Source organism: Pelmatolapia mariae, linkage group LG4 (assembly GCF_036321145.2).
Source record: "Pelmatolapia mariae isolate MD_Pm_ZW linkage group LG4, Pm_UMD_F_2, whole genome shotgun sequence".
Taxonomy (NCBI): Eukaryota; Metazoa; Chordata; class Actinopteri; order Cichliformes; family Cichlidae; genus Pelmatolapia; species Pelmatolapia mariae.
In genome coordinates, this window is record NC_086230.1 from 10463067 (window position 1) to 10535155 (window position 72089).

The following is a 72089-nucleotide window of genomic DNA, read 5'->3' on the forward strand; positions in this document are numbered from 1 at the left end:
AGTGTTAAAAAGGCATCTTTTGCTATAACCGCATGCTAAAAGTTGCCTTAAAACAGAATCAGGGTTATATAGTAATAAAACCTTCACAATACACATTATATATATTTTTCTGGTCTTTTTGGATTCCACTCGTTTTTCTGAGTATTTAAGCTCACATGTCAGCATGCCCGGTGTTATTTTCTGTGGCAGCTCCTGCTTCTGTGCTTTATATAAAGTTGAAAAGGACAAAAGCAGAGATAGCATCTGGGTGTCACTGTTTTCTGTCATAGGTCAAAGGTTTGCCAGATGCCACACCTGCTGCTGGGTCACATTCCACTGGCTTTAGGGATTTTCATGTTAACTGGCATCAATTAAACTCACCAACAGGACAATCAACCCTCTTGGAAATGAAAGAAGTGAGTTGGAGAGAGTATTAGTTGGGTTAAGTTATTCAGTAAGATTTCAAGAAGCCATCTAGTTGTTGCTCATAATCTTTTGACAAAATCACATTTCTGCTTTGTTTTCATATCCAGCTCAGCATCTGGGTGTACGCTCTGAACTGGAGCAACTATTTCTGTGAGAACAGTGGCTGGTTTCTCACCACTGCTCCTAGGCACCGTCATCTGTCTCCACAGGCAGACATAAAGGGACAAGAGATTAACTCTTGCTGAGTCTTTGTATCTCTGTAATGATTTCTCCTGGCTTTTAAAAAGGTCATACAATATCCCTGCACAAAACTGTGCCCTCACTGTCTTATGCTGTTTTGTGTCACTGCAGGAAGTCAGAATCACTGAGCTGGAGTGTGGCTTCCTACAGAGCAAAGTAAAGCTTCATACACGCATGCACACTTTTTAGAAAATTGGCAGAGACATGCAGCACACACATGCAAATTGAATTTTTGGACACTATGTGATGCAATGCATTGAAATGTCTTAAGAGATCTCAGTATTCCAGATTCTTGTTTTTCTAAAGCAGACAGCAAAAACGCAACAATAATTGTGTGATACCCCACTCATATAAAAGCTCCCCACATTTTAAATCACCATCATTATTAAGCATATTTTCAGTCTGATCTAAATTTATTTATTTCCTTTAAGACATAAATTAAGGTTCGAAAAGGGCTCTGCTGGGATAATTTGTTGACTTCTTTGTTTTTAACTGGTAAAAACTGGTTGAGGAAAAATGTTTTCCCAGGAACTGGTGAAAAAGCTGCTTTCTTTCCTTCTTTGTGGTTCTTCTTTTTTAAAGTGTTTGTTTGTAAAACTTAACCACAAAACTATGAATTGCACAACCCCATGGCTTTTGCTGAAGAAGTAAAGAGCAACGTCCCTGAACATGGGAGGGGTAGATGTATGGGTCAAATACTGGAATTTTGCCCTGGACACTGGGGTTCAACTTTAGCTCAAGCCAAATGTCAAGACTTACCAATTACTCCTCATTATTCTCATATTTTTTCTTTAGCATCACAAACCCAGTGTTAGAGCATCTCTGGGGCGCATTGCTTTGTGTGAGACTACTAACAGAGACGGCTTTTGAGCAGGAGGTCACAGAAAAAGTCCTGTATTTAACCCTCACAACCTTAAGCCTTTGCGTGTTTTGGTACTTTTATATATTTTTATCTATATATATTTTCCTTGCACTCTAAAAAGAACCTGCAAAAGATCTGCATCATCATAAAAAAACATCTGACTTGCCTCTCTGGGCTTCTTTTGGGGATTAAGTGGATCAACAGCTAAGAGGTAGATTACTTTGCAGGAAGAGTTTAACAAAATTCTGATGCAAAAATGCTGATGTGATGCAAAAGGTGAGAAACTTTTTGTTGCAAAGTTTCCAGGGAATGAGTCTCAGCATAATTATAGAATAGAATAAACAGATAATCTGCGTCAGAAGTTATTGTCTTAAAAAACACAGCTCTCCTAAATTTAAACCCCGGTATCTAAAAACAAAGTGTTTCAGCATGCGTCTTTGTGTTCATGCCTGTTGTTTTATTGCAGCCTAGAAAGCACTGAGGATTTACTTTACAATACTCTATTGTCTCCGGGCCAACACTCAGCTTCCTGGCAGGCCTGAATCCATCCAAAACAGGAGGGTAGATCCAGCAAAGACACAGAGATCAGCTTCTTTTTTGTCCCTTTTAACCTTCTATATATCACCTTCAGAGTCTTCTACAAACGCACATCTGGGTTTGTGGAGATCGGGAATCTATGCTGGATCTGGTCTCTAAATCAGGAGCCAAGTGCAAAGTGAAATCACCCTTATATTTAATCATACCTAATTTGTTTAAATGTGTTATTACTGGATGAGCTCATTACACAGACAGGCCAACAGCGATAGTGAGCCGTTAACTGCTAAATGAATTTCAGCATCTGAAAGGAGTTTTAACTTCTTGGCGTCCTCTCTGATTTGCGAGAAAGCCATTTCCTGTGCAGAAAGCCTTCGTCTGTCTGAGACTTCTCATCCTGTTTGACTAGCATTCCTTCCTCTTCACCCCCTTCTCTTTCCTCCTCTTTTTCCCACAAGCTTTGTGTGTGTGTGTTTTTCTGTTTTTTGTGTGTTTTTTTTTGGTCAGTTTGTCCTCTTTAATCCACCCTTGAGCCCATTCCTGCCATAACTTGCTTGTGCAACAAGAATTCAAAATGTGATCTCAAACACTCCTGAGCAGAGACAATATTTTCAGCACAATAGTTTATGGTGTCTGACTTCCTGTTATTGCTCACTCCCTCTGTCTTCTGTTTCTTTTCTTTTTTTCACTGCTCATCAGAGAGCCTGTGATACTTGTCAGTGGGAGCTGCTCAACCACTCAGATTAACACAGCAGTGATGAAACCTCCTTGTCTCGTATCCGTCCACGGTACTGTCTCCCTTCATCGCATCTGCTTCTCTTCAAGCGCCTCCCCTTTACCAACTTCATCTAATCTTTAACATTTGCAATGAGATCATATTTTGCAGGTTTCAAAATGATTTTTCATTGTCATATATACATCATAAGGTAATCAGATCAGACATCTGGGCTTCTGTTCATCCAGTCAAATCTCTAGACTTTTCTTTTTTTTCATTTCTGGGACCACAACAGCTGGTGTGAGTGATAAGTAGGCATTAGTGGACCTACGGGGATAATTTCATCTCTGAATCTCGGTTTAAAAGAGCAAAACTAGTGAGAATAAGAAGCACCAAAGCTCTTCTAAAAAGTCATATTAAAGAGTTTTGATGGATGTCAACTGAAGCAAAGGTTGAACAGATTTAAAGTAAAGAATTATTTTGTGTCTGCTGTGGATATATGTGTGAGATATGTGCTTTGTTAATGAGCTGTTCACACAGATATCCCACACAATCACACACCTACCTGCAAACAGATAGTTGCATGCCGACATAAGCTTGGCCACGAGTGTATTTTTTCTCCTCAAAAAGCCACAAACCCACAGATGACATCTATGCAGATATGAGGAAATCTGAATAAAGGTCAGGGCGTGTGCATGTGTCTGTGTATTTGCTGCACATATCAGGCCATGTTTTTGATAAAGAGTTACTGCTTCCTGCCCAAAGGCAGGGCCAAAGATGCAGATGAGTTCAGACAGGAAGTAAATGCACATTAAAAAAATAAAATAAACAAGAGCAAAACTTCTAGACATGTGCTCATATTTATAAGTATAACCTCACAGTGGCTGGACAGTGTGGGTACGGCCACCATAGTTTCTTATTAAAGCCTCCAGCCCTCCATGAGGCTCACACCTGCCTCCTTTGATGACCTCAGATGACTGTGTTTTATCACAAGCCTGATGAACAGATCTGCACTCGTTGTTCACACTCTTTATTCTTTTCATTCATCTTATGTTGAGTTAATGTTGATCCTTCTCGGTCAGGTTTTAGCTTTGCATTGCTTTACCTATAACATGCATGCATAAGGCAGGGTTTCACACTTCCGAGGTCCTCCTACCACCTCCACCCACACCCTTCTTTCTCTCTCTCTCCTCTTCCTCCCCATCCCCTTCCAGTTCACTTGCCAGCAGCAGCAGCAGCAGCACGGATCCGCTACGCTGCTGCGGTGCACTGATGTCCCAGCAGAAACTTACGGTGCACACCGCAAACCGAGCAGGATGAAAACGAAAATAGACGGTAACCTCGAATTTTTTAAGAAACCGCCCTCTGCGTTTTTTTCCTTCTTTTCTCCAAGGTAAGATTAATCGAGGGAGTTTGTTAATAGCTTTGTGCATATGGCTTGAAATTTACCGAGAATTGCTAATGAGCAAAAGTTATAGCCGAGGTGCAGTTACATGGTCTGAATAAAGTGTTCCTATGAATTTACGCTCCAGTGTGTGCGTTTTTAGGCATGCATGCAGTATATGAGAACACAGCATGGAGCTGTTTCACTTTTGCGTCTTATTCAGTTGTAATAACCTGTTGCACGCCTTTGTTCCAATGACAGAGTCTGTTTGTCTGCAAAGTAACAAACAAACAAACAAACAAACAAACAAAAAGCGCTATCCAAGCTTCACACGGTTCATGCAGGTGTATCAATCCAAATGCAGCATCATTGTTCAGTAAACGTCTCTCTGTATCTCCGAGCTTGTCAGTCACTTAATTTGAAGTGACTTTTTGCGTAACTTTTTCTGTACATCCTCTTTAACAGCGTCACTTCCCACAAACTCAGAGGTGGTTTGTGTTTTTAATCAAATTAAAACAGAAGTGACTGTAAAGCCCGTAACGTGCACTGCAGCCCCGCTCGATTAGAAGTGAGGTGGTGAGATTTTGTTTGGTTTAAGCGTTTTAAATCAATTGGTTGGTGTTCTCCTCCAGCTGAGCCACAGAACAACTGTCCCAGATTTGTGCCAGGTCTCAGATCACTGGGCTGGCAGCCTGTCAGGGAGCTGGCGTCACTGTTAGAGAGGCTGCCCTTCAACCATCTAAACAACTGGAGTCCTTTCAGAGGCTTGGGCCTGTGTTAATCGCTGACCTCTGTTGAGGATGGTGAGTGAACGAGGACAATGAACTAAACATGCTTTATGTGCTTAATAATTACTCCTTTAAACTGCCAGTTTAATATTTCATCAACTGCACCTTCCCATTGTGTTTGCTTGGTGGAAGTTTGGCAGATTTCATTATAGCCTTTGTCAGGCGATGCTCTCAAATAGAATCAGACGTGTTTGCACGTAACTGTTGCTGGGCCTCGTTTCCCCAGAGTTTTGTTGACCCAAGTCCCAAACATAAAAAAGGAATTCACGCAACTAGTGACAGATGGCGAGTGTTAAACATGGCCACAGTGACTGATGTGTTTGCTTACCCTGCAGTTGTTTTGCAGTGCTTTCCCAGTATTTGTGCACTAAAAAATAAGTTAGTGAACCCGTCGGGGTGTTGTTATCTTCAGTGTTTCTGCACAAGTTTTGTTGACTCAAGAGAACATCAAGGTACGCGACAGAGGAAGGAAAAGAAAGGTCAGTGCTTCCATGTACGCACTGCGATATCAGTTGAATCAGCATAAACCCAGATGTCACACCTCTCAGTCATCACTGACAGAGTCAAATCATGTATAGTGCTCTTGAATGTGTGCAGCACAGACACCCTCATGGCAGGCCGTGAAGTGCATTGCCACGTTGCAGCAGTCGATCCTTGTAAACTGAGCGCATGCTGTATTTTTGAGCTGTGTGTAATGGTCAGGGTGCTCTGACCTCAACCACAGTTTGCTGGTGCAGTGCTCTAAGAGGACGACGGCCCTCCGGTCCAGGGGAGGAAGCAACTTCAGAGCTGATCCACTCTGACTCAGCCCTGCATCTCCATATAAGTCTACATGCGACCATGTTTCGCTGCCAGCCTCAGATGTCTCCAGAGCCCATTTTTGCAGTTTGTGGGTCTGTGGTACCAGATGTTTGGCTAACGCGGTAATTCGACTTGCAGCTGGGTGACTGACAGAGACAGGAAGCATGTTTGACAGTGTGTGTGTTTTTTTGTGACATAGGGAAAGACAGAGACAAAGGACAGTGAGATTAATTAAAGTGAAAGCCTAAAATAGAAGCCGAGGGGGAGACACACTTAAAGACGGAGGTATAAATGTGCTTCTCATCAGCGTCCCCAGATCCTGTATTTGATGCCCGTAATTGATGGCGTCCGGTCTGCTCTCCCCACTGCACGCTGTTCCCATTACACTTTTCAGACCTGCATGTTTGCCTCTGTGTCTGCAATCAGCCTGCATTTGAAACAGGTTTGTTTACGGATGCCCGCAGGTTCAATTTAGGGATAATTAGCATGTTTAGCACATCTAAATGTCTTTCTGTGTGTTCCTAACAAGGCCAATTGTAGGATTGAAGTTTCTAAACTGAGTTTATGTGCCGGAATTACACTTAATTTCACATGGAGAGCTGAGCTGAATTACTGCTCACAAAGTCACAAGAGGGGAGGGGGAAGAATATTATATAAAAGTCTGTTATGTAGTTAGAAGAATTTGGCCGCTAGAAGAGCTGGAGAAACATAATAACTGCACCATGAGAAGCTGTGATTGATTAACACACTTAGTAGTAATAATTCAAGGAGTCTTTGTCCCTGTGTTTGCTTTCGTTTGCGTCGATAGCCATTCATATGGTCCTTGTCAAACATTGCTAGGAACCTGAGTGAGTGCAGCACCGAGTTTGAGGCCAGTTCTACCAGTGCTTCTCATATGTACGCGAAAAGTTGTTCCATGATGCCAGTGTTTATGCAGCGTTTACTCTAGAGCAGGGGTGTGCAATTAATTTTGCCAAACGGGCCTCATGTGGAACTGGGACTGTTGTGGATGACTGCACCAAAAATGCTTACATAGAGATAAAATTAATAATAAGCAGAATATTGAGGCAGCTATCACTGTGAATTGGGGCTATGTAAACAAAATTGAATTGAATTGAATTGAATTGAATTGAATTGAATTGATTGCATTTATGCAGCCCTCAACAACAGTCCCAGTTTCTCATGTGGTCCCTTGGAAAAGTTAATACTCCAACCCTGCCCTAGAGTGACTGCTAGCTGCTCCACTCTGTATGTAGTGGGAGGGTCACATAAAAACACAGGTGCACATTTGTTTAGTTATCTTTGCGAGGGCATTCATTGACATTAAATCATTGCCAAGCTTCTTACTTCTAAATTTAACCATCAGAACAAATTGACAAAATTCTTAACTTAACCCCGACCTAGTTCTAAACCCAAACCTAAAATTTAGTCCGAATTCTCAAAAAGTCCTTTTCAATGGGTGTAAAAAGTGAGGACAGGCCATAAAGTTGTGTCTTTTGTTAAATGTCATTACTCTGCTCCCCACAAAGAAAGATGGACATGTTTGGATCAGCAGTTATTTAGAAAGCTGCAAACCATTCTGCCTGTTCTACACAGCAACATGTTGAAGCCACAATCACACAGACACAAGCATTTACTGCAGCCAGTGAATCTTCCTGACGTTCCTGTTTTCAAAACTCTGAGGTCATGATTGCCTGCACGTGATGTGTTTATGGGACATCTGTAAATTTTAGCTCCAAAAACACAAGTTGCACTCTGCCTGAAAGGGTGCTCCACTCTTGCATAAGTGATACTAATGTATTAGGAAATAGGAAATAGGGATAAAAACTAAAGCTAGTCATATTTTTTATTTTAATTGAAAGAATTCAAAAGTTGGGGATTTAATCTAAAACTCCCAACAGCACAAAGCAGTTTCCAATCCAACTCTTTCCAAGCCTGGTGTTGTCATCTACACTGCATGTTTGCCTCTGAGGTTAATGGTTATCTGTCACTTACCTTCTTGTGCCACACAGGCCCGAATCACTAAAGCTAAGTGTTATTAAGCTGAGCTGAGAGATCAGAAGTGGTGAAATCCCTGGACTTTCCCTCTTCTTGTATAAATGGATATTGGCTCTTTCTGTAAATATGTCTACCTTTTCCTCTGATTTCTTTCCCTTCTTCAGGTCAGCAAATGTTATCTGTTTCAAAATCTTTGCGCTGGAACTCTATCAGTAACTAAAAATTAATAGAAAGTAATCTTAGCTCAGACCTATGCCCAGCAAGCGTGGTGCCATCATCTTACTTAAGTTCTTATATCACACTTCCAGATTGGCCTGGCAGCAGCCTCGGCTAGTAACTCCTGCAGCCTGTGCCGTTAATCCATCGCTGGCTATGTTGTTGAAAGGTCTCGTGTTTGGAGATTACTAGTGCTCCTTTTGCCTTGGATTCGTTCGTTCAGCAGGAAGGAAGACAGTCCTCTAAGTGTGTCCAGGAAAAACAGAACCTGGGGACCTGTGGATGTTTTTGGAGAGTTTGGATCTCTAGAGAAGTTGTACAAATGAGGAATGCAAGGCTACTCCGAGGCTGTAATGTGGAGGCATATTCTTCTTTTAGATCACATGATGATGATGATCAAATCAGACAAAAAGTGCACATTAGTGAAGCTGGAAAATGTCTGACATTTGTGATAACTTCAGCGAACAGTCATTTATCCAAAGAGCTGATTATTTCCCCACCTGTCGAGTCACTGCTTCAACATTAAACTAAATCAGATTCTAAACTACAAAAGTGTGTAAAGGCTAAGGAGGTGAGTCTAAGTACACACAGAAGACTTCTGTAAGCCCCCCGTCAGGTTTTATTTGTCAAGTTCAGTCACAGACTGCCCAGCAAATAATCCCAGCAGTGCAAGATTTTAGAGCTCTGATGCATTTATGTCTGCCTGAAAACTCCTTGTTTAGGGTTTGGTCTTGCGTGTAACTCTCATCTCTCTCCTTTTCTCTCCCTAATCTTTAGCTTGCCCCATGTGAACTGAATGAAAACCTACCTGGCAAACACTGAAGTCCTAAGTGGATTGAAGAAGGCTAGTGAGGGAGTCGGAGAGGGAGGGAAGACAGAAGGGATTAGCAGCTAATCCAGTGCACGGACAATCCTGAAGGAGCTTTATCGTTCTTCCAGAACGATGCAGACAAAACAGTTACTGGATTACACCGCTTTACTTTATTGCCCTTTCCAAGAGCGCATCACCCTTCTTCTTTTGCTCTGATTGCTTTCGTTGGCTCTCAAAAGGTTTTACCTCTTGGGTGCACAGGGAACAGAGGACAAAGAAGCCGGGCGACAAGGCCTGGGGACAGGATGTCCTGTGGACAGTGTGGTGCCACACATGGATAAATCTTTTCAGCGGTAGCCTGTGCATGGCAGCGGACGCTCTGTTTTTTGTTTGCTTGGACACTAAGGAAGACAAGTGGAGAACAGCGCAGTGGATAAGACACTTAAGACCCTCTCAGAACAAACACTTAATGCCAGTAAGCAATATCGGAAATGCAGCGGTGTTAAATTTCAGCTGTATTTTTTGAATCTTTACAGAAAGTACCTGAAAGCTTGTGAACCTAAAACAAGATAAAGCTCACTGACCAATAAAAGCAAAAGACTGACAATTTCCATTCAGTGATTCAGAATGCATGCTTTCATCACTGCTTGCCCCGTGTGCATGCAATGTTCATGAGTTGCTAAAGTGAGGTTAGAAACCACAGACGACCTGAGTAACACCTCAGGCACACACTCAAGTGTTTGTCTCAAATTTAGGCTAATTTAGGCTATCAGTAATAGTGAGAAGAGAAAGTACGTCAAGTGAAGGGATGTAGTAATATTTCTGTTATACCCTTTAATATCTGCTGTTTTTTTCTGTGTAAAAGCCTCATAAAAGGGAAATTAAGCACACCTTCATGAGACTTCCTGGTGACAGGATTCTCTTATTGTTTGCAAGCAAAATTTAAGTTCTTCAAGAGTAAACAAAGGATTAAATTAAGTGAAAGCACTATAAAAACCAGCCTGGTTTATTGTTTTCAAACAGCTGTTTGACAGCTGAGTGTCCTTTCAGCTGTGAAGTGATTTTCTTTTCTTAATTTGCTGAATAACTACTCAGTCAGCCTTATACTCTCAGGCTGAGGTAACCAGAGGAGGCATGGTTTGACGTTTATCTTTGTTATTTTGTCATCACTGAAATCTACAGTTGCGCAGTAGAAGTACGTTTGGTCATTTTGGACAAAAGCAGCGGTGAATGAGTGGAGACAGAGAGGGTGAAATAGACGGGGACGGCTCTACATTCATTTTGGCATCTTAGAGTGGAGATGTAAAAGGAAGCCGGGGGCAGGCAGTGGATGAATAGCTGGCTGTGACTGTATTGAGAATTGATTATACACACATTCTCTGCTGACTGAACGACCACATATTTCTGTTCTCTCTCCTCGCTGTCCAGGCTTTTCCTTTTTTTTTTTTACAGTGGACCCCAAACTGGATTTCCGACTTGACTGACGTGTAATCAGAGTCCAGGCGTTTCCATTCAAATTTTAAAGGGAAATTACGCAACTTTTCTTTGCCACTATGAGTCTTGGAAAGCTGCCAGGGATTAAAGGCCTTGTGTCTGGCTCTCAAGGGAAACGTCGCTTCAAGAGCGACCTCTCTGTGGACATGATCAGCCCACCGCTGGGAGATTTCCGGCACACCATGCACGTCGGTCGTGGCGGGGATGTGTTTGGCGACACTTCCTTCCTCAGCAACTACGGAGGCCTCAGGGAGCCAGGAAGTCCAGACTCAGCGAGCAGCTCCAAAACAACAGGATTCTTCACACGCACCTTTCGGCATGTGCGCAAGACTTCTGGTCCGCGACCACGAGGGGGTTCTCGCGATTTGTCTTCCCCGCCGCCAGATATCTCACCTATCATCAAGAATGCGATCTCCTTGCCCCAGCTGAACATAGACTCACCCAATGGGTGCCTGCAGAGGGTGCTGTTCCCCAGCTCCATCAGCTCAACAGATGATTCCTTCTGCACATATGGTGAGATAATACAGATAATCACTTCCAGCATGGGACTGGACTTATGTAAAGCATCTTAGTGGTGAGATTATCTTCATTAAAAGTGAGCAGAGAAAATGTAGAGGCGGCGATCATACGCAAATATAACGGTTTATTAAGAAGGCAGCAGCGTGTTATCTGAAAGAGTGTCACTTCGAGCACAGACTGTGTGCGCTCGTGTTGACAGTGGGACTGCACAGTTGGCTGAAAAGGTCAAAGGTCACAATACAAGCCATTGGAAGCACTATCCATTTACAAATTGCTTGTTCCTGTTACATCAGATAAACCTGTGAGGTTGTGACAGAAGCTTATTTTGAAACTTATTTCTGAAACCTAACAAATAAACTCAGCAAGATAACCAGAATTGTTACCTCTTATAATAATGAATATACTTTAGCCTTCAGCCCCTCCTTTATCTCACACACATTTTTGATCTTTTTAGTTTTTATTATCCAACAGAGGCTACAGAGGCTAGTCTACATGTGCCAAACATGCCTACGAACATTGCCTTGACATTTGAAGGTTTTGAGCTTTTAAAAAGCTACTAAAGATTGTCTTGCACGTGTAACAATACTACTACTACCACTAATAATAATATTAAGATTCTCTGAAGGACATCTTGCACGTGATTAAATGCCAAAAGGCCCAGTATTCATAAAATAACAGGTGGAAACAAAATTAAAAGTTAATACATCATAGAATTAAAGATCAAACAGAGCAGGGAAGCTTTAAAAGAGAGAACTCCAAAGAAAAAAGCTCCACAAAAGTTTGTGGTGGTCAGATGAGCAGTTGGCTTAAAGAGATCAACAGAGGGATCCCATGAGTGTATAAAGGAGGGGAAGTGTGCAGAACATCAGAGAGAAAATAGGAATGGAGGTGCGATGTTATGGTGAGACTTTAAAGTAAGAAGCAGAATCTTAGACTGAGTGTGGTATTTTACAGGAAGTTGGTGAAGCTGTTAAAGAACAGGAATAATTTGTTCTGTGAAAGATGTTTTTGTATTGACACCAGCAGATGCATATTTTTAATCCTTTGAATTCTGTAGAGAAGTTTGTGTGGTCAGCCAGAGAGGATAAAACTACAAAAAACAGTACAATATGTAACCAGAGCATGTATGAGAGTAGCAGTGCTGTTAGCTGTGAGGAATGAGTGTAGCTGACAACTATTAGGAAGGTGGAAATATGCAGACCGAGTGATAATGTTAATATGTGTTTAAGATACAGCTCCTAACCCGGGAGGAAGGAGAGGTTAGAGAATACCACATTTGTCCAAAACAGTCAGACGGACTGAATGTCGAAAAACTGCATCCTGTTGCTGAAATTGTAGTTTGTTTTTTTTTTTAAGACACATCGACATCGTCTGTTTTTTTTTGTACTTGGTCTGACATTTGAGATCAGAGTCTTGATAAATGTGGAACTCGTGGTTTCTCCTCACCTCACATGGGACAGAGTTTTCTATTGTAGAATAAGAATGATTAGTATTGGCAGGAGGGGCACAAACCAAGGTGATTATATGAGTTTGACGTCATGATCTTCTAGTCTTTTAGAAGCTTTGCAATGCCACATTAACATCACAGCCAATTTGTGCTATTTTGTTGTTGAGATAGAAGTTCCTGCAGAAGGTATTTATATGGAAAATTAAATGTGATGCTCAAAAATAACCAGGCAGCGAGCCAGTATCTAAGCCATGCTGTCATATTCAAGATGAAATATGCCAAATCTTCATTCAGCTTGTTCTTCAATTCAAGCTGTTACTATGATACAGTTTCTCATTGTCGTCTGAGCTCACTCTCCAGCAGACTTGGACTATAAATACAGAGGGTGAGGTTGCCCTTCTTTCAGCACCATTCCCACATTCCTCCAGGACAACCGGTAAACACGCCGGCTTCTCCTGAATCATTTGGAATCACCAAGGCAACACCTGTACACAATTAGACCTATAAACACACACACTTACACATACACACAGCTGGTTTGGTAGAAAGAGAAAGACTCGCAGGGCTTTTCCTGTCATCTCTGTGTGCGTGTGCCTCAGTGAACGCCATAAACACACCATTCATTATATCTGCTGAGCGTTCAGAGCTTATCGGGCAGCGGTCTGCAGTGTGGAGACTGGAAATCCCCTTTTGCTTTCCAGATTTATTACCCACTTCATAAGGAATGCACACAAAGTTGATGATGTAAACCATCAGAGAGAGTCAGTGAGCTAAGGCACGAGCTTTTTCTTATCAGCCTTGAATTCGCCCTCTGTTGTCATTTGCAACTATAGTTTTTTCACTGATGCTCTGCAGTCTGGATTTTTTTTCTTAAACATTATTTCTCAAATTTTTACACATATAATTTAAAACTAAATCAATCAAACATCACCAGCACTTCACTAACGTTGCTGGACTTCCATTATAAAACATTTAACACCCTTCACTGCTCTTACATTTCTGCTGACTGACAGTTAACAGTAAGTGATGGTGACACTAATTCACAGTGTTTACGGCAGCGTGAGTTATTGTTGGTTAGGCACCGTGGAGCCTGACATTACCAGTGGGTTGTTACATGCTGCCCCCCTCTGGTCAAGGAGCTAAACTGCAGAACATAACCTCCAGCTTACACTTAAGAATTAAAGCTTATTATTATTTTTTTTAACATACAGGCATTATTCTTTTTCTGATTGTGATATTCAGATTTTCAAACTGCAAAGGTAATTGTTTTTGAAGTAACTCAAAAAGTGTAAAAAGCAACGTGGATCTGTCCTCACCTCACATGTGCATACATGGAAAGCTGGAGACAGGTCCAGCAGCAGAAGACCAACAGACTGATCAGAGTAGAGAGCAGATATGACACTGATCAGTATATGGCACTGCAGGGAGGAGCTGGAGGGGAGATGTGTTATAAAGCAGCTTGTAGTAATTGTAGGCAAATATAAGCAACTTAAGCAACATGTGGTCATGATGTTAGTTTGATTTGGTAATATAATTAATTCACATCTTTTTGTCTTTGTTTGCAGGTCTGCAGTCTGGGTTTGTCACTCTGCCGCGCCTCTCCCGCATCGACAGACAATTCCATGATGGAGACGCGCAGAAAGGCTCGGCACCAGACAGTGGCAGGCTAACACGTACGCGCTCGGACTCCCTGACTTCCTTCACCGTGGACCTCGGCCCTTCTCTCATGGCTGAGGTATTGAGCTTGATTGACGACCCCAACCGCCTTCGGATATCCAATCACAGCCAAGAGGCAGGGGAGGAAGAGCAGGGTGAGGAGGGAGACGACAACAGCTCGCTAACAGAGACGCCCGTGCAGACCCCTCTAGTCACCTCACCCGACCTTTCCGTGTGCAGCGGGTCAATCAGGCAGGACACGAACAACAGGCGGTGCTCTGGTACTTCTGACTTGACAGAGGAGGAGGACAGGAAGTCTGTAAGGACACCGGATGCGTCCGCTCGGTCTCCTCATAGATCGGAGCCTGTCATGGAGGCAGAAAGGTTTCAGAGGGCTGCTGACGTGCTGTCCCGCCACTACGGTGGAGGATCCTTCACAAAGGGAGTGAGGAGGAGCAGTAGCGGTACAAACCAATCTATTTCCCAAAGCCGCGAAGCATCTCACGAATTAAGTGAAGAAGAGGAGGAGATAAAAGTATAGATGTCAAAACTCTTAAACTGTCCAGCGACCTGGGTTCATGAGGGAGGAACGTGTGACTTTCTGTTCCTCAACAGAAACATCCTTCATCCTTTACACATGCATATACATGGAAGTAACTGACCAATACTCAGTCATGATGCCAGACTGCCCCCCTCTTCCTGGACAACACTGCTGTTGTGATATTAAACTGTCTATTTATTTGTTGCAGTATACAGACAACTAACACTATGTAGTCATGATGTTCTGAAGCATATTAAAAGAACAATAAAGAGTTCGCAGGGCTGAGGTGTCAAAGGGAAGCTGGGATTTAAAGGAACAAAGTAGCTGCATTATGTTTCAATATTAACACATTACTACAGTCCCTGTAAATAAATTTAACAGAAGGGATTGTTTTGGTTTCTTTTTTGTTTTTTTTACAGGTTCAATTCTAATACTAATCCAAAGTCTATACGATGACCTCCTGTAACAACTATAATACTCAGTAAACATGTATCAGTGTTAGACTTGATGTTGAATAAAGTGTGGGCTGCTGTAATAAAAGACTGATTTAAAACATGAAATATCTGCTTACGTTATCCATTAATGATGTAATTCCACTCCCTCTACTAGTCTTTCCTCTGGATTTCCTTATCTTAATGTTTTACTGCCAACATAAAACGTGGCTGATCCTGATAGAATGCAGCTCAGTCTACTGTGATCCTGCCTCATAGACTCTGATTGGCTCTGTGAACAGTCATGAGTCAGACTGTAAATCACTCTGTCTCATGACCTACTTTGAGAGGGGATGGTCTGCACCACTACAGTGGCCAGAGTCAACTTATTTACAAGTCCTATTTAAACGTGATAAAGTGCTGCACAACGTCAGACATCGGTGAAAACAAAAAACAAACTCTGAGAAGTGTTTCAGCTGTGTGCTCTGCCTCATATACACTAAAAGCTACAAAAGAAGACTTCTACAAAAGAAATGTGTCTGAAGACAGGTGGAAACAGAACATGCAAGGAGCAGAGATAGTTAAGGTAGAGGAGTTTAAATACAACCATCCAAAGAAATGGTCAGTGCACAAGAGAGGGCAGGCAGGGTGGAGCAGGTGGAGACCAGTGTTAGGGATGATGTGTGACAGAATGACAGCAGAAAGAGTGAAAGCAAAGGTTTATAAGATGAGAGTAAGATCTGCTGTGATGCTTGGTTTGGACACAGTGGCACTAACAAAAAGACAGGACATGACATGAAGAAGAAGAAGAAGAAAAACAAGAAAAGAAACACCTGTGCATCCTTGATAATAACTCCTCCACTAACCTCCTCTTTTATCTATCTTCCAGCTTAATTTTAGGAACTGATACATCCTTCAAGGTTGTGTACTAAGCCTGACTTCTGGTCTGGTTTTTATTTGGAAGAAGTAATGTTGAGGCTGCTGCAGCCTCTCTCGGTAAACCGTAATGGAGCTGCATGTCCTGCAACTTCATTGTATGTATTAATTTAACAATCATAATCTCTTAATCTCTAAATTTTCAGTTATTTGAAAACATTGTTTTCACACTTAAGTAAATGTTTAATAGTGAATGTAGTAGACAGGTTTTTTGGGTTCAGTCATGTCTTCGACAACTCTGTGTTCACCACGCTTGTTGCAAAGACGTGCAAAACCACACCTGAAAATGTGTGTGCAAAACTGAATTTAAGATGAATCCCTTAAAAACAGCAAAACTCTGCAGCTGCGCAGGTCATGTGGTGATAGAATAAGTACACTGGTATGTGTAAGTACATTTTCTTTGTCAGCAAGCGAGCTAAAATGTATTTAGCTGCCAAATGGAGATTATCAGTGTGATTAGATGAGTTTGTTAGGCCAGCTAAAAGCCTGCTGGACACTCCTAGGTGAGGTGTTTCAGATATGTACCATCAGGAGGAGCCGCCGAGTCAGAACTGTTACATCTTTTGGCTGGCTTGAGAAATGCTTTGGGAGCATCAGCAATGAGTAAGACCAATTTTTCACTCTGTGCTACCTCAACACTCAGCATAACTGCTGTTACAGTCGATCTGATGTGCTTGCTTTGCCTGCCAATATAACAATGACAACGCTCAGATCAATGTATTTTCTAAAACTACCTTACATAATAACCAGTAAATATCCAAGCCTTAGTTTAGTCCAGATTAAACATACTATGAAGAACAAAATGGGATATCATTGAGAGCCACATTTCTTCATGGGAGACTTCATTTACTCACTCATACACACATGAATCTTTTTCAGGAGGGTTCCAACCATTAAAGACAAACTGGAGCTACAATCCGTGTTGTGTACCAACTTGAAACCATTTGTGGTTGATTTTATAGATCTCACTAAAAGTAGGCTGTATGCCATTCAAATGCAATAGTATGCCGATTGCAGTGGAGAGTCAGATGATATAACCAAACACGACGTCAGGTATAGAAGCTATTGATGCATTTGATGCCCAGAGTGGACACCAAACATACATAAACATAGAATTTCTTAATCCCACACTGGGAAATTCACTTGTTACAGCAGCACAATTGACAGCTAGAAAAGTGAATTGGAGATATATTAGAAAAATAAAAACTGAAAAAAAAAAACAGTGTATAAAAAAGCCAAAATCCTGTAATATTTACAGATGGTTAGTATATAGAGTAAAATACAACATTTTTTAATAGTGATAATGATTTGACATGACATGTATTTTTAAATAGTATTATCACCTCAAACAAAGAGATGCATATTGGGTTTAGGCTCTTTAGGTCACCAGTGACCCTGGACGTCTATGGCTCATGTGTCTTGTGATAATTACTTTGGTCCTAAAATAGAGTCACTTTGTTGGTATAAATTAAATTAAATTGCATTTTTAATGCTGGGAGGTCAGTTCCTTTATCATAATTATGCAAATTCTCCTGACCATTGATCAACAACCACTGATCAAGGCCCACTGATCAAAGACCACTGACCTCCACTGACCTCCCAGCCCGTTGTTCCTTCTGTGGGCTGGTTTCAGTCATTGTAAATGTAAATTTACTGTTTATAAGGTTGGGGAAACCTGCAGTCAGCTGAGACTGAAAAGTCACTTGGATGAGTGACGAAACGTTTCTCCCACTGAAAACGCTACGTCCAGACTAGCACTGAAGTGTTTGTCACACCTTCTGCAAATACCACCTTTTCCACAGAATCCTTCAATGAGTCTGGTAATGCTTGAAGCATGACGTCTGGTTGGTACATTCCAGCTTAATCTGGTTCATTTGCAGATGTTTCTTAGTATTGCAGTTTCATCTGAAAGCTGGCAGAGCCTGTTATCACTCCCCTTTGGCTACATAGTGTTTTTCCAATTTTTCAACAATAAATGACCTTTGGACTGCTCTTATGTCTATTTGCGCCCGATAGTAAAGACTTAAAAAACAGGTTCAAACCCAGGTCTATAAGGTCTGTGTGATTTTTTTTTAATCATTGCTTGTTTGATTTTTTCCCATTTCTCTTCAAATGACCTCAATTCAATTTAATTCAGTTTAATTTATACAGCACCAAATCAGAACAACAGTCGCCTCAAGGCGCTTTATATTGTAAGGTAGACCCTACTATATTACATACAGAGAAAACCCAACAATCATATGACCCCCTATGAGCAAGCACTTTGGCGACAGTGGGAAGAAAAAACTCCCTTTTAACAGGAAGAAACCTCCAACAGAACCAGGCTCAGGGAGGGGCGGGGCCATCTGCCGTGACCAGTTGGGGTGAGAGAAGGAAGACAGGATAAAAGACATGCTGTGGAAGAGAGACAGAGATTAATAACAAGTATGAGTATGCTCAGAGAGCTGACATTAAGACATATTAAGACATAGTGAGTGGGAGAGGTGACTGAAGAAGAAAAACTCAATGCATCATGGGAATCCCCTAGCAGCCTACAACTATTGCAGCATAACTAAGGGAGGATTCAGGGTGACCTGGTCCAGCCCTAACTATATGCTTTAACAAAAAGGAAAGTTTTAAGCCTAATCTTAAAAGTAGAGATAGTGTCTGTCTCCCGAATCCAAACTGGAAGCTGGTTCCACAGAAGAGGGCCCTGAAAACTGAAGCCATTCTACTTTTAAACACTCTAGGAACAACAAGTAAGCCTCCAGTGTGAGAGTGAAGTACTCTAATAGGGTGATATGGTACTACAAGGTCATTAAGATAAGCCTGGGACTTAATATTTAAGACCTTGAATGTGGGGAGCAGGATTTTAAATTTAGTTCTGGATTTAACAGGGAGCCAATGAAGGGAAGCCGTATAGGAGAAATCTGCTCTCTCTTTCTAGTCCCTGTCAGTACTCGTGCTGCAGCATTTTGAACGTATTACATACAAGTGTTTTAAACTGTGGATCATATTTCAGGTGATTTGAGAGAGTGGACAGAAACAGCAGGCATGGCTGGCAAGTTTTAGCATGTCAGAAAGAAATACTCATCTCTTCTAAGTATTTTTATGTACTAGTGATTTTATCTGTCTCTTATTTATGAGTCATCTGCATGCAGGAGGGTTTTCTTTAGCTTCCTCTGTTGTGCATTGTGGTCTATTGGAAGTATTCCGTTATATCTTGTCAGATTCCCATTTATTCCAATAAGTAGAGCAGCCACCTGTGAGAAAAAATAAAATCTAAAACAAAACAAAACAAAACCCCGTTGATCAAATCAAAAATCTATGTGTGTGTATGTATGTATGTATGTATGTGTGTGTGTGTGTGTGTGTGTGTGTATTTCCTTCAATAACAAGCTGAAAAGGTATAACCAAGTGAGCATAAATGTAGGATTTAACGCTCTATGTCACCTCAATGTTTCCAGGAAATATTGTATCTCTTACTATAATTCCTGCTTGTAGAATAGTACCCGCTTCACTTGGACTGCACTCAGCCTACAGTTTTTTTGTTTCCAGATAAATCTTGCAATCAAATCCCTGTTGCATTAGTTCACACTATAAAACCAAAACCCAATTGGTGGCATTTTAAAATCAAGTCTGACCAGCCTTACAGGTCTCAGTATCAAACAGCAACAAACACGGCGTTTTCTGTAAGTTGCAAGTCTTGACTTGAATTTTGTTTCTCTCTCTTTAACTGTTTTCATTGCTGAGTGGCCAGTTTTATATACACTTAGTTTTCCTGGATCACTGCACACTTACAACATCACATCAGTTCCGTCAAAAGGAGGTAGGAGGGATTTGTTAAGGTAGGGAGTTAAATAATACCTCAGATCTCAGATAAAGCAGACCTGAGGAAAGGAACACAAGGTGAGTCCATGCTACAGAGCTTACAGAATACGCTCTCAAATACATGATTCAAACTGAACCTTTTCATTTTATCATTTTGAATAATGTGAAGCTGCCTTTAGGTCTAACTGATACTGAAAAGCTGCAAGTCACATCGTTAAAAAAGAGCACTGTGAGGATGTTGTTTGGGCAAATTTACTAAGCGGGGTAAATCAGAAAAATGCTGATGTGAGAGAAAAGCGCGGCGTGTTTTCTACTAATAATGCGCTAATTTGTTAACAAAGATGCAAATCAGCGGATCAAACACGGTGGTGGCGCAAAAGAAACAATAAAGGGTTCTCTCTGAAACACAAAATCAGATAAATGAGAGGCTGAAGAAGCGGAATTGAAATGATTTTGAAATAGAGGTTATATTTACACACCAGTGCATATTTACACACTGGTTCTTATAATAGTGAAGTGCATTTGTCATGTGTTTCGTTTTTAAATAGCTTTTGTTCCTGTTACTGCAAAATATCTGTGTTTTTCTTTCTCTTACATGACTCTGCAGCTCAGATGGAGGAGACGGCAGCTGACAACAAGGTAAAGGAATTTCACAGATGTCCTTATCTCACAGTTACATCGTCATGGTAACTGTCAGGATTTTGTGGCACTTTGAGTTTTGGATTCATCTTTTATTATCATTATTATGTTTTTAGTTTAACTTTTATTTTATTTTGCTTCAGTTTTTTTTTTTTTTTGACTTGTTCCCCTAACTGTTCCGTGTTTGCATCTTTGTCCTCCTGCGGTCTTGTTTATTTGGGATCTTGTTTAGTGTTAGTCTTTGTGTGTCAGTGCACTTGCCTCTTGTTTATTTCTACTTCCACAAGTTACTTTGGTGGCTCGCGTTCTTTTGTTTCTCCTTTGTGATTGTTCTGCATGCTTTCACCTGTGTGAAATTACTTTCACAGCTTCGTTCCGCTCCTGTCTCTCATTCCCCGTCAGCCCTCATTGTCACGAACACTGTTTATGGTCCCTCGTGTGCTCTCCAGAAGGAGGTCCTTGTCATTCATCACTGGTTTTTGTGTTTGTTTTTGTTAATGTTGTTTTTTTTTACTGGTTTTTAAAGGCTCACTTACTGTTGGAACGGTTCAGCCTGCATCCCACATTTGGGTCCTCACCTCTATATTCCACACACCTGTTGTGACCTGCATTTAGTTTATGGTGTCAGATTTGTCACAAAGATTAATTTCACTAAACAGAGTCATAAATACAGGATTCTAAACAATACTATGTAGTATTTTCTATGTAAAGATTTAGTAGAATAATGGCATCCGGTGTAAATAACAAAGTCACACCAACCTGGTATGTGTTGTAGTTCAGGTTTCTCTGATCAGTGTTTGGATAACCAGTTTTGGCCTTTTTTTACACAAACAAAGAAACATAATTTTTGCAGGATGCAGAATAAATGTGAGTTTATACCTAATGTTTTGCTCTGAACACTGAAATACTGGTTGAACTAATGCTCAGGATTTAGAAAGTGATAAAGGGTAATGATGTGGGCGTTTGTTGTGTTTGTCTGAAGTCCCAACCTGTCGGGCTGTTTGTAAATAAAACACACCTAGCTGTTTTAGTCTGAAATCCTATTGTGATACGAGTGGTTCTAGATTTTTATTTTCATATTTAAGTAATTATTTTTTTCATTCAAATGAGCATTTATTAAATATACTTGCCCTCTCTTTTTCATTTGAGATTAAAATGTTTTGATTGAATGTTTTGCCCTATAATAGAAGAACAGAATAGCTCTTTATTGTCATTGTACATGTACAATGAAATTATGGAAAAACACACTGTAACTCTGACCAAAAGAATTTGATACCTTTTCTTAGTGCCATCCAGCGAATGATGCTCATGAAGCTCAACAACCAGAAGAGAATGAGGAAAAGGGCAAGACTAAAACTACGTCTGAATCAGTTGCAGATAAAGACAAAGGTAATATTTTTAATTAGAAATATGGATTTTATAGCTTATATTTGCATTTTAAACTTACTGATTTTGTTTGGTTTGTTTCAGAACTGCCTGAGCTCACAATTGTGTTACTTGGTGACACAAATTCCATGGAGATTGGGCCAAACAACATTTTACTTGACCATGAAGAGAAATCCAATGTGGATCAGTTTTCATCCAAGTTGTATGATATGTGTGGTCGGCAAATCTCTGTCATTAATATGATCGGTCTCCAAAACGTTGATGAAATCCCATCAAATCAGGCATTTCATGTCTTTCTCTTACTGGTACCATATGGTCTGCATAGCAGCCATTACAGCTCAGGGATTCAGTGGCTAGAAAAGACGTTTGGAGAAGGATTTCTTCCTTATGTAATGACTGTTGTAACTCATGAGCCAGGTGAAAAATGTGAAAGTGCACTGGCAGACCTGAAAGCTAACAGTGGTTTTACTGAAAAAAGATTCCACACATGTACAAGAAATATGACAGATGAAGATGAGATAATAGCTCTGTTAGAGAAAATAGATATCATGGTCTCTGAAAACAATCCCCACTGCTACAGTGGACTGATGTGTGATGAAGACAAAGAGGGAGATCATCTGGAGCCAAACAAAAAAGAGGATGAGATCAGATCTTCAGGTTTTCAGCAAAAACAAAAAGGTGAGATGTTATGATGGAGAGAACTTAATTCCCATACATACATGTTTTTATGTTGAATGTTGTTGTTGTTGTTTTTTTTAAACTTTTAATGCTTTTTATTGTTTTTTTCTTGATTTTTGCTTAACAGTTTGCTTCACATAACTGGTTTGCTTGAATGTTTACAGTGACCATTTCTTTTTAACAGGATTTACCTCATGTCAGCAAAATGCCCCCAACTATATATCAGATCCCCTCATTGTAGGCGTCAGTTTCTTTTTCCTTAGTTTAACATTTGAGGCACTGGTTTATAGTTATTACTTTGAATACATAAACCAAACAATCCTCACCAGTTACTACCAGAATATATAGCTTTTAAATAGAAACGACATGAATAACATGTCTTCACATAGAAATAAAAAATATATAGCTTCCCAATCCCACTAACACTTTCTTCCCTGAGAAGCTCATAAGAGTTACTCAGTCCAGGATCAGGATAATTCATTTAACTGTTCAATGACGCAGCTGTTACAGTAGTCCATGAACATGGGTTTTCTGGGTTTCAGGAATATCTATTACACTGTAATTAAATATTTTAGTGGAGAAAATATTTTCCTCTAATAGCTGTTGTTGTGTTGCTGCACACAGGACTAGCTACCCAAGTACCTTGTGGGCTTTTGTATTTGTGGCTATTGGTAGCTGTCAAAGCTGAGCATTAGTAATTATGGCTACTGGATCCTGTCAGGGGAATGCCAGTGGCGGCTGGCTAAGGAGGTCGTGCCCCACCCTCACCCAGCTGCTTCCAGGTTGACCATCTCAGGGGAAGACCCCCCATTTTCAATGTTTGTATGGGTGTCAAGCACACACAGTGTTGCTGCCAGACCTGGACTCCTGCGAGCACTGCTGCATAATGCAGATTGTTGGAATGGTGTTGGCAGCCTGAAAAGCCATTGCTTGTGTTTCTGACACTACAGTGAAGCCTAGTGGTGAATCCAGCTCAGCTGCTGCTGGGTGGGTGGACATAGTCGTGGGCACGGAGGCTCATTTTCCTCCTAGACTCTGAAGAAGGGCACAGAGAAGATGAGGAGGAGGATATTAACAAAGATATCCTTGGAGATGAAAATAGGTAGATGAGGAAGATTCCATTTTTGTTTCCCTACCACTATAGGCAGATCACACTACTCAGCCTTCCCAGGAAGGCCTGTGCTAGGGTACCAGAGAGGGGAGTCCATCCATTAGTTGAACCTCAGATTGAAGAACAAGTCATGGAATGCTAAACCAGCTCTTTGTCCTCTCTGGGCTGTTTGAGTGTGTATGGGAGTTTTTTCAACCACTTTACATGTGCTTTGTAGACTTGCAGAAAATAAGTCACCATGTCGAAGGATTCTGTGGTGGGTACTTTCGGAGTATTGGGTACCTGGCCCATTCCTATGAGCCTTTCGGTCCCTGCACAATCTCAGTGAGACCCTAGTTTGCATTACCAACAGTAAGTCATTTTTATGAGGCCATGGTTCTTAGCTGGAAAAGGGTTAGTGCCCAGGGATGAGTTGCAGCCCCAAGTGGAAGTGTTTAAGTTTCTTGGAGTGTTGTTCACAAATGAGGGGAACAAGAGAACTCTGTGCATCCCAAAAAGTTGATTCTGTTCATCTGGGCGTAGGGTTTTCAGTGGGAGAAATGTTTCGTCACTCAACAAAGTGACTTCTTCAGTCTCAGCTGACTGCAGGTTTCCTCAATCTTATAAATAGTATATATTGGGGAAGACTGGGGAAACCTGCACCCAGGAGAGGGAGGTCTGGGCTTCACTGCATCTTGGCCTTGGACTGGACTGGTTAGATCTAACTAAATGCAGACAACCCTACAAATAAGCAGAAACTGAAGGTGGTTGCATTAAAGGCCTGGCAGAGCATCTCAAGAGAGGAAACAGCATTTGGTCCATGTTTTTTAGAGTTCAGTCAGTCACTGACTGCAATGGATTCTCTTCCAAATGATAAAACAATCCTGATCTAAAATGATGTCATTCTGTCCAATTAATTTTGAGTCTTTGAAAACGGAGGCTTATGAATAAAAATGGCTGTAATTCCTAAACAATTAATACAACCTTTTTTGTAAAATCCCTTTAATTAAAGGTAAAAGTCTTTGCTTCCATCACATCTTGATTGTTTGATTTAAAATCCACTGTGGAGGAGTATAGGGGCAAAACTACAAAAATAGTATCTTCATTAAAATAATTATGGAACCACCATTCCTAATTATTTAGAGAACTTAATTAGCTCCTAATATGGTCGACATGGGTCACTTCTCTCAGTTAGGAACTTTCTTAAGTGAAACTGTTTGTGTTTGTCTGAATCTGCATGTATGTAAACTTACAAGGAGGGAGGTCTAAGATTTTTTTTACACTAATTTTACTAGTTGGCTACACAATGCTTCCCCCAGCAAATTTACCTCATTATGCATTTCAAAAAAGTTCATGAAATACTTTTGCAGCAGTTTGACTGTTTATTTACTCATTGTACAGATTATATCGGATATGTTCTTTAATTTTTCTTATATATAATTGTGCTGCTACTGTAGTGTATTATACCATTATTGAAATGTATTTTGTCTTTATTATTATTACTTTTAGAACTAGCCTCAGCTCTTCGACAGTCGGCCTCTGCTGCTGGACGATCAGCCTCTGCTGTTGGACAGTCAGCCTCTGCTTGCTGGACAGTCGGCCGCTGTTTTTGGACAGTTGGCCGATGCAGTTGGGCATTTGGTCGCTGCGGTTGGAAGGTTGGCCGCTGCGGTTGGACGGTTGGCCGCTGTTTTTGGACAGTCAGCCGTTGTGGTCGTGCGATGAACTGCTGCCTTTGGTTGGCCACCCGCTGCTGCTGGGTGGTCAGCCACTGTGGCTGGGCATTCAGCCGCTGCTTTTGGAATTTCAGGCACTGGTTTTGGGCAGTCAGCCGCTGCTACTGGAAGGTCATCTGCGGATGCTGGAAGTTCATTCGCTGGTGTTGGATGGTCAGGCGGCATTGTTGGGACTGTATGCCACTGCTCTAATATCTTGTTTATATTTTAAAGACCAAATTTCCCAATGCATAATTTGCTTTAAACAGACTAAATTGTTCCCGTTTTGATCTAGATTTTGTATTATATATGATGCGATATTGTGTCCACCCAGTAGTAATCTATCCCAGTTGAATTTTTGTGCATTTCCATTGTGTTTTTATGTTCATTTATCATAATGTCTGCTTCCTTGTTGCCCAGGTCACTCTGGAAACTAACTTTTTAAATCTCAGGGAAATTTTTATCAAAAGAAATCATTGAAATTAACCAATGGGCAGAAATTACAACTGCGATAATGATGACTAGCTCCCCTATTTATCTGGAAAGTTTTTTTCCTAATATCATCACTTTAATTATGTAAATTTCCCCCTGAGACGCAGCCTATTCATTATGTCCTCTGTAGTTGACACAGATAAACAGAGAGGTGCGTTTTTTCCCTCAGTTCTTAAGAGGTTAATAATGTTAAATCATATACAAACACCAAAAGATATTGGTTTAATCAAATATATAAAACAATATATTTGTAGAGTTGGAAAAAAATGTGCGTCATTGAGTGTTGTAGTTCCCTAACTCCTTTACTTTGCAGTCTCTAAACAAAGGATGTGTGAGACTATATTTAAATAGCGCCATATGTGATTTCAGTCAGTAGAGGGCACTGTTTACTGTTAACTTATTTGTAGTGGCTCAGCATACAGACAACTACAATCTTGAGTTAATTTACAACAGCAAGATGCACTCCAACAACACAAACCTTCACCAAGGCAACTCACTGTTGGGGCAGTACTTACTATTAAGGGAATAGTGCTGTATTTTGTATATTTTCATTTTGTTTTCTTTGATATTTTGAAACCTTTTTCATGTGAATATAGTACATGCATGATATTTATTTCATTCTTTAATAAAATTCATTTAAATGTTTAATAATAAATATTAAAAGTATGCATGAGAATCCTCCATGTATTCAAACTGTTATGTATCTCAACACTTATAATCTGTTACTGTTGTGTACATAACAAAGTCATAATAAAATAAATGTTACCAAAACCAACAAAAGTTGCACAATTTTAAGCCTATTTTTAAAAGATAAAATACATTTTATGAATGTTTCACCTTATTTAATCCTACAGAAGAGGTCAGAGGTTCAAAGTAACAATATAATTAGAAACCCCATTTATCATTCCCTAAATGTCTGTATGTTGTCAATACAAATATCAGTGAGAAACAGATTTAACTAGCTATAGCAGTTATTATCACTTTGACAGTCTATTGGCTTTGAAGGAGAGGTCAGAGGTCAAATGTGACATGATATCTGAAATCTGCATATGGCCAGGGACTTGCAGGGGGCGTGAGCACCTGCCCATTTCCTGATGGGTGCCCCAAGTGCCCTTTTCATGAGGCATTTTTTTAAACTTTATTTTATTCTTTTTTTTTTTTATGTCTGTGTTTGTGTGTGGAGTCCTGCCTGTGCCCCTCAACAATAACATTTAACTATTATTCACAATTTTGCTAAATAAAATGATCGGGCTTGCATCAGTCACACGAAAACCATGAACCAAAGCTCACCTTTGGCAGCAGAGCGTGCTGGTGGAACAAGCTTGCAAAGCGCACGCTCATTTTTTGCTGCCTGGGCGATGCGGAGCTGTAGGGGAAGCACACTAATTAATTGGGAGACGCAGACTGATGCAACAAAAACCAATAAGTAGGGTGTACAGCGTACACTATAGTCTATAACAACAGGAATATTAGGTTATTGTGTGCACGATGAAAGCTGTCTCGTGGCAACTGACGAATTGAAACAAATGAGCGTGCTGTGTGTGCAAAAGCGCAACAAAACATTACCTGTCCTTTTATTAAATGCTCAATTAGTGGTGGTCATTAGCTCCTAACCACCTGGGTAAGGGTTACAGGGGTCTTAGTCTGTCAACCGTTTTAGGGAACATATTTAGTTTTAAAGTAAGTTACAGGGCGTTCCCCTGCCTTTCTGGTATGCATATCCACATAATTATGGATTATTATAATTACGATATAAAAAAAACACAAACTGTAATTTAAAGAAAATACATTAACAAACAGATTATATTACATTTATATTTCAAATATGACAAAAATGCAGATTTTTCAGCAGCAAAATTATTGTATCTCTACAGTTTAAATGTTTAATAGGCTTTCTGCCTGCACAGATAGTCAAACAGATTGAATCATCATAAATGCATTATTTTATATTTATTATTTATTTTGTTACATTGTTACCCTACCATGACAACCCCTTTCTGTTGTCCTACTAATACCCCGGTTTCAGTTTATTTCCCACATTTTTTTTAATCTGTTGTCTTATGGTTCCAAGAGTTGTCACCAGTCTTTGCATTTAATCGTTATCTCATTACATTTTTTAATTAGCTACCCTCTCTCCTATGGACTTTTTAATGTCTACAGTCTCAGATCAACACAGCCCTGTCCTCCAGCATTATCAGCATCAGGAGCAGCAGTAACCCCTCAACAGCAACATTGTACTCCATCAGGTAAAACATAGGCTACGTTTGCTTTGCATTGTCCCCACCCGATTACAGTGATATAGTTTGACGTGATTCCATATTAGATGATGAATATGGTTCTATGTGCCCTTTTTAACTTTGAGCACCTGCCTCTTCGGACATCTCTGCACGGCCCTGCTCAGCAGAGCTCTGACTTTTGGTCAGTCTGGCTGTAGTGCTGAAGAGAAACCTAGGGTTGTTCTTATTTCCTTCAATAAGTGATGAATAGTAAGATGTCTACTACTGAGGATTTTTTTAAAGCAGCAAACTGGCTTAAAGTAGCTCCAGGCTAAATAATGATCTTCTAAATTAGTGAGAGGCCATTTCTTCTCTAGCTTACCAGTTATCTGCTTTAAGGTGCGCTTTTGAGAGTTATCCCAGGGAGTCAAGTACTTCTGATTTGAGGCTCTCTTTTCAGAGGGGCTATAGTATTTAGATTGTACGCAGTGAAGATGTGAAACCATTAGCAAGATCATCAACTTCTGTGGGAGTAGTGTTCAGGTAGGTGGTCTGCACTGAGTTGGAACAAGGTATTGAATAAGATAACAGTGGATATTATATGTCCTTAAAGTTAGTTACAGTGCTTTCAAAAAGACATCTACTGTAATGAAATCTATTCCCCACTGCTGTGTAATCTATTATTATAAATCTAAATATACAAACCAGAACTCTGTTACTTTCACCTTATCTTTTTCTGCTAAGGTGAAAGTAACTAACTCATAATGTAGGCACATCTCCACGGGTGAAGCAGGGTGAGGAACGCATAAAAAAAAAAGGTGGGTTTAATGTTGTAGTATTTTTGTGTTAAAACTTCAATGAGAGTGTGCACACATTGCATAGCAGAGAATGATGTATTTAGGTAATCTTGATGCTTAATTTAAGTTTTTGTGTGATGTGTAAATGTGTTCAGCAGATATGTTCAGTTGATAAGTAGCAGTACTGTGTTGGCTATAAAAAGAGTGAAAATTCACATCTATACAGAAGTGTGCAAAAGTCTTGAGCCATCCTGTTGGGTCTGCGCTTAGCAGGCCGGCTGGTTCAGAGACTTATTCCTGTGGACAAAACAAGACAAACAGCTTAACCGGTTTTTACTTGCTAGCAAGGGGAGCCTGGTTGGCAGCACCTCTGCCCTCGACCTCAGATGACTCCAAAGAACCAGCCTCCCCCTGCAGCCTTTATTAAGTGACACACAGTTTCACAAACACCCATTGTAAAACCCCCTTGTGGTGCGTCATGAAACTAAGGCACTGAGTGTGTGTATGCATGTGCAAGCATGTGTGTGTATGTCTCTGTGTATGTGACTTCCTGCCACACAATATATGCTTACAACCGTTTAACCACATTTCCTAGTTATCCAAAGGTCCCCACACCCGTGTATGGCTTAAGTTTAATGGTTCACCATTAGGGATGGGTATTGATAAGATTTTCACGATTCCGATTCCATTTTCGATTCTGTTTAACGATTCGATTCTTTATCAATTCTCTTATCGATTCTTTTTTTTAAAAAAGGAGAACACTAAGGTTGATTAGCTTAGAACTTTGTTTTATATCTTCTCTTTGAACAAGATAGAAATTTAGGAGTAACATGGCCTTACAAACCCAACAGTGAGATCTTAAGAGATCCACAGCCTACGGCTCTTCAATGGGGTGTCACAGTGTCCCCAAGAAAAAAAAATTGTAAATGTAAAACAATAAAATAAATATTCTTCTGTAGCAATAACAAAGTATAACATAAATTATTCTGTAGCAATTACACAAGAATATCCAGTAATGTCCCTGCCTACAATTAAACACATTCACTTACCGAAAATCGGGGGCATCTGCTGTGGCAAATGGGTGCAAGCCTTTTACCACAAACTTAGTCACTGCTCGGTGACATTCGTCTATCCTGGCCTGAAAGGAGACGCTACCGGTAGACTGCAGTGAGAACTGCCAGCATGTGAGCCAGCCAGACTCTGTCTCTCTCATCATGGTCACCTAAATCAGCGGTCCCCAACCTGTTTTGCGCCACGGACCGGTTTATGCCCGACAATATTTTCACGGACCGGCCTTTAAGGTGTTGTGGATAAATACAACAAAATAAAACTAGTACCGGTACCGAAAAAAAGAAGATTTATTCATAACACACGTGAAAAGACCCAGGAAAACCGAGTTAACGATAAAAACGATAACAAAATAACACTGAAAACCGATAAAAACCCTGAAAACCATACATTTCAAACCTGAGCCTCAACTCTCGCGGCCCGGTACCAAACGACTCACGGACCGGTACCGGTCCGAGGCCCGGGATTTGACCTAAATGCAGCACACAGTAATGGCAGGTTTTGTAATAAGGCAGATCGCGCTAACATAATATGCACTGTTAGTTGATTATTTACCTGCCGCATTAATGGGAGAGGACGTGCAAACGTTACCGCTGCTGCTGGGTTGAGATTCACGAGTCCGGAGCGGAATTAAAAACACGACATTCATTTAAGGTTATCGCGTGTTCTGTGAGCAAATGCTTTTGCATATTCGTAGTGTTTCCTCTCTTAAATGAAATATCTACTTTGCAAGTATTGCAAGTTGCCCTGTTGTCATCTGTTCTCATAAAATATAACCAAACTTTTTAGCGTTTGAGCCGCCATGGTTCCTACCAGGTAAATGACGCTCCGCAACGTGGTGACGTCATTCGGGGCGACTGGAATCGATAAGGGAATCGTTTGCAAAAATGGCAAACAATTCCAAGGAATTGAAACAGTGGGAACCGGTTCTCAACAAGAACCGGTTTTCGATACCCATCCCTATTCACCATATACAAGCATAGGCGAGGCCCTAAATGGCTGGGATTGAACATCCTTTCCCAGATAAGGAAACCAGAATCTCACATGGAATGTGCCTGCAGTTAAACACTTACAGCTATAGCATCCCCCACCTAGATGTAGGGGAGGAACAAAAAAAATATCTGAACATGCAGTTCAGGACAAGGTTTACAAATTTAAGTACAACTATGGCAACATTTAACAATTTAACACATCCCTCATTTCTTCATAATTTGTCTCAAATGAGGCAGACTTTCTTGTAATTGTGCTGAGCAATGCTACTGAAAGTAGCTGTAGATAATCTTGTCTGTGAAATGGTTAAAAGTTTTTTTTTTTCTGTAATGGCTAAAATTTTATTTTTGAAGAAATTCATGAAGTCATTACTAGTTAATGTCGAAGAAATGTCTGGCTCAACAGAGCTCTGACTTTTTGTCAGTCTGTCTCTCTCTCTCTCTCTCCTGTAATGAAATCTATTCCACAATGTGATTAAAGTGGTGGGTGGGTTCTTTTATTTTAAAATAAGCCAATTGAATCTAGTAGTAGATTAAATGCCATGTTGAGGCTGTTATTTTTAGTATCTATATGAATCTTAAAATCAACTAATAATAATTATTTTATCTGAGCTAAGCACTAAATCAGATAAAAGGTCTGAGAATTCAGACAGAAACTAAATATCTCCTGGAGAGTGTTTATATTTTCAGCATTTTCAGTTAAATCGCTTCAGTTTAGGAGATTTTAAATATTATTTTTAATAAGTCAGACAAAAGCTTTACAGTATAAGAATTCACATTGCATTTTCTCTATTTCTTCTTGGTTTTTTTTGTAGTATTACTGTGTGCTCACTGAAACAATTGCATACACAAGTACACCATTATATTCTTCACTATTGTGGTGAGAAGGTTTCATTTCCCAGTAAGTGAAATGGTTTTAGCTCTGTTACTTTCACTTTAGATTTTTCTCTGAGAAAAATCTAAAGTGAAAGTAACTAACTCATAATGTAGGCACATCTCCTCAGGGAAGCAGGGTGAGGAAACTGATTAATAAAAGGTGGGTTTATTTATTGATTATTTATTGATGCTTAATTTAAGTTTTTGTGTGATGTGTAAATGTGTTCAGCAGATATGTTCAGCTGATAAGTAGCAGTACTGTGTTGGCTATAAAAACAGTGAAAATTCACATCTATACAGAAGTGTGCAAAAGTCTTGGGCCATCCCTCACTTCTTCATAATTTGTCTCAAATCAGGCAGACTTTCTTGTAATTTTCAAAGTGGTGAGCAATGGTACTGTAAGTAGCTGTAGATAATCTTGTGTCTGTCAAATGGTTACAAGTTAGTTTTTCTCTAATGATTAAAATTGTATTCGCTTATAAAGTGCTTTTTTGAGAGTTATACCACAGAGTCAAGTACTTCTGGTTTAAGGCTCTCTTTTTCAGAGAAGCTACAGTAATTAGATTGTACGCAGTGAAGATGTAAAACCATTAGCAAGATAATCAACCTCTGTGGAAATAGTGTTCAGGTAGGTGGTCTGTACTGTGCTGGAATACACAGAACACAGGCATCTAAAATATAAATTTTAATTATGAATACTGATTTTATAGTTTAGTATGTTTATATACCTTTTATAACTTTGAAAATGGAATTTTAACTGTTAAAAAAAAAGCAGCTAATAATAGTTTTGATTGAAAATGAAATGGCACAATCCACATGTAATAGCAATGATCTAATGCAATGTTTCTTTCTTGTGTTTTTTTTTTTTTTTACATGATCCCACAGCAGAAGGGATGGGAATTCTGCTGAGCAAAAATGAGGTAAGATTATTTTAATGTTCTTTATCATAGCTACAAGCCTCACTTCTACTTGAAAGGTATATGTTTTTGTAAACATGTCTCTACATGTCTCTCTAAGATTTACAATCTTCCAACTCAAAAGTTGAAAAATAAAAGTTGAATACCCCCCCCCACTCTACTACTCCACTTTTGTTTCTGCTGCCTGAGATAGTCACAAATTACATGGTCGGTTGTGGCCATCTTCCTGATGTACTTGTGGAACTTTGTTTCATTTGGGATAGTGGTTCTGACATGTACTCGTCCTTGGCCACCTTTCTTCTGTTTAGTGTACAGTCTCAGGGTGCTGGACTTCGGGTTAAACCCATCATGCATGGTAAGAAGCTTGTCTTGATATCGGTGGCTTCTACCTCCTCCTTTGGATATCTTATTGTCCAAGCAGGTTATATGACCACCAACAGGGTGCAGGTCTTGATTGCCTGGATCTTGTTCTTCCCATTAACCTGAGTTCTCAGCTCTTAGCTTATTCTCTGCAGGTATTCACTGAGTTTAGCTTTCATAGCAGCCTCTTAATGGTTCCCATTTGCCTGTGGGATTCCCAGGTACTTGTAGCTATCCTCAATGTTTCCAATGCTGCCTTCTGGTAGTATAATCCTCTCTGTTCTGACTACCTTCCCTCTCTTCGTTACCATCCAACTACACTTCTCCAGTCAGAATGACATTCTGATGTAGTTGATGGAGATCCTAATGGTGTGGATTAGTAAATCAATATCTTCTTGGCAATACAGTTTGATGTCATCTGTGTAGAGGAGGTGGCTGCCAATTGCGCAATTCCGTAGTCGGTATCCATAGCCAGTCTTGCTGAGGGGATTCAGGCCTATGCAGAACAGCAGTGGGGACAGGGCATGTCCTCAGTAAATCCTGCATTTGATGGTGACTTGTGCTATTGGCTTGAAGTTGGCCTCTAGTGTTTTCGCCGCATCCCCTTTGAATTCCTGATGAAGGCTCTTAATGTCCTTTTGATCTTGTGCAGTTCTAGGCATTCCTGGAAATATGTGACATTCACTGAATCATACGCTTTCCATTTTTATCCATTCTTCCATTCCATTTCCATTCTTGCAAATGTGAATGATTTCTACAAGTGAATTCAGCAACTTGACTTTCAGTTGGCATCTGCAGATGGCACGTCAAGCCATTTGCAGATGCAGATGGAATAACCGCCGGTTGTTTCTGGAAGTATTCCTGAGCCCATTTAGTAATGTCAGTTACACATGCCGATTAGCATCAGTGTCATCTCAGGGCCCGCAGACCAGGGGCCTCCAATAAAGGTCTTCGACCTTTTCCCTTACACAAAGAGCCATCTTCAGTTTCTCTGACTTGTTTGATGATGTTATGCACTGTAGATGAGAGTTGCAAAGCCTTTGCAATTTGATGTTGAGGAACATTGTTTTTGTATTCCACAATCTTTTTAGTCACTCTTTCACAGATTTTAGAGTCTCTGCCTATCTCTCTCTCTCTCTCTTTTTTTTTTTATAGCTAATCATGTTACAGACCTGATATCAATCAACTTAATTACTTGCAGCTTGAGCTAAAATTACCTTTGCCATAGTGGGATCCAGTGGATGAACCTGTTGTTTCTGAAGACTCACCGAAAAATGATGATGGCACAGGAGAAGTTGATGACCTCAATTCTGTACCAACTAAAACAATGGAGAAAGGTAATCTCATTAACTCTGTATTGTTCATTGTGTTTATGTTTTTATTACTCATACATTTGAAGCTCTGGTGGGCCTGCTGCCTTTTGAATGATTATATCAGACATGAAAACTTTCTAAAAAAGTACTACAAATATTTACTTTATCTCAGTTCCAAAAAATATATATGGTTAATATTTGGTATTTACCTCTTTAAGCCCTAATGAATTTTTGGCATAAAACTTAATTAAAAAGTAATCCTAATCAAAATATGGGTGGAAAAATCATGTTTATTTTGAGTAAATTCAACGGCATCTCAGTGCTGTTGATATTTATTCCTTTGAACTAGTTCTGCAACTCTGAAAGAATAATCTATGCATGCCAAACTATAAAACACATGAGGGACAGAGTTTTGTTGTGGGTGCTGCATATGTACTTTTTGCACTTGATGTATGAAAACTGAATCTTCCTGTGCATCTTGGATGTGGCTCTCCTTTTGTCTGCTACTGGACCTAAAACAGACTCTAGATCAAAGAAGATCGTCTGGTCAGGATGATTTTGTAGACAGAATCTAGAATGAAAAGTTAAAAATTTGATTTAATGTCCTGAACCTGCTTTACACCATTACACCTGGTCTATACCAGTGTGCTTCATTCCTTCGGCAAGAGGGCCATTCAGTCTCACCAGTTTTTGACATCCATAGTTCTCCCCTAGTTGACTTCTAACAGGCTTGTTTTGGTCAAGCCATCTTTATTGTAAAACTCAGTAAGAGCCTGTATTTTTTGAGTAGGCAACCAATTTAGTGTTCATCATGTCACTCGGATAGGTGATGGAAATGAGTGACGAAACGTTTCTTCCACAGAAAACACTATGTCTAGATGAACGTAATCAACTTTTTGGTATTAAACGTAAATGTTTTAGTAAAAATTTGTCCAAATGACCTTCGTCAGGTACACAGAAACCATGTTCACATAATCATTTACACACAGTAATATGTGTATCTATCTATCTATCTATCTATCTATCTATCTATCTATCTATCTATCTATCTATCTATCTATCTATCTATCTATCTATCTATCTATCTATCTATCTATCTATCTATCTCCACATATATCTCCACAAAGGCAGAATTCAATCAGTTAATTAGGAAATACTAGCTATTAGATTAGATATTAACCAGACTAATAAAAACACCAGTTTTGTAATCAAGCCTCTAGAAACAAAGACAAAAAACAAAACAAAAAAAGCTAATGCCTATTTATTGCATTCTTTGTGGTTATTACATCCAGATCTGAAGAGGCCCAAAAATATCTTTTAAACACTAATTTTTTTTTGACTCAGATTAGTTTTTATCAATGCTAAATGCTTTCTTTCATTCAGTCAATGATGTACAATACTAAAAGAATGCAATTTTGTGAAACTATAACCTTGTGATTTCTGCTTTTTTTCCCCTTAAACCTGCATCAAAAGAGATGGACAATACAATTCTCAATGAAAAGGTAAGACTTGTGTTCTAGCTAATCATCAGAAATACACGTTTTTTTTTTTTTCCAAAAGCTGTATAACTTCTGTTCGGATGTCAAGTTCCAGTTTTTTAAGAGAAAACTACAGAGTGCATTTTCTCAAGAAAATGCAGTGTGAATGCTGATAGCTGAGTGATACGAGTTAAATTTTTATAACTGCTAAATCTTTGGTGAGAAAAAAAAAGGCAAATGAACTTAAATATACCAAATCAGTCACCTTAAAGCCAAAGTGGTACTTCAGCTTTCAACAGTTCTGTAAAGTTTTAAAGTTGGCAAGTAGCTGAACATCTTATATGTTTTTATAAACATAAAATCTGAGGAGGAAAGTTACATGTTTAATGAAACATTTTCATAACTTGAAATGCAAATATAAATTGTACATTTTAAAAACTTACGCACAAAGTTTGCAAACACCAACATTATATATTATTATTTACCTAAAAATGCTGTCAGTGCCTCAGGTATTTTTTGTACAACTATTTAAAACTATTTACTCAACAATCAGGTGTCACAATAAGATGCCAATTAAATCATTTGTTACATTACAGGCCTAAAACCTGCAACACGAGGTCTATCTATTTTCCACCTTGATACAGCGTTTATATTGCAATCTTCCCTTAATGTCTTTTTGGCTAGCATCTGTGACGTACTTATTGTATTGACATACAAAACAAAGCAAACAACTACACTGCACACTAACTACACAAGACTAACACAACACTACACACTAATTATAAATTCCCAAAACGCTAAATGTAACAAATCTCTTACATCGTAAAACTTGCTATCGCTATCTCTCCTCTCTCTTTCTCGCCACCGCCATTTGGAAAACCTTCCCCTCTCTCTAAGATAAGGGGTGTCAAAGTCTTGCTTTTACCATCTCTTCTTGCGGTAAATGTGACAATAGAATTTATGATAAATGATTAAATAATTAAAAAAATTGATACATTATTATCAATAATTATTATTATTGATGAATTATTTGTCATAACTCTGGTTTTCCGTGGCCTATCAACACAATTTAAAAACTAGTATATATTTTGAAGTCCACACTTTCAACACAAACTGACACAGACATGCATTCTAGGTGCAACTTACTGCTATATCATTTTAAAATGGTTATTTGGATGTGCCAGCAGTTTCGTTGACTTCACGTCTGTTTGCTACTCCAGAGGGTAGCAAATTGTGTCAAGCAAATGTGACTGGCAACAACAAACATCGCCTAGAAATAAGCTTGGAGCTGAATTTTGAACACCTGAACCTGGATGTCAAGGTTTTATGTGTGGCAAGCAGGATTGGAACCAAAACACAGAACTAACAGACACAAGGGTGAACTAAAAGAGGCAGCTTTATTTTGGCTGTAAAAAAAAACACTCCATAAAATAAACTCACACAAATAAAAACTAAACTGGAACCTGGACCCTGGAAACTAATAACTAAACACTGGGAAGCTAGAAAACTAGAAAACTGGAAACTAGAGACTAGGGACGAAGATAACAGGGCGCTCGGAGGAAAAAACAGCACGGTGAGGATACGACGCAACAACAAGCAGGGGAAGACTGAGAACTAAAGGACAGGGAACAGGTTGAAACACAGCTGCAACTAATCAGACATAATAAGACGAGGGAAAGCAAAACTAGATGCATTGACGTGGGACAAGGACTATCAAAATATAACAGGAAACACACAGACCGAAACTCAAACTCAGGGCACACAAGCTTAACAGAGTAACTGGGGAGAATTGTTCATAAACATAAACTCACAAAAAACCAAACTAGACCCAGAACATGAGAACAAGAAACAAAACACTGGAAAAAGAGAACCTAGAAAGGTGGAACTGACAGTGAAAGCAGTAGCACAGGGAGACTTACACACAGGCAGAGATAACACAACTAAGATCACTGTGAACCAAAACCATGAATCAACAATAACCAAATAATATAATCACAAAGTCTGAAATACTGGGTCGCAGACCCAGTACCGTGACACTGGAGGCATACTATGCTACACTAAGAACTGCATAGACATTGTTAAAGTGCTTCGAGAAGCTCATTAGGAGCCACATCGTGTTGTTCATTTGTCCCATGTTTGATCCATAACAGTTTGTCAACAGAGCTAATAAGTCTACAGAGCATGCGGTCATCACAGATCTTCATGCTGTTCTGTCCAACTTGGAGGAGAAAGAGAGCTAAACACGGCTTCTTTTCATAAACTTCAGCTGTGCTTTTAACACTGTCGACAGTGTGGTCACCAAGACTGGTAACCACACTGTCGGACATAGAATCTCCACACTCCACTTGCTTCTAGATTAAGGACTTACTAATTGGACATTGAAGATTAGAATGGGCACCCCACCTCTTTGCATCTATCAGACTCAGCACACAGAGCTGTGTGCTAAGTCCCCTGCTCTTACACCCTCTACACACACAACTGTACTCCTGCCCACATCAGCGACAAGCAGTTGTTTCAGATCCACAAACGAAGAGGCTAAGGAACAGCTTTTATCCCTCAGTGATCACCATGCTTGATGATGCTAAGTTTCAGACAATCAGATCCAATATAACTCTTATGAACAATGTTTACACTGTTACATTACAGTCTCGTGTTTACAAGCTTTCAACTGCAGTTAGCATTGGATTTTATATCAACAGTGGCAAATAGGGACTATTGCAATATGGAAACAATTCATGTATATATCACAGTTGTTTCAATATAAAAAAAATCTACCACAAATTCTACCACCCTGCCAGCAGTTCAGCCCCCAGTATCTGAGGGATGAAGGATTATGCTGGACTGAATTTCATGAATGATACTAAGCATTCCTCCTGCTTTTCACTGAAGGTGTGCCATTGGTTGCCCCAAAATTGCAAAAGGCTATTATTTCTTCACTTCCCACAAAGGTTTGCTCTGACTTTGTACACTCACCAGCCACTTCATTACTTACACCTTGCTAGTACTCGGTTGGTCCCATTTTTTTTGCCTTCTTAGGTGTCTTAATACTTTGTGGCACAGATTCAACAAGATGGTAGAAACATTCCCCAGAGATTTTTATCAGTATTGGCATGATAGCATCACACAGTTGCTGCAGATTTGTTAGCTGGAGATCCAATATACGAATCTCCCATTCCACTACACCCTAAAGATACTGTATTGGCATGAGATCTCATCACTGTAGAGGCTATTTGAATACCCACTTTTACATTATTTGATCTTTGTCACATGGCACCCATCAGAAGAGGGGTGCATTGTGGTCATAAAGGGATGGACATAGTTAGCAACAATACAGAAGTCCATTGCTTCAAGGCAGAATTGATCCAAATGCTGAAGTAGAAATCGAGACTCGTTAGACTAGATGACGTTTTGTTTAATCTTATCTTGTGCAGGTTTAGTGAGTTTATGTGAATTGTTTCCTGTTCTTCCTGTTACCGTGTCTTCTCCTGCTCTTCCCCATCTGCTTAAAGTTTCAACATGTTATGTCTTCAGAGAAGCTTGGTTGTAAGAAGCTGTTACTTGAGTCATCTTTGCCTTCCTATCAGGTTAAATGCATCTGGACATTGTCCTCTGGCATCAACAAGCCATTTTCTTCCTTTAAATTGTTACTCGTGGGGTATTTTTTTTTCTTTTTAAGACCGTTCTTTGTAAACTTGAGAGATGGTTATGTGGGGATTCCCACTTTCTGAGATTCTCAGACTAACCAATCTAGCACCAACAACCATGCCACATTAAAAGTCACTTAAATCACCTTTCTTCCCCATTCTGATGCTCGGTTTGAACTTCAGCGAGTCGTCTTGACCACTGTGCATGCTTAAATCCTAAATATACTGAACTGCTGCCATGTGATTGGCTAATTAGATATTTACATTAACAAGCAGTTGAACAGGTACACTTATTGAAATGGCTAGTGTCTGCCTTTGTGTGTGTGTGTGTCTTTGTGTATGTACACAATGTGAGTGCTGTTTCTTTTTCTTTGTTCGTTTTACTTTCGAATGTTGTTATTCCTGAATAATTTTCCAGTGTGAACTAAATCTCATCTTAACTGACCTTTTTCAAAGACTGAGTCCTTGAATGAACCTGGTGTTGCTGAACACTCACAGAATGAGGACATCCCAGGAGGAGAGGATGAATTCAAGCCTTCACAAACTGCATATATGGTGAAAGGTAACATCTTAACAAATAAATAGTTGTACTGCACTACAAGGGTGTATATTTCATTGAAAGGTTTGCTGTATATAATACAAAATTAACTCTATATTTATCTGTTTGTTAATATAAACAATATATTGTAATATGTTGTTTAATATAAACAACATGCCATCACCAATGTTTTTCTGTTAATTTCTTTACTATTCCAATGTGATTAAGTAAATGAGTTTGCCAACGGCACAAACAGATTGCAATATTCTGTAACATGGGCAGGTATTTTATAGTTTTATGAAACAATAACCTTGGAATTTCTGCTTTTTTTCTTTTTGATCCTGTAGGAAAAGAAAGAGAAAATGCAGTTATTAAGGAAAAGGTAAGAGTTAGTTTTTAAGGTTTTTTTCTTTTAAATTGAAGAACTAATATATGTTTAAAAGAGAATTTCTGTTATTAACTGATCAGAGTGGGACTTGGTATGATCTTCTGCTGCTGTAGTCCATGTTCTTCAGTTTTTAACTTCAGAGATATTCTTCTGCATACCTTGGTTGCAATGAGTGTTTGACCTGTGACATTAACAACACATTTTTACCCAGATAATTATGGCTTACTGGGGTCGCTGTAGCACAGGTGGCAGAGCAGGTCAGCCACTAATCAGAAGGTCGGTGGTTTGATCCCAGGCTGCCTCCTGGCTGCATGCCAAATATCCTTGGGCAAGATACTAACCCCATGTTTGCCTACTGGGGGTGGTCAGAGGGCCCGGTGGCGCCAGTGTCCGGCAGCCTCGCCTCTGTCAGTGCGCCCCAGGGCAGCTGTGGCTACAATGTAGCTTGCCATCACCAGTGTGTGAATGTGTGGATGACTGAATGTAGTGTAAAGCGCTTTGGGGTTCTTAGGGACTAAATAAAGCGCTATACAAACACATGCCATTTACTTACTGGTTATTTTCTCTTCTTCAGATCATTCTCTCTAGAGATGATTTTGTGTGAAAATCCCAGTAGATCAGCAGTTTCAGAAATACTCATGCCAACCTATCTGGCATCATTAACCACATCAGATTCAAAGTCACTTAAATCACAGTTTTTTTACAGTTCTGCTACATTTTTTCACACTTTATCGGGTTGTCTTGACCATGTCTACACGGCTAAATCCTAAATATACCCAGTTGCTGCCATGTGTTTGGATACTTTTGTTAAAAAGGTGTATGTGTTGCTGTCGATGTGCTTTTCTTTTCTGACTTATGAATGTTGTTAATCCCACAATCTGTGAACTAAAGCTCAACTAAACTATTTTTTTCCATAGTGCAATCTATTGAAAGCCCCTGGTGTTTCTGAACACTCACAGAAAAATGATGGCAATACAGGTGGAAAGGGTCACATCAAGCCTGTACCAACTAAAACTAAGAAGAAAGGTAACATTCTATGACATCTTAAACAAAATAATTTATTTATACAGCTACTCATTCTAGGTTGTTTTTGTTTGTTTGATTATTTGTTTCCCACATTTTGGCATTAACTTCATAAGGTGCAATTGTAAAGTAATGAGACCATAGCAAAGTCTTGGATGTCAAGGACCTTTGCATCTAACATTTTTAGTTGATTGCAATTGATTCAGTCCATAATATAATAAATCTGGGTTTCTATAAGAAATGGATTTGATCACAGGGTAATTGTGGGATAGTTAGAGATTTAGGGAATTTATGGGTGAATTCAATATTCAGTTATATATTTGAGGAATACATGAAGGCAGTCCATAAACACATTGTTTATATCTGTAGAATTATGAAAAGACTTCTGAGTTGAGTCATAGGTGATTGTGTATGTTTTTTTTCTTTGTTTTGTTTTGATAAGATTTCCCAGGCCTTATCTTTTTATTTCTTCTTAGTCTTCTTCTGAGTGGCATTTCTATTGGAGTTCTATCATAGAGTGTGATTTACAGTCTAATCAGAACAGCTCAGACACGACCCATGGTCAAAGGCAAAAAAAGAAATTGAATGAAGACTTTTGGCTGAACTGTGTATTGCACCTTTTTCCCCCATAGTCCCTTAATCTGTCCCTCTGCTAATCTGATAAATCAATTGTCTTGTGCAGGTACCTCCAACATGACAAGGAGTGTAAGCGAGGATAAGGTCAGAATCTTTTTTTATTTACTTATTTATTATTGACTTATTTATTTATTTGTTTTTTAATGTTTATTCCACACAGTCTTAAGAATTTATCAGTTTATCAGTTCCTAAGTGTGCTCTATTCATTGCAGCAGTCAGTGACTCAAGTCAAAAAAGGACAATGTACAGGAAACATTGAACGACTTCTCAGCAGGCTTCGCCTTCAAGACAAAAAAACAAAGATGTCACCAGCAGACTTACTTAAAATATGTCCTCCTGTGAAACAGATCCATGACACATCTGAGAAAGATCTAGCGCGTACATTTCTTCAGAAGTTATCAATGCTGGACTATCGAGCCAGATATATTCCTGTAAGACAAGACAATGCTGATGTGAGCTATTCACAAACTGTTACGATTTCTGACAGTGATGACTTAGATGCTCTATTTAGCACCAGTGTAGACTCCCAATCAAAAGAGTGTCATGTGCATCCAATGGATGTTCAGATGGCAGTATTTCACTGCTCAGACAGTTTTCTGAAGCAGAACATAATTACAAAGCTATCACAGTGTCAGTACGCCTTACCTTTGCTCGTCCCTGACCCAGTCACTATGGATATTGAATGTCCTCTGTGGACATTCAGGCAGATAACAAAAACATGGAAGAAAACTAAAATCAAGGGTGATTCAAATGCCATCACCATGAAGACAATGCCCATTTGCAAAGCTGAGACACCCATGGTGTTTTTCTTCCGCCTGGGTTCACTTCCAGTGTCAAAATCTCAGCTCATGAACACTGTGATCAATGACCGTCACAGCACCTTCTTCCATAGAAATTGTCCAGGTAGCACCAAATCTCGCCTGCTGATGGATGGTGTGGCAGAGATTGCCTGGTACTGTCCAGCCGGAAAACCCAATGACTCCTTTACTGACTGCATTGCCTTTTGTAATCTTCATGGTGATGCTCTGTCATTTGAAAAACAGTGTGAGATACTGACAGAAAAATCATCAGTTAATGTTGTTCTTGTGAGAACTCTGGAAAAAGGCCAGAAAGGTACTACAGTCATCTCAGACCTTTACAGGTCACCAAAGCCTCTCATTATTCTCGTTGCTGATAATGATGGTAGTGCAGTTCAAGTCAAAGATGGAAAATACAAAGTGGGTCTGAAAGACAGAAGCCAGTCAGATGTTTCTGAAGAACTGAAAGGAATTATCAGAAAGATTTTATATGAACCTGATAATACATCCTTCCAGCTTGAATCCATGGCCAAAGTCCCTGGAGTCAGAGTGGATGAAGATGATGAAGTCTGTCAAAAAGGGAAGTCTGCTGCACTGAAAACAGTTAATATGCTTCAAGGGATGGAAATTTCAAAGATCAAAGATACATTTCTACCTTGTCAAGGCGACCTGTGGCATGAGTGGTGTAAAATAAATAAAGAGCTGTATCACCTTAAAGGACACATTGAGAAGGAAAAAAGTCATAAGCAACAGCAACTGATGCAAATAAGACAAAATCAATGCAAAGCTTCATGTAGTGAACTGATGAAGTCATTCACAGAAAGCCTCTTGTCTTTGCCATCAAAACAGAAGGAGTATTTCCTGAAATGGACTCAGATCTTAATAGATGCCCTATCCACAGATGATCTCTCTTCAATTCTCCAAAGCTATGATGAAAAGTGGACTGAAGTCTTGACTCTGAAAAAGAAACACGACAAATCTGATCTGTTAACAACCAAACAAACAGAGCTTGAACAAATATCCAAAACACTGCAGTCTGCAACGTTTGGCTTGGAGCACATCTTCAGAGAAATGGGACAGATCTATGAAGCCCATAGAGCAGTACAAATACAGAATAAACTGACTGCCTGGTCTAAATATCCAAAGTTGGCTGCAGATCTGATGATTTCAGGACACCCAGTGGAGCTGATGGATGGTGATGCAGGTCATGTGCCTCTAACATGGATCTCCAGTCTTATAAAGGAACTGATTAAAAAACTAGGTGACCAGAGAGTTTTTGTGTTGTCAGTTTTGGGCCTACAAAGCAGTGGAAAATCAACAATGCTGAATGCCATGTTTGGATTACAGTTTGCAGTGAGTGCAGGCAGGTGCACCAAAGGTGCCTTCATGCAGCTGGTCAAAGTGTCAGAGGAAATCAAGAAAGACTTCCAGTTTGACTATTTTCTAGTGGTGGACACTGAAGGACTACGGGCTCTTGAGCTGGCAGGAAATGCTACTCTTCATCACGACAATGCACTAGCAACATTTGTTGTTGGCCTAGGGAGCTTGACACTGATCAACATCTTTGGTGAGAATCCAGCTGAGATGCAGGATGTCCTGCAGATTGTTGTTCAGGCTTTCATGAGGATGAAGAAAGTTAAACTTTCTCCGAGTTGTGTGTTTGTTCACCAGAATGTGACAGATATCGCAGCTGCTGAGAAAAACATGGATGGGAAAAGACGCCTGCAAGAAAAACTGGACCAGATGGCTCAGCTAGCTGCTAAAGAGGAGCTGTGTGATGCTGAGTGCTTCAGTGATATCATTGACTTTGATGTGCAAAAAGATGTGAAATACTTTGCCCAGTTATGGGAGGGAAGTCCACCGATGGCTCCTCCAAATCCAGGCTACAGCGAGAGCATCCAAGAGCTGAAGAACATCATCCTGTCTAAGGCTAAATGCTCTGCTGGGATCACTCTCTCACATTTTAACAGAAAGATACAAGACCTGTGGAAAGCCCTGATGAATGAACAATTTGTCTTCAGTTTCAAAAACACATTAGAAATTGCAGTTTACAGAAAACTTGAGGTTGAGTATGGAAACTGGACCTGGGCCCTGAGGAGCAACATGCTGGCGATTGAAAACCAGCTTCATACCAGAATTGAAAATGGAGAACTTGACAAGGTTGAGCGTAGTGATCTTTTCAAAGCGATGAGTGAAAAATATAAAGAAGTAGAAAAAGATATGTCAAAGTACTTTGAGGATGACAGAGACAAAGAAATGTTGGTTCAGTGGAGAGGCCGATTTGAAAACAAAATAAAGGAGTTCCAAGAGGAACTGGTGAGAGGAGTGGAAAGAAAACTGGATGAAGTTATTCAGCAGAAGAAAGCTTGTAAAAAGCTGGATGATAAGAAGACCGAATTTGAGAACAAGCTGCTGCAAAAGAGTAAAAAGCTTGCTCATAAGTTAAAAGACAAAGCAAAAAATGAAGAGGAACTTAAAAAACGTTTCAACTCAGTTTGGGATTACTGGGTAAAAGAGTTAACTGCAGATGCACAACCCATTCAGGACATCAAGCTGGATGACGATCAGGCAAATATCCTTAATGACCTTGGTTTTGAATGGAATCTCATATTTGAATGCAAAAAAAATGGCAGATACAAAAAAATATCTGAGGTTGGCAATTATTCTGATTATATAGTCCTTGGCAAGCACCAAGATACAACAGGAAAAGGGCTTGCCAGCCAAGTGGCTACATTTTTTGAAGTTGGTGCTAAAACAATAATAAATTACTTAAAGAGACCTTTTGAGCATGAAGACCAGGAAATGATAAGATCCCTCATAAACAGTGTTGAAAAACAGTCTCTTGATGCCATTATGAGCAAGCCTGTAGCAACAAGAGGCTACAGTTCAACTTACTTACAAGAAGTGGCTAAAACAGTTCAGGACACAGTGACAGAGTTTGAATCAAATAAGAAATGTGCTTTCAAGAAGGAGTTCAGAGTTGACCTGTTACTGTATGTATTTGACACTGCTTGCAGTTGGCTTTCACAGTCTCACAAAAAATACAAAACGAGCAATGATGCACTCACTTACTTGGAAAGCAAAAAAACACAATACTACAACATTTTCAGCAGCTTTTGCAAAGGAAACTCATCTGCTGTTGTGTTTGGAGAAATGATCTGTGAAAAACTGAAGGTTTCTATTGTTGAAGCGGTCTGTAACAAAGTTGCCATTGATCTCGCTGGAGAGATGAGGTGCACTTTCCCAGCATTCAATGGGAACAGACTGAACTTAGAGAAACATTTGTTGAAGTCACTTGCAGAGAACGAGGACTTTGATGCTTTCATCACCTACATTCGAAATCCGAGGAAACAAGTAGAAGCTTTTATCAAAGAGAAAGTAAACACATACATGCTTGGAGAGCATAAAGATAAAGCACTAAGTATACTCAGGAAAAATGTGGAGGACATCAACAAACTTGTCATTCAAGCTTTATTTGACACAACAAAAAAAGTCAAAACCCAGAGAGGAGACACAGACATGTGGGCAACGGAGTTTTCTAGTCTCCTCAGTGATAAACTGACTCTTGATGCCATCTCTTGTCAAAACTTCAAGGACATAAAAAATTTTGACTTCCTTCAAGAAACGATTGAGAAAGGCCTTGTGTCCATCACAAAGATGATAAGCCAGCTTTCGCTGGATAAGATGAAGGAATTCAGACTGAGACCTGATCAAATCCTCATCGATCAGCTGTGTAACTGCTGCTGGGAAACCTGCCCGTTCTGTGCAGCTGTTTGTACCAACACTATTAAAGATCACAGTCCTGAAGACCACAGTGTCCCCTTTCATCGATCTCAAGCAATCAATGGTTGGCACTACAGAAACACTGAGATATTGTGTGTTGAGTTTTGTACAACCCAAGTTGCAAGTGAAGGAAGTTTTTATCCTTGCCACGACTCAAATCATACCATTCCTTTTAAAAAATACAGAACTGCTGGACCACCATATGAAAACTGGAGCATTACCCCTGATGAGTCTAAGCTCAAGTATTGGACATGGTTTGTGTGTCAGTTTCAGGAGAAACTCGAAAACCACTATGGTTTAAAATTCACACAGCATGGTGAGATTCCCAGTGAGTGGAAAATGCACGAAAAAAAAGAGGCTATTCAAAGTCTGGATGAAATGTACAGTACAAACTGAACAGTTTCAGTTTTACACATTTTTAGTTTGCTGAAAATCACAAGAGCTGTTTTACCTTGATTACTCACAAATAAACTTTAAAACATAATGTTAGTGATTTAAACATTAAATGTGGGTGACAGAATGATATATATATTTCTGCTTTGGTCACATAAATGCTCACACATGAGAGAAACAATCATTTTGAGAATATAATGAGAATTAAAACCAAATATATTATTGTGAACATTAATGAATAGTTTATTGTTTTATTTTTAATGAGAAATTACAATATTTTTCTTTTTTGTAGCTTCATGAAACATTTCTTTCGATTATGTGTTTATGTGTGTGTTCTATTCTAATTTTATTTAGATAAAGTGTAACAATTAATATTTTATTTTTCCTGATGTTTATGTTTCTTTACGTTTCTGATTTGACAAACGAACTTTAACTTCATTTAAATCATCACAGCATGTTTTAGCTTTTACTCAAATCTCAGTTTATTTTAACTATTGAACTAAGATGAGAATATTTTTAAACAATGTTGTTTCTATTATTTGTGAAATTGTTAATCAATGACAATAAAAAAGTGGAATTTGACCTCATGTTATTAATGATACGAGTTATAATAAAATTAACATTTCTCTACAGTAGAGTATCATTTCCTGTTCCTGTTACAACACACAACAGTGTTTTTGTGTAGCCTATCTGTTTAGTCAATTTAATTAAAAACTTACAGATGACCTCTTATTTTATAGGGTAATATTAACATAAATATCAATACCACTGATATTTATGGACACTTTTTCTTCTTTCTGAGGTAACTTCAATGATTACTTCCTCCAAACCATCATTTTAGACCATTAATTAATACTTCAATCTTAAATATGACGAACATATGTCTATTAATTGGCTATGTTCTAGGCTGCCTCCTCCTTTAGGAGAATTTGGAGAGTTCATTAGTGGAAAAGAGGATACATCTGAGATGACCGATTGTCCTCTGATATATATGCTGCTGGCATCAGTCTCTCTCTCTCTCTCTGCATACTCTACAGACTTCACTGACCTACATAGTTATGGTTATTTTACTTTTGTTTTGTTAAATAAACATTTTGCTAAAATATGATATGTGGCCACCTCCTTTTTGTCCCTCCCATGCTCTGGCAGTACAGATACAACCATTCAAAATTGCCACTGTCAGCCAACTCTAAGCCGCTGGGAGTCCTCCTTCTCATGGGGTGTATCTACTTTCGCCCCTTTTAGTCAATTGCAGTGTCACCAGGAGATGGTGCTTTCTTCAAAAAAACTTTGACTTTGATAGTTAGCTGTCGAAGTTTATCTTAGTATTATTTCATCATGGTAATGGAAGTAATCATCAGAGCTTCAAAATGGCTGGTGGTGGGGGTGTCAGTGGTTCAAATCTGGAATCCAGTTAACACCAGTCAGGGCCTCCATGGATCACATAACGACTAAACAAATTGCATCTAGACCAATGACTGTTCTTTCTACAGTCAGTGGCCTAGACACCATTTTTTTTGGTAGTATTCTAATGTCCCTTTTTTTGAAAGGCACTATGAGGTGTTTGCTTAGTCCTGCCGTATATACCAGTGGTCACTAACAGGCAGACCGCAGTCCGGGTCAGGACCCAGAAGTGGTCCCATATGGACCCAAAACAGATTTAAAACCTGAAGGGACGCTTCTATTTTAACTGGTGCAGCTTTTCTGGTCTTTACAGTAGTAGTCCAGCATGTGAAGAAATGCACAAACCAGTTGAATGAAGGTTAGCCATCCCACATGATACCACTAAACCAATCAACCCTGTACATTCTGGCAGTAAAAACTGGGACTCTGCAGTGCCACCAGCTGAGAGTTATTAAGTTACACATTAAAAGACGGTAGAAAGAAGAAGAAAGATAGCATGTGTAGAATAAAGAAAGAGAGAAATACAGACAACAGTGCCAGAGTAAGCTGAGAAAAAGAAACTGAAAAACTGAGAAAGGGAGAGAAAAACAAGGAACAAATGGTGCTGTGTAAAGAAGAAAATTGAACAGTGAAAATAGAGCATTTTTAATGGGTAAATGCTAGACTTCTCCAGATGCAGTCGGTGATCTAACAAATGTGGCCCCGAAAGAGCAGTTTGTAAGATCTAACCTTCCACTTTTTGACTGCAAATAGTCCTTGAAACAACTTTGTCAGGTAAGAGGAAAGTAGCCGGGCGCGGCGCTGTGGTGTAGTGGCGACGGAGATAGCGTGGTGCAGAGGAGCTAAGTGAGAGCTAAGGCTAGCTGCCCTGCCCTTTCTAACTCACCTCCGTTCCTGTCGCTCGAGGTTGAGTCTGACTGCGGAGCTCGCATTGAAAGTGAGGCAGCACGGCCGGCTGCCTGGCAAAGAGCTAGCATGTTTCTGGGAGGGGAGTTGGGCAACTTCGCTTCGCGTTGCCCGTGGACTGCCGGAGCTTCGATACATTCCACGGACCCGACGTTTGGGACCACGTGAGTCGGCGGCATTTGGATTACCCTGCCATCCAGACGATGTCCGGGTCGTTCACCCTGCTCCAGCTGGCTGTATGTGAGAACATCACTCTTTTCTAACTCAGGGGTTTTTCATGCAAAGGTACAGTTTCTGTGTTCTTTGTTTTTTTCTGAGCCCGGGACTGGATAATCTGATCCGACTGCGGAATCTCTGGGCAGCCTAACAGACTGGAACTCTGGTTCACGACAGCTACACCTAAAACTATTTATTGGTTTCACACACCAGGGACAATTCACTGGATCGGATTTTACTTTAAAGACTGGAACTATTGTTTGGTGTGGACATTTCGAATAATGTGATGAAGCTGTGTTAACCATCCTAAATAAGAAAGTTTCTGTGTTAACCTTTCATTGGTTTGCTGTATTGTGATCTTGGGCCCTTTTCCCGTAGCTAGAGTGGTTTGGGAGGGGTTGAGAACTCACAACCTTGGGGAGTAACAGCCTGTTTTATTTGTTTTATTGGGGTTTCTTTAATTTTTTGAGTGTTTTGGGGTTTTTCTTTCTGTTACTTGTGTTCTCCAGGGCCCCGTTAACGTTGGTGGATAGTCTAGGTTCACGAGGGCCAGTTGAACAAATAAAAGGGTTACAGGTGATTTAAAAGTGACTGTAGTATGTTTCTGTCAAACCAGGTTGCTTTGGAATAGGGGCACCCGAGTTCTCTGGTTGGGTACGGGTATGTGCGGCTAGGCTGAGTTAATGTTCGACAGCATAGTGCACTCCGGGCAGCCGTTGTTCGCAGGTTCAAGCCCTGGAGCCCTCCCCTACTGCACCAGCAACAGCCAGACAGCTAAAACCATTTTTACAGTAGTAAGTATCCGGGTCAACTGTACTAGGGGAGGTCACAGACCCAGATCCCACTACCCCCAGCCCGTGCACTTCTATACCCCTACATAACAGGGCTAGTAGCCCCTCACACTAGGTTTAAAAAGGGGAAGAAAGTGAGCCTCTAAAGCACTTTCAATTGTTGAGATTTGTTTATTATCTGTAAAATTGGTTGAGACTGTTAAGTCTTGGTGCAAAACAGAAAAGGGGAAATTCAAGCTTTTGCTCCCTGTATTTAATTTTTTGGAAGTTTTTTAACATGCAAAGTTTGTCGTTTGAACATGCAAAGTTTTCACATTTTTTTATTTTCTGTTGCTTTGAAATGGAGATTGTGTAAAGGGGCATCTTTACACAGCCTGCTCCTGGGGTCTTGCCTGGCGTGGTAGACCCCAGGCTCTATTGATCTTGTACTTAGGCTACGTTCACACTGCAGGTCTTAATGCTCAATTCCGATTTTTTGATCAAATCCGATTTTCTTGTCTGCTTGTTCACACTACAAATAAAATGTGACAGCAAACGCGCTCTAGTGTGAACCCTCAAAGCGGCCCGCATGCGCAAAAGAAGACGTCACACACAACGCGCTCTGTTTAGACCCAGACCAAACAGTATTGTTTGACTGATGGCCCTTAATATAAAGACTTGTTTCGGACTTTACGTTTCCCATTTTTGCTTTAAGTTATAAAGTTATTTTGTTATTTACATATGGCCCAATAATGATCCTTGTTGCTGTTTTAGAGAGGAGCGGTGCTTCAAAGGATAGTTGCAGATTTCTGACAGAATCTGCAGATTATACAGTACAAATAAAATGTTCACGTTTCTTCCCAAAAGTTTCACTGGATGGCCAGGAAGCGTTCACGATGTCTTCTCGGGCGCTTCTCCGGCGCTGATAATTGGCGTCTGTCTTGTGTCAGTGACGTAAAAGACGGATTTAATGCGACATGACCATTCAAACAGCAGTCGCTTTCTAAAACATCAGATATGTATCGGATTCAGTACCACATACGAAAGTGACCCAGGTCGGATTTGAAAATATCGGATTTGTGCTATTCACACTGTCATACCATGATCGGATATGGGTCGCATAGGGTCAAAAAAGTCGGATTTGATGCGCCTGCAATGTGAACGCAGCCTTAGAGCTTGTTCCTGTGCTCCCTTGATTAGTGCCTTTGTTCTGCCTTTCAGTCTAGCTTTGTCCAGCTTTGTCCAGCCACTGGTAGGATGACTGTACGTCAGCCACTTTCTCTATCTGCCAATGGTACATACCGGCCGATCCTTTCTATGATGGTTCCTCTTCTTGCTCCTCTTCTTTCTCGTGTGTCTGCTATCTAAGGTATTCACTAAGCACGTGGTCGGTTGTGGCGAACTTCCTCATATACTCATGGATGTTTGTTGTCTCCTCCTGGCCTGTGGTTCTGACTCTCACCAGTCCTCGGCCTCCTTCCTTTTGCTTAGTGTGCAATCTCAAAGTACTGGATTTGGGGTGAACGTTGACCCTGTGGGATTCCCAGGTAATTTTAGCTGTCCTCAATGTCTGCAAGATTGTCTTCTGGTAGTGCAGTCCCCTCAGTTGTGACTACCTTCCCTCTCTTTGCCCCAATATACAGGGTGGGCCATTTATATGGATACACCATAATAACAATTGTGTTGATATCTGGTGAACGCAGTAACCGGGTCATTGCAGCAGATTTCAATGCAAGACACCCTACGAGACCACCCATCTCCCATGCTACAGTTAGCAAACTGCTTGCTAAGTTTCGTGAAACTGGTTCAGTGTTGGATTTGCCAAAATGTGGACGCAAGAAAACTGTGACTAATGAAGAAACATCAGTGGCTGTCCTAGCTTCATTCAGCAAGAGCCCACAGCGTAGCACTCGTCGCATGTCACTGGAGAGTGGCATTAGTCGAACATCCCTTCGGTGGATATCAGCTACTCACAAATGGCACCCTTATAAACTCCAGCTACTGCAGCATCTCAGCGAGGATGACCCAGATCGGCGCACAGAATTTGCAGAATGGGCAAAACAAAAATTGGAACAGGACCCTCAGTTCACGCAGAAGATTTTGTTCAGTGATGAGACAAACTTTTATGTGAATGGTGAAGTTAACAAACAAAACCACCGCTATTGGTCTGACACTAACCCACATTGGATGGATCCCTCCAAGACTGTTGGAACAACAAAAGTGATGGTTTGGTGTGGTATATGAGGTACAACGATAGTGGGTCCATTCTTCATCAATGGAAACCTCAAGGCCATTGGATATTTGAAATTGCTACATGATGATGTGTTTCCCTCTTTATGCACTGAAGCTGACACGTTCCCTGAGTTTTTCCAGCAAGATGGTGCACCACCACATTATGGGCACCAGGTCCGAGCATTCCTAGATGAACAGTTTCCTGGAAAGTGGATTGGTCGTCGTGGGCCAGTTGAATGGCCCCCAAGGTCTACCGATCTGACCCCCTTAGACTTCTATCTTTGGGGTCATCTGAAGGCAATTGTCTATGGTGTGAAGATACGAGATGTGCAGCACCTGAAACTACGGATACTGGATGCCTGTGCTGGCATTTCTCCTGCGGTGTTGCTATCAGTGTGTGAAGAGTGGGAGAAGAGGGTTGCATTGACAATCCAACACAATGGGCAGCACATTGAACACATTTTATAAGTGGTCAGAAACTTGTAAATAACTCATGAAAGAATAAAGTTACGTTGAAACCAAGCACACCATTGTTTTTCTTATGACATTACCAATAAGTTTGATGTGTCACATGGCCCTCTTCCTATTGAAAAAACAAAAGTTGTATCCAAGATGGCCGACTTCTAAATGGCCACCATGGTCACCACCCATCTTGAGGAGTTTGCCCCCTCACATATACTAATGTGCCACAAACAGGACTTTAATATCACCAACCATTCCCATGTTATTACGGTGTATCCATATAAATGGCCCACCCTGTATTTACCTGTACATCCATCCACTTTCTTCTGGTTGTCCTGGGATGGATCATGGGGGTGGTAGCCTAAGGAGAGGAATCCAGACTTCCCTCTCCCCAGCCACCTCCTCCAGCTTGGAACACCAAGCTTGTCTGGGGGAACACCAAGGCGATCCCAGGCCAGGTGAGAGATATCTCTCCAGCGTGTCCTAGGCCTGCCCAGGGTGGGACACATGAGCGTCTGATAAATATCACCTTTTTGCATCCCCCATATAACTCACTGAACTTAAAACAGTTTTCAAGTGCTAATGTTTGTTTTTATGTTAAAGGAAAAACACGAAAGCATTTAAAAACATTAATCATCATCATCTTCCTAGGAATCGGCAAGTGTTTTCATTCACTAGAGGGCACCAAATAGCTATAAAGATCTCTGCAGTATTTCATTTCCAAATACAAGCAAACCAAAATCCAAGATCATCTAAAATTATAATTCTGTAACTATGTATGACTTCTTTCTTTTTTCTTCTTTTCTTTTTTTTTGTATTTTAATCAGAGGTTAAAAATATTGATGATTAAATTTTCCTTATGTGTTGACTGTTGTATTATTTGTACGTGTCATAAAAGTTTCATGCTACACCCTTTCAGTTTGCCACTGGATTTCTTAGGATCAAAATGAACTGAATAAAAACAAATAAACAAAAAACAAAACAAACTAAAAACCCTACTCCGTCATTTGACTGAAGACAATCATAAAGGGTATTCACTGAATACTCATGATATACTTACATTTGCTTTAAAAGAAAGGAGTTTGAGTAAAAAAAAGTCTTCTTTCTTTCTTTTTTATTTTTGTCATTATGTCACTATATTTCTGGCACCTGAAATTCACACGGAAAAAATCTAAAATAATCTTTTTACCTCTTGAGTTTTACGAGAGATGGTGAATGTCACTTGGCCTTTAGGTTACATTTTACAGTTACATTCTTTGTGGCATATTTCATTTTGGGAATTATTTTTCATCATTACTGTAAGAATGAAATGCAGAAAAGTGAACAATGGAAGAGAACAATGATAGTAATAGCATAGCATCTTGAAAAGATGTAAAGTATAAAGCCAAGTCTGTTTCACTGATGACAAATAACAAAGGTAATCAACTACTAAAATAAAATCTTCCTAATAATTTTCAATCAAAAATAAAAATGATCCTATATGTATTCCCCTTTCTTACATGACATGACTCTGCAGTCCACTTGTGGGAGAGAACAGCTGACAAGGTAACAGCATTCATTTATGTTTTGACCCATTTATTGTATATATTGTATCAGTGGAGTGTAGCCACTTTTACAGAAAGGGAAGCAGAGATGATTCTCACCCTCATCCCCCCAAAATGCACAAACAAACAAAAACACCTTCCTTCACTATTTACCTATTAAACAAGATAAACTGAATCTGAATAAAACATACCATTTGTACTGTCTGTCTGCACTACATGGACATCATAATAACATCTAGGGATGCACCGATACCGATACTGGTATCTGGTATCTGGTATCGGCCTCGATACCACATTTTCTAAAGTACTCGTACTCGTTAAAAGTCCCCCGATACCGGGGACCGATACCACAGTCTGAGAAATGTCTATGTTTGTGTGGGGGTGAGTGCCCACCCCCAGGCCCCGGCTACAGCTCAGAGCAGGGAAAAGGCAAGGCGAGACATATCAGCCGTGTGGAACTATTTCAAAGTGAATGATGATGACAAAACAAAGGTGGACTGCAAATTGTGCTCAGCGAAATTGTCCAAAGGAGGCTCAAAAGGTAGCGCATTTAACACAAGCAATTTAATCAAGCACCTAAAATCCCAACACGACAAGGAGTACAAAGAGTTTACCCACGCTTCTAAACCAACACAACCCACGCTGCAGCAAACTCTTGCAAGACGAGAGAAAATGTCCAGAGACAATCCACGTGCTGTGAAAATAACACAGGCAATTATCGAGTACATTGCATTGAGTGACCAGCCACTCTCGGAGGTAGAAAATGTTGGATTCCTGCGTCTCCTCCATGTTCTGGAGCCCAGATATGATGTCCCAAGCCGCCACTACATGACTGACACGGAGCTGCCTAAACTACACGAGTCCTTGAAAAAACATATCCACAGCCTACTGCAAGCCTCTTCTGCATTTAGTTTCACCACGGATATTTGGACAAGCAGTGTTAGCCCCGTGTCGCTAATTAGCCTAACCTCCCAGTGGATAGACGAGTTTCACGCCGCAACGAGCCATATTACATGCCAAACAATTCCGCGGCTCGCACACCAGCCAGGCTATAGCGCATGTGTTTCAGGAAACGCTCCAGACATGGGGTATACATAAAACATCAGTACATGTTGTGCTTCGTGACAATGCCAAAAACATGATTACAGCCATGAATGACGCAGGGCTCCCAAGTCTGCCGTGTGTCGCGCACACACTCCAACTGGCTGTTCACGAGGGCTTATTAGCACAGAGGAGCATAGCTGATGCTATAGCAGTGGGGCGGAAAATAGTTGGGCATTTTAAACATTCCGCCTTAGCCTACTCCCGCCTTGAGGACATTCAGGGACAGTTCAACCAGCCAATAAAGAGACTGCAGCAGGACGTACAGACGCGCTGGAACAGCACGTATTACATGCTCCAGTCCCTGATAGAGCAAAAACGAGTGCTGGGGGTGTATGTGTCCGAGCATCAACTCCCTGACTATCTCACCGCTCACAAGTGGGCTCTTTTGGAGAAGACTGTTGCCATCCTCGCCCCTTTTGAGGAACTAAAACTAAAAAGGTGAGCAGCTACGACGCACTAGCCTCTGATGTCATCCGAGCTGTGACTGTGCTAGTGAGACTTCTAAACAGAGAAACAGACGAACAAATTTAAAATTAAATTTTGTTTTTTTATAATTATTTATTCTGTAATATGTTGCATACAACATGCTTTTCATTTTAAATAAATGTTCTTAATTCCAAACTAGTCCCTTGTTGTTTGTTTTTTGTTAAATTATATGACTAAAGCTGTTACCTGTAAATTTAAATCATGTTTTTATTAAGTACTCGGTATCGGTATCGGCGAGTACTGAAATGCAAGTACTCGTACTCGTACTCGTTTTCCAAAAAAGTGGTATCGGTGCATCCCTAATAACATCATAATCTTAAATCATCATTCATGTAACATGATCTGACTGCTCAACACATGGTGTGTCAAAGTTCATTAGTAATTTTATTCTGTATAATATGTTGGCTGTATAAAAGCATGCTGATAAGAGCACAGTTATTTGTAATCTTTACAACATAATACTTTGATCAGGGTAAAATAAATTTATTAGTACATCGGTGTAGAAAAGCTTTTACTTGGCATAAAATCCAAAAATTTATCAAATGAATGAAGAAATTTTATGACCTCACTGCATTTATTTTGTTTTTTTAAGTTGCCATGTATTAATCTGCTTTGACTCCAAGCTTTGAGTTCAGTAGTTGAATTTTGCTCATTATTATATTTTTTGCATAATCTGTTCTTTATTCTTGTACTTTAGATTTTCATATTCTAACCTTATTTTTCTTGCTGCGTTGTACTGTTTGTACTGGTTCTCAGTCCTTGAGGTTTCCCATACTACATTTTGACTTGTTCAGCTTCTGTCTTTTACTGTAATTTATATTTGCTAATGCAACTGAAATAAAGGTCAGTTTTCTTTTGTGTTAGTTCTTATCTGAGTCTAATCTGGGTACACTTCACTCCATGGCAGGGCAGTGCTAACAGTTTCATTACCAGTATCATTACCAGTAAGCCCAACCCAAAATTTTCCCGTAAGTGACACGGTTTCAAAGCGCCACATTTTTTTCTCTTTTTACCTTTGTGGGAGGGATTGGTCAGGGGCAGAAATATAGTGCGACATATAATCATCCTACTCTAAATATCTCAGGGGTACTAGGAGGATTTCTGACAGGGCAGCCATATCTACACAGAAATGGTGAGTTGATCAAGCAACAAATTTCTGTCATTGTAATGGTAGCCGTAAAAGAGTGTCATGCTGACAAGAACATGATCATTTTTATTAAAGCTTTATGAGAGACTGAAAACTTAGTCAGCTGGAAAATCAGAGACTGTGCAACAAACAAACTAATCAAAACAAATAATTTTGCTCTGTGCATTTCTAAGTCATCAAGGCTTCAAGAACTTCTTGACTGGAAGTTAGGCTTGCTGAGGAACTGTCTCTGCGTTTCATTGCAGACATGTCATAAGAGAGAGGCACTAAAAATGGACTTTGCTCAGTCCATTTAATTTGTTGTTGCATAGCAACAGGAAGAATAGAGAATTTTTTCTACTGACACACAGATACTTCCCTGATCAGTTTGTTATTATGGTATAAAGATTAAAAAAACTTTATTCTTATCACCTTTATTCATCTTTTATAGCCACGATAAGACACAGTGAATCTTTAAAATTTACCAGTAAATGTCTGTTGCACAATTGGGTCATCCTAAGAAGTGAGAAAAGGAAAAAGTTGGCATGTTTGCAAACTACTATACTTGCAAGAGTTCACTTTTAATAAAGTTCTTAATTTGTAAAACAAACAAACAAAATATGTTTGTATTTTAATCATTTTAGAAAAAAAGAATTTTCTATGTGATTTCATCTTTCTTTTTTCTTTCTTTCTTTTTAAATTACTTTGTCCTGTGACTGTAATGGTAGTAAAGCCGCTGGATGGAAGAGAATAAAGATAATGCAGCACCTGGAGGTGGAAAATAATCCAAAACCAATTGAACTACATCTGTGAAAGATAACAAAGGTAGTCTAACATTTTAACATAATATGAAAGGTTTGCCAAACAGATTTTATGTTTTTCATCCAAGTGAGAATTTGTTGTATATTTTTTTTCTGCCTTGTTGTATATTTTTTTCTGCCTCCTTCCTTTTGGTACCATATGTTTGTTTTATCTAGCTCTATATGTAATACTGCAGTAGTGCAAGTGTATTCTGACATGGGGTATTGGTGCATGGTTGCTCTTTATGTGGTTTCAGGTATGACCACTCTTTTAGTTGGAATCCCAGTAATGAAGTTTGCTACTCAGTGAGCAATAAAACTACAAGAAGACAGAGAGAAACTATGTCTGCATCAACTGCAGTTAGTGACAAAGGTAATATTTGTAATAATATAACAATTGTTTTTCTCTGATAGTGTCATTTTAATTCTGTAGTGTAAGTTCTTCTTTTGTTTGTTTCAGTGCTGCCTGCCCTCACGTTTGTGCTAACCGGTGAGCTAAATGCCATTGACTTTGGACTGAGAAACATTTTATTTGACCATGATGAAGAAAGAAATGCCGAACAATTTTCATCCAAACTATATGATTTGTGTGGCCGGCACATCTCGGTCATCAACATGCTTGGTCTGCAAAATATTGACAAAATCCCTTTAAACCAGGGAATTCATGCCTTTCTCTTACTGGTACCATATGGTCGGCATAGCAGCCATTACACCTCAGGGGTTCAGTGGCTTGAAAAAGCTTTTGGGAAAGGATCTCTTCCTTATGTAATGACAGTTGTGACTCGGTGGCCGGGTGAAAAATATGAAAGTGCACTGGCAGACCTGAAAGCTAACAGCAGATTTAGTGAAAAAAGATGCCACATGTGCACAAGAGGCATGACAGAAGCCAACGAGATAATAGATCTCTTAGAGAAAATCGATGTCATGGTCTCTGAAAACAATCACCACTGCTACAGTAGACTCATGCACGAGGAACATGAAGAGCTGGACCAAAAAGAAGAAATGGTCAAGAGAGGTGAGATTTTAATATGTGGCGGATTGATTTTGACACTTTATGAAATTTTATGTTCATAGGGTTGTATTTTTGTTTTTAATTATCTGAACATTTGAATGTTGTAAAGTTCAAAAGTTGGGCATAGTCACCCACAGCTGTCAATCAAGTCAGCCAACAGAGCATGGCTGCTTTGAGGGCCAGGGCCAGTATTGCAGATAACAATACCGATACTGTTACTTTCAACCTATAAAGACAGCTTTTGTAGAAGAGAGCAGTGTGTCATGATTTATGACACGAATAATTACACGTTTTCAAATTCTGAATCAATTTTAATGACCTCTAAACCACTGTGCCGGCTGCCCCAGACCCGGGGAGGCCCAATCGGTCTAGGATGGCTCGGCTGATGTCAGTCAAGCTCCCTCGTAAGGCTGGCAGCAGGCTCAGAGCCGCTGTCTGCACCTTTCCTGACAGCAGTAGCCCTGACCAGCCTCTCCAGCACCCGGGTTTGGCATTTGGCCTGGTCCTAAAGCCTGGCATCTGCACTTCTTGCTCAGCTGCATGCTCCCTGTGCGCTGAGGCCATCTCTGCAACCATTTAAGTCTGCGTGGTCAGCACGTCCAACATTGCAAGCTGGGTTTTGGCACCACTTGTAAACCCCAGTCACTTGCAACACTCAGTACGCTTGTAAAGACCTTTAATTATTCCTGTGATGACCAGACAGCTTTCCAGTTGTCACCACACCACACCCCTTCTTCCTGGAACCGGCGGCACTGAAAAGGGAAGCTGCACCTGCCCTGCCAGCCTACCTGGCCCTTCCCCTCAAGCCTGCTGCTCCCCTGCAGAGGAGCCAAAGACCACACCTCAGCCGCAGACTTCTCACAGAATTATGTTTGAATTATAATTCATGAACAACAACTTATGTATTTGCCATTAACACACAGTTATTAATAGGTTATCGAGGTAACTTTCCATTTGCAAGTAAAGCTCTGACCTCATCTGCCAGCCTGTCCATCCCCACTGTGAACAAGAAGTGGCTTAGAGTGAATTTAACTCCTACTGCAAACTTTACCACTGTCTCCCTGTCCTCGTAGATGTACTGCAGCAGCCATTGTTTACATACACAAAGAAATAGTGCAACTGCTTCTGACCTTCTCAACACACTCTTTACTTTTTGTCAGTACTTTAACATTGCTATCTTTCATCATACTAAACTGCTGTAACTCCTTTCTTTCCTTCCTTTCCAAACTGTATGTAATTACAGGATACTTACACCTTAGTCGCAGGTCTTACAGTGTAATTGTTTCATTGTTTCCTGCAAATACCTGACTTGTTGCCCGCAAATTGCATCTACTACAGGGTACTTTTGCCTTTTTCTAAGTCCTATTATAGAGTGTTGTGAAATGTGTAAACAAATGGTGAAGCAAACTACTTTAGGCAGTTTGGGCCAAACCATTTGTACCAAAAAACTGAGAAGCTTTGATCTGGGCTGACATTTGAGGGTTTGGTTGATTTGCAAGGCTGGTAACTAATGAACTGCTCCTTTGTATTACAGTAAACTTTTAGTCCTACTTATTAGGAGTTATTGTGTTGTACTATACTTTGTTCCATATATTTCATGGTTTGATTGATCGATTGATTGATAATACTTTATTCATCCCGAGGGAAAGGGTTTAAAGTAAAGAATTAAAGACAAAACCTTCACTGAGCAGGCACAGCACTATGCAAAAGTCTTGAAACTGCTATCACTTCCTTCTATTTTGCTTTCAAGGAGTCAGACTTTTCTGAGATTTCTGATGGTCTTTCAAAGTTTTCTGTGCACACTGGCTGCTTCTTCGCTCATTTTTAATCTTGTCCTTGTACCTAACCATTGCAAAGAAAGTTTTTTTTTCTTTTTGATTATTTTTAAGGCATTTGACACTGACCTATGAATCCTCAAAGCATAAAACCCCACCTAACTCTTGGGATGAACCAGAGCGGTATCTGCACATAACGGACAACATAGCAAATAATTATTTTTAAATGATACTTTGTTACTAGCAGCTTTTTGTAAAAACTCATCAGTTGTTCATATTTTTTTATTTTTTAATTGATAAAATTCCGAAGATAACACAGTTTAATAGGCAAAAAATAATATTTTCCACCAACAAAGTGAGTCTAAAACATCTCTTCCAATGGTGTGCTGTGTGTCCTTATAAATTCTTGGGCATTTTCATCCTTGTTTCAATAAATTGTTGCAACTATTTTCCATTTTCCTAGCAAAATGGAAAGAAATTAATGTGGTTCAAGATCTTTGCACAGTACAGTATATACAAACGTTCAAGCAGTACTAAAAAATTTTCATGATGTAGAAATCCTGAATATTCAGGCCCCTTGTTATCTTAGTGACCTCCTAGTATTCTATCACCTCATTAGAGCCCTTTGCTCTGAGACTGTTGCCTTACTTGTGGTTCCTAGAGTATTTAAAAGTAGAATAGGAGGCTGTGTCTTCAGCTTTCAGCCCTCTTCTGTGGAACCAGCTTCCAGTTTAGATTTGGGAGACAGACACTATCTCTACTTTTAAGATTAAGCTTAAAACTTTCCTTTTTGATAAAACATACAGTTAGGGCTGGATCAGGTGACCCTGAATGCTCCCTTAGTCCCTTACGCTGCTGGGGGATTCCCATGATGCACTGACTTTTTTTTCTTCAGTCACCTTTTTCACCCACTCTGTATTCATACACCTCTCTGCATTGAATTGTTAGTTATTATTAATCTCTCACTGTCTTCCACAGTGGGTCTTTTGCCCTGTCTTTCTCCCCTTACTTGGTCGCTGCAGATGGCTGTCCTCACTGAGCCTGGTTTTGCTGGAGGTTTCTTCCTGTTAAAATGAGTTTTTCCTTCCCACTGTCGCCAAAGTGCTTGCTTATAGGGGTCATATGATTGTTACGGTGTTCTTTGTTTTGTTTGTATGATTGTAGGGCTCTTATCCTACAATATAAAGCGCCTTGAGTCAACTCTTGTTGTAATTTGGTGCTATATAAATAAAACTGAATTGAATGGAAAGGTGTATTTCTGCTAATCTGTTAAATCATTGCTATTCTGCAGGTACCCTGAGAATGAATAAGAGTGGAAACAAGAATAAGGTCAGAAACTCACATTCATTGTAGAAGATCTTCAAGGAACTATTCATTGTTCTTTACAAACAGTAAATACAAACACTGATTTATCTACAGGATCTATTAGATGTTTCTGAAGAAAACTACACAATGAAACACAGTCAAAGAGAAGATGAAATACTACTCAGAAGACTCAACCTTCAAGACAAACATCAGCAGAAGATGTCAACAGCAGACTTTCTTAAAATAGGCCCTCCTGTGAAACAGGGCCATGACACATCTGAGAAAGATTTAGCTCTTTCTTTTCTTCACAGGTTGTTGATGTTAGACTATAGAGCCAGATACATTCCTGTAAGACAAGACAATCCTGCTGTGGGCCATTCACAGTCTGTACAAATGTCTGATTTTGAAGACACAGATGATGATGACTTTGATGCTCTATTTAGTGAAAGTGTAGACTCTAATGAATCAAAACAGTTTCATTTGCATCCAATGGATGTTCAGATGGCAGTATTTCACTGCTCAGACAGTTTTCTGAAGCAGAACCTGGTTACAAAGCTATCACAGTGTCAGTACGCCTTACCTTTGCTTGTCCCTGACCCAGTCACAAAGGATATTGAATGTCCTTTGTGGACATTCAGGCAGATACAAAAAACATGGAAGAAAACTCACATCAAGGATAATTCACATGCCATGACCATGAAGACTATGCCCATCTGCAAAGCTGAGACACCCATGGTGTTTTTCTTCCGCCTGGGTTCATTGTCAGTGTCGAAATCTCAGCTCATGAACACTGTGATCAATGACCGTCACAGCACCTTCTTCCACAGGAACTGTCCAGGTAGCACCAAATTTCGCCATCTGATGGATGGTGTGGCAGAGATTACCTGGTACTGCCCTGCTGGAAAACCCAATGACTCCTTCACTGACTGCACTGCCTTCTGTAATCTTCATGGTGATGCTCTGTCATTTGAAAAACAGTGTGAGATACTGACAGAAAAATCTTCAGTCACTGTTGTTCTTGTGCCGACTCTGGAAAAAGGCCAGAAAAGTACTGCAGTAATCCAAGACCTTTACAAGTTACCAAAGTGGCTCATTATTCTCGTTGCTGATAATGATTGTGGTGCTCTTCAAGTGAAAAAGAGAAAATACAAAATGGGTCTGAAAGACAGAAGTCAATCAGATGTTTCTGAAGAACTGAAAGGAATTATCAGAAAGATTTTACATGAACCTGATAATACATCCTTCCAGCTTGAATCCTTGGCCAAAGTCCCTGGAGTCAGAGTGGATGAAGATGATGAAGTCTGTCAAAAAGGGAAATCAGCTGCATTGAAAACAGTTGATATGCTTGAAGGGATGGAAATTTCAAAGATCAAAGATACATTTCTACCTTGTCAAGGCAAGCTGTGGCATAAGTGGTGTAAAATAAATAAAGAGCTGTATCACCTTAAAGGAAACACCGAGCAGGAAAAAAGTCAGAAACAACAGCAGCTGATACAAATAAGACAAAATCAATGCAAAGCTTCACGTAGTGAACTGATGAAGTCATTCACAGAAAGCCTCTTGTCTTTGCCATCAAAAGAGAAGGAGTACTTCCTGAAATGGACTCAGATCTTAATAGATGCCCTATCCACAGACGATCTTTCTTTGATTCTTCAAAGCTATGATGAAAAGTGGACTGAAGTCTTGGCTCTGAAGAAGAAACACGACAAATCTGATCTGTTAACAACCAAACAAACTGAGCTTGAACAAATCTCAAAAAAACTGCAGTCTGCAACCTTTGGCCTGGAGCACATCTTCAGAGAAATGGGACAGATCTATGAAGCCCATAGAGAAGTACAAGCAAAAAGTAGACACACTGACTGGTCTAAATACCCTGAACTGGCTGCAGATCTGATGATTTCAGGACACCCAGTGGAGCTGATGGATGGTGATGCAGGTCATGTGCCTCTAACATGGATCTCTAGTTTTTTAGATAAAGTCATTGAGAAACTAGGCGACCAGAGAGTTTTTGTGTTGTCAGTTTTGGGCGTACAAAGCAGTGGAAAATCAACAATGCTGAATGCCATGTTTGGACTGAAGTTTGCAGTGAGTGCAGGCAGGTGCACCAAAGGTGCCTTCATGCAGCTGGTCAAAGTGTCAGAGGAAATCAAGAAAGACTTCCAGTTTGACTATTTTCTAGTGGTGGACACTGAAGGACTTCGTGCTCTTGAGCTGGAAAGTAATGCTACTCTTCATCACGACAATGAATTGGCAACATTTACTGTTGGCCTGGGAAACATGACACTGATCAACATCTTTGGTGAGAATCCAGCTGACATGCAGGATGTCCTGCAGATTGTTGTTCAGGCTTTCATGAGGATGAAGAAAGTTAAACTTTCTCCGAGTTGTGTGTTTGTTCATCAGAATGTGACAGATATCGCAGCTGCTGAGAAAAACATGGATGGGAAAAGACGCCTGCAAGAAAAACTGGACCAGATGGCTCAGCTAGCTGCTAAAGAGGAAGTATGTGATGCTGAGTGCTTCAGTGATGTCATTGCCTTTGATGTGCAAACAGATGTGAAATACTTTGCCCAGTTATGGGAGGGAAGTCCACCGATGGCTCCTCCAAATCCAGGCTACAGTGAGAGCATCCAAGAGCTGAAGAACATCATCCTGTCTAAGGCTAAACAGTCCACTGGGATTACTATCTCACATTTCAAAATCAAAATTCATGACTTGTGGAAAGCCCTGATGAACGAACACTTTGTTTTCAACTTCAAAAACTCACTAGAAATTGCAATTTACAGAAAACTTGAGGTTGAATATGGGAACTGGACCTGGGCCCTGAGGAGCAACATGCTGATTATTGAAAACCAGCTTCATACCAGAATTGAAAATGGAGAACTTGACAAGGTTGAGCGTAGTGATCTTTTCAAAGCGATGAATGAAAAATATGAAGCAATTAAAAATGACTTGGTGACATACTTTGAGGATGATGGAGACAAAGAAATACTGGTTCAGTGGAGAGGCCAATTTGAAAATAAAATAAAGGAGTTCCAAGAGGAACTGGTGAGAGGAGCGATAAAAAAACTGGATGAAATTATTCAGCAGAAGAAAGCGTGTAAAAAGCTGGATGATAAGAAAAAGGACTTTGAGAGCAAACTGCTGCTAAAGAGCAAAGAGCTCGCTCATCAGTTAAAAGACAAAGCAAAAGATGAAGAGGAACTTCAAAAACAGTTTAACAGTTTTTGGAGTGATTGGGTTAAAAAATTAACTGCAGATACACAACCCATTGAGGACATTAATCTGGAAGACGATGAAGCAAACATTCTTAATAACCTTGGTTTTGAGTGGGGTCTTATAATTAGTTGCAAAAGCAATGACAAATACAAAACCATATCCAACGTTGGTGATTATTCTGAATATATTTTGTTCAGCAAGCAGCAAGACACAAAAGAGAAAATGAAAGTCAAAAAACTACTTAAATATTATGAAGATTTAGCTACAAAAGAATCTTTTCAATTTGAAGATAAACAATTAATCAGAGCCCTCATAAGAAATGTTGAAAAACAATCGCTTGATATAATCAAGAGCAAACCTGTAACAACAAGAGGCTACAGTCCAACTTACTTACAAGAAGTAGCCAAAAATGTTCAGGAGAAAGTGACAGAGTTCAAATCAAACAAGAAATATGATTTCAAAAAGGAGTTCACAGTTGATCTCTTACTGTATGTGTTTGACAGGGCAGTCATTTGGCTTTCACAGTCTCACAAAAAATTCAAAACAAGCAATGATGCTCACACTTACTTGGAGAGTAAAAAACCACAATACTACAACATTTTCAGCAGCTTCTGCAAAGGAAACTCATCTGCTGTTGTGTTTGGAGAAATGATCTGTGGGAAACTGAAGGTTTCTCTTGTTGAGGCTGTTTGTAACAAGACCGCCATTGACCTCGCTGGAGAGATGAGGTGCACTTTCCCAGCATTCAATGGGAACAGACTGAACTTAGAGAAACATTTGTTGAAGTCACTTGCAGAGAACGAGGACTTTGATGCTTTTATCAACTACATCCAAAACCCGAGGAAGCAAGTCGAGGCTTTTATCGAAGAGAAAGTAAATGAACATATGTCAGAAGAACACAAAAATAAAGCACTCAAAATACTCAGGAAAAATGCAGGCAACATGCATGAGTTTGCCTATCAAGCTTTATTTGATGCAACAAATAACGTCAAAACACAAAGAGGAGACATAGATATGTGGGTAGAGGAATTTTCCAGTTTCCTTAAAGATAAACTGACTCTTGAATCTATCTCTTGTCAAAACTTCAGGGACATAAACAATTTCGAATTTCTCAAAGAAGAGATTGAGAAAGGTCTTATATCCATCAAAGGGGAGATGAATCGGCTTTCCTTGGATAAGATGAAGGAATTCAGGCTGAGACCTGATCAAATCCTCATTGATCAGCTGTGTAACTGCTGCTGGGAAACCTGCCCGTTCTGTGGAGCTGTTTGTACCAACACTGTTAAAGATCACAGTCCTGAAGACCACAGCGTCCCCTTTCATCGATCTTTTGCAGTTAAGGGCGCACAGTATCTTAACAGTGAGGAAATGTGTATTGAGTTCTGCACAACAAAGGTTGCAAGTGATGGAAATTTTTATGCTGGAAAAAATACAACAAAACTAATTCCTTTTAAACAGTATCGGAGTGCTGGACCACCATATGCAAACTGGAGCATAACTTCAGATGAGTCTAAGCTGAAGTACTGGAAATGGTTTGTGTGGCAATTTCAAGAGGAACTGGAAAACCACTATGCTTTAAAATTCACAGGACGTGGTGAGATTCCCAGCGAGTGGAAGACACACACTAAAGAAGCTGCTATTCAAAGTCTGGATGAAATGTTCAGTACACACTATAAGTAAATCAGCACAGTTCCAACTCTGCTGAAAATTACAGCAGCTGTGTTCATGCGACATTTTTAAAAATTAAACTGTATAAAATGACAGTTACATAATCTTACTGATTTAAATTTTTAATGTTGGCAGTTAATAGGTGATTAGACCAGTACACAGAAACCTGCTTTACTGAAAGGAATGCTTATACAGACCAAAACAGTCATTTTGAGAATTTACAGTAGAAGAGAAATAAAGGTAAATATATCAAGGTTACTAAAATGATATCACTACCAAAGGATTTCTGGAAGAGGAAACAGTTTTCATAAAGGAGAATTTAGTTTATTGATTATTTTTAAAGAAAAGTGACAATTACGTGTTTGAATGATATTATATTTTATGATATGAAGCATAGTTAATATAGAAAAGAGCTGCTATGTGATGTATTTTGTCAAAAATGACATTGTGATGAACTGGTGAATGTCTGCCTATAGTCTGAATCTCTCTTAGATGATCTTGTCTTACTCATGTTACTGACCTGTTGCCAGTTAACCTAATTCGTTGCAAAATGTTTCTTTTGAGTACCACTTAATGTAAAACCCTTTTTGCCCCATTCCCAAATTTTGTGAGACATGTTACTGCCATAAAATGTAAAAAAAGCCGATGGTTTTCTTAAAATGCTACATTTTGTTAGTTTAGTAGTTCTGCAAATGATTGCATTCTGTTTTTATTTACATTTACATTTATTGAATTGTCAATCAGTGACAACACAAAATTTTACTCTTGTGTTATTAATGATAGTAAAGAGGTTTAATAAATCTAACTGCTTCATACGTGAATCAGTTTTTTTTCATGAACATACACACACTCTACTTTTTAACCACAAAACAAGTCTAAGTCTGATAATTCCAGTTGTTGAGTACATAAAAAACAACAATAAAAAAGACATTTTTGGGGTTTTGTTTCTGTATTTCCAGCTCCCAACGTTGTTTACTATCTTCTGATTTCTAGTCTTTAAGTTTTGTTAATGTACCTTTCCTGTGTTCCATGTTATTTCTAGTCTGCGTCTCCGTGTCTGTCGTGCATTTTTTATTTTACTTTGACACTTATTGTATTGAGTTTTGTGTCCTCATGTCTCGTTGTGTCAGATTCGTCCCAGCTGTGTTCTCACGTGTTCCCCATCCTCTTATTTTCCTACTTGTGTATTTAAGCCCTTCCGTCTTCCTTTTTCATTGCTGGTTTGTCTGTTTCTCATCCTGCGTCTCCTCCTTTCAGCGCTCATGTCTCAGGCCCCTCATTCCCTGCCCTGTGTTCTGCCTTCCAGCCTGTTTTTCATGTACATTCCAAGTTTAATTAGTTTTGTATTTCCTGATGTTCAGCAATAAAGCTGCCTTTTGAGTTTATGTTTTGCCTCCTTGAGTCTGCGTTTGGGTCCTTTCTTGCCTGCTTCACATCGCCAGCATATGACATGTTCATTTAATCTAAATTTAAATTTAATCTTTAGCTATTTTCTCACAGAACAGCAGATAGTGTAGCAGTCCTTTCTACTCGTCCATCCTGTTGAACTCTAACCACTGTCCTCTGGCAGCCTCTTCACAGTCACTAAAGTGGAGCAGGAGGATAGTAAGCTTTGCACTTTTTGAAAGGAAGATGTAAACTCCAGTGGACATGACTAAGATAGACCCAGTGTATTAACTCATTGTGTAATGCAGTAAAGTCAGATTTATACAATTTGATTGAATTTTCTTTAATTATAACTTAGATTTGAATATAGTGTCTTTCAAGAAACTGAATGATGCTTTATAAAGGAGTATACATAAACTAAAGTATGTAAATAACCATCATTATTACAGTATCTAAATTAGCAGTTGAATTTTGAATACTTCTTTCATATTTCAAAACATTGACATCGGTGATATTTTACAAAATCTACTTCAACAAACAGAAAATGTTTCTTAGAAAAAAACGTTTTAAATTAATTTCTGGTCTGAGGGCTCCTCCTCTGGCAGGTCCATGTACAGATCCTGTGTTGCCTAAAGCATCTAAGTTAATATTAAACTATTCTTCAGACAGTCTTTATAGTGAGAGCTCTCAGCTTATTGCATCCCAATCCACTTCTTTCCCTGCAGGCTGTCTGATCCAAGCTGTCCTGTACACTATTGCCAACTTAGCGACTTTGTCGAGTTTTCAGACCCCCTTAGCGACTTTTTTTCTAAAAAGCAACTAGCGACAAATCTATCGAGTTTTTCCGCTGTTATTGGAGACTTATGACGACTTTTTAACGTGAAAGCACGTATCGCTCTTACTCTCAACAAGCAGCGGGTGCTGCCGTGGGCACCTCGCCCATGCCAAAGTGCTCACAGGCGTCAGGTAGTCCTCACGCAGCAGTCCCCCCTATCTGATGTCAGAGCAGGAGATGTTCACCCCTATGCATACAAACTGCAAATCAAATGCGCATGAGCGAAGCCGATCACAAGGTTTAAAACTACTTAAGAAGACACACACACACACACACACACACACACACACACACAGAAAGTAAGTCCGCCAGAGTGCCTATTTCGGGTCACTTTTGCCGGTCCCAAGTTCAGATATAGGAGGAGGGTTGGAATTGTGACATTAAAAAAACAATAATTGCTAAAACAAATTTAATTTGTACTTTTGAATATATTCTAAATGCTCTCAGGGTGTTTTTTTTACTCACTTTATGTTTCTTCCACAATGTTATTTCGCTCTCCTGCAGCGTCCCTTACAACTACTTAGGATTAACCAATTATGCAAATTAGGCGATGATATCATTTAGCAACTTTTAGGACAGCCAATAGCGATTTTTCTTAGTGAGGTGTTGGCAACACTGGTCCTGTAGCTGCCCAGGCAGACCCAATTTTTTTGCAGCAAATTTGCTTTCAATGGTTTTTGTAGCTCTGTTTTGCATCCAAGATCTCGACTTTCAGGTCTTTGGTGGCTGTCTGAAAGTCAGTAACAGCCCCCTCTTTAAAAGCCTGTCTCTTTTTCCTTAAACAGGATTTGACGCTTTTGGTGACCCATGTTTTTTGGTTAGTGTACACTTTAACACGCTTACGGGGTATAATCATGTCTTTATAAAAACTGCGTCATATCCACCAAAGCGTTAAGATTATCTCCACAAGACTGAATAAAAACTTCCCAATTTGTACATTTAAAAACATTCCTGCAAGATAACCACAGATTCTTCTGTGGTTATGAATGAACCTATGGATGTTCATGTAACCACGATAAAAGGAGTGCTATAGGGAACCTGGTTGAGAGTCCGATGGAGGTCAAGTGGGCGGAACGACACTTGGCTCCAGTTGGGTCTCCCTCGTGCACGAGCAATACAAAGAACTTTGCCTACTTGTGTCTTGCTTTTGCTGTGTAGTAGAATTGTCTTGAACGTTCCAGCGAATAGGTTTATGCTACAAACCTATCATTATCACTTTGTAAAAAACTTCACTTATTTAACCAAACACATGCCAGTGATAAAAAAAAGGATAAAAACGGTGAAAAATGTCACAATTTTTCACAAATTTCGTTGTGTCTTTGTGAGCTGGATATATATGCTGGCTCGCTGTAGAGGCTTGTTTGGAAAATTTGTAACTCAAACATTAGTAGCTATTTTAGTGTTTTTCTTCACATTCATGCATTGATTATCTTCCAATTTGTGGTGTCTTTTTCCTGCAGTTGAATAAGTGTGCGTTGCCTTTGAATAGTTGTATAACCCTGTTACAAGATAACCAGCTTGTGAGCTGGTGATTAACCTGGCTGCACAGTTACACATTTTGTTTCTTGTAACCAACCAAAAATATATAAGGGGATTAAGGTTAGGGTTAAAAAATCACTCTGAATCACACAAAGTAAACCTATCAGAAAAATAACACAGGAAGACTTTCGAGGAGGTAGGTATATATGCCCCTTAGGGTGATTTGTTGTGACTGACGCTATATAAATACAACTGAAAATTGAATCATTGAACTATGACAGACAAATGTGTCCAAGGCACAAGGCCAATTCCGCATTTTACATAATGTGAAAAGCTGCCTTCATGGTTGCCAACAATTTTGTCCAAAACAATTTGTCCACAAGATCGGTCCACTAGGTGGCAGCACAGAAAAATTTGCCCATATAATCAAAATTTTAAATTACAATATTTTTATGAAAGACAGCACGCCTTCACTTGCCGGTAGTATGTAGATATAGTTTCATCTTTACACTGTAAAAAAGATTGTTACAGTGAAAACTATAATGAAAACCCAAAGTTCACTCATGGTTTCTGGTGTCTTTTACAGCAAATACTGTCCATGAACCATTGCGTGTCAGAAACAGTTCCACCATCAATGTCCAAAACCTGGAGAACTGCCTAAATCTGCCTTAGTCTAAGGGTACTCACATCTTGAGAAGAGGAGAAAATTTTTTCCAGTTCTCCGTCACATGATACCTCCACAAATTCAGACCACCACCAACTCAGTCTGGAGGAAACTTTTAGATGCTTACTGGGTCATGGTGTTTAGTTTCTGTGTTCTTCATGATGCAAAAGCTGTCTGAAGCATTAGTAATTTGTATTTACTCCCACAGTATTTTTATATTAAAATTGTACCAAACTAAAGCATGGTCAGTATATTTACTTCTACTTTATTGAGAGTTAAAAGTACAAATACCAAATAGTAGAAGGTGCTCACTTCATAGCTCAGTGCAGCATAATAGCAAGTAGTCTTTGACTTGACCAGCACAAGCCAGTCCAAGGGTCAATATGATACAAATCTTTGGAATGCATTCTATTGTTTTGTAATCTGCTTTCACCCTGCTACTGTAACACAGTACTGCTCATACATCACACAGAGAATTAGAAATCTGTGTTATTTTAAAACACATGAATGACCTGTCAACAAATTTAACACATGCACTTTGATATAATTCAAAGAAAGTGTGGCACACTTAAAAAGTTGCACTTCTGTTTTAACACTTCTTCAGTAGGGGTGGGTTTAAAAAATCGATTTTCCTATTCAAATCAATTTTTTAAAAATATAAATGTATTTTGCGAGGAACGCCAGAATTTCAGGTTAAAGCTCACAAAATGTGATGTCGGACTCCTCCCAAGAACGCACAACACTCGCCAGGCACACCTGTTCACCCGGCCTCCACGCCGCCTCAGGAGCTCACTGTGCCACCCCTCCTCTGCAGCAGGCCAGAGACCACACCTCCGCCACACATCTGCACCACCCGACTGAGGCCGGGGCCCATCCGCAAACGGCTACCAAA

General features: G+C 39.7%; 3 protein-coding genes across 5 annotated transcripts; all 3 read left to right on the plus strand.

The window, feature by feature from the left end:
* The first annotated feature begins 3975 nt into the window (after positions 1-3975).
* Positions 3976-14964, plus strand: cdc42ep1b (CDC42 effector protein (Rho GTPase binding) 1b). Of its 3 annotated transcripts, none has more exons than XM_063471408.1 (4): positions 3976-4149; positions 4773-4943; positions 8721-10761; positions 13780-14964. In XM_063471408.1, exons 3-4 carry the CDS (start codon positions 10308-10310, stop codon positions 14409-14411), a joined length of 1086 nt encoding a protein of 361 aa, XP_063327478.1. In that variant the 5' UTR covers positions 3976-4149; positions 4773-4943; positions 8721-10307; the 3' UTR covers positions 14412-14964. The 3 variants fall into 3 exon arrangements, with proteins under 3 accessions (XP_063327478.1, XP_063327479.1, XP_063327477.1); XM_063471409.1 differs by lacking the exon at positions 4773-4943 and having other exon boundaries at positions 8721-9229; positions 10183-10761; XM_063471407.1 differs by lacking the exon at positions 4773-4943.
* Positions 14965-25005: 10041 nt separating this feature from the next.
* LOC134625723 (interferon-induced very large GTPase 1-like) lies at positions 25006-46807 on the plus strand. The gene is made up of 4 exons (XM_063470974.1): positions 25006-25270; positions 41878-41915; positions 42044-45370; positions 45416-46807. Exons 1-4 carry the CDS (start codon positions 25006-25008, stop codon positions 46805-46807), a joined length of 5022 nt encoding a protein of 1673 aa, XP_063327044.1.
* Positions 46808-62093: 15286 nt separating this feature from the next.
* Positions 62094-66845, plus strand: LOC134625725 (interferon-induced very large GTPase 1-like). The gene has a single exon (XM_063470975.2). It carries the CDS (start codon positions 62094-62096, stop codon positions 66843-66845), a length of 4752 nt encoding a protein of 1583 aa, XP_063327045.2.
* The last annotated feature ends 5244 nt before the right edge of the window (positions 66846-72089 follow it).

What these genes read in the sequence shown, in the direction of transcription:
- LOC134625725 (XM_063470975.2), top strand. Translation starts at nt 62,094, where the DNA reads ATGAAACACAGTCAAAGAGAAGATGAAATACTACTCAGAAGACTCAAC.
- cdc42ep1b (XM_063471408.1), top strand. Translation starts at nt 10,308, where the DNA reads ATGAGTCTTGGAAAGCTGCCAGGGATTAAAGGCCTTGTGTCTGGCTCT. An exon ending in TGATTCCTTCTGCACATATG is followed by an intron (nt 10,762 to 13,779) that starts GTGAGATAATAC and finishes CTTTGTTTGCAG; the next exon opens with GTCTGCAGTCTGGGTTTGTC.
- LOC134625723 (XM_063470974.1), top strand. Translation starts at nt 25,006, where the DNA reads ATGCAGTTGGGCATTTGGTCGCTGCGGTTGGAAGGTTGGCCGCTGCGG. An exon ending in TCATTCGCTGGTGTTGGATG is followed by an intron (nt 25,271 to 41,877) that starts GTCAGGCGGCAT and finishes TGTCTTGTGCAG; the next exon opens with GTACCTCCAACATGACAAGG. An exon ending in AAGTGGCTACATTTTTTGAA is followed by an intron (nt 45,371 to 45,415) that starts GTTGGTGCTAAA and finishes AGACCTTTTGAG; the next exon opens with CATGAAGACCAGGAAATGAT.